Genomic DNA, 71,627 nt, shown 5'->3' with positions numbered 1-71,627 from the left:
CTTCTGCACACCAAAAGAAACCATCAACAAAGTGAAAAGACAACCTATAGAACAGGAAAAAATATTTTCAAATCGTATATCTTATAAGAGGTTAATACCCAAAATATATAAAGAACTCATACAACTCAAGAGCAAAAAAACAAATAATCCAGTTAAAAATGAGCAAAGGACCTGAATAGACATTTTTCCAAAGAAGATATACAAATGGCCAACAGGTACATGAAAAGATGCTCAACATCACTAGTGATTAGGGAAATGCAAATTAACACCACAATGAGATATCACCTCACACTTGTTAGAATGGCCATCATCAAAAAACAAGAGATAACAAATGCTGGTGTGGATTTTGAGAAAAGGGAATCCTTGTGCACTATTAGTGGGATTATAAATTAGTACAGCCACTATGGAAAACAATATGGAGGTTCCTTAAAAAATTGAAAATAGAACTACCATATGATCCAGCAATTCCACTGGTGGGAAAACATCCAAAGGAAATGAAAACACCAACTTGAAAAGATATCTGCACCTCCATGTTCAAAGCAGCATTATTACAATAGCAAAGACAGGAAACAACCTAAGCATCCATTGATAGATAAATGGATAAAGAATATTATTCTGCCATAAAAATGTGGAAATTCTACCATTTGAGACAACACAGATGGACCTTGGGGGCATTATGCTAGCTGAAATAAATCAGACAGCAAAAGACAAATACTATATGATCTCACTCATATGTGGAATCTAAAAAAAACTCATAGGAAAAAAGATCAGATTTGTGGTTACCAGAGATAGGGAGGAGGGGGGGTTGGAGGAAGATGGTGAGAAGTATAAACTTCCAGGTATAAGATAAACCAGTACTAGGGATGTGATGGACAACATGATGCTATAGTTAACACTGTTATGTGATATATAGGAAAGTTGTTAAGAGAGTAGATTCCAAGAGTTTCCACCACAAGGAGACATTTTTGTTTTCTTTTCTTTTTATTGGATCTATGTGAGATGATGGATGCTAACTAAACCTATTGTGGTAATCATTTCACAATATACATAAATCAAACCATTAGGCTGTACACCTTAAACTTATACAGTAATGTATAAGTCAATTATTTCTCAATAAAACTGGAACCTCCCCCCCGCAAAAAAAAGTGTTTGTGGACTTCTGGTTTCTGGTCCAACATGTGAGGCGCTTAGAAATCGCCACTCCACCCCAACAAATAAAAAGCTGAGCAAACTGAAAAATCAACCAATCATCTTAGATCCATAAGAGAAGTGAGGTTATAGGGAAGACTGCTGCCCCTAAAATTGGAGAGACAGATAGGGGAACACAGAAAATCATAGCTTACTGGAGCAGAAACCCAGAAGCAGAAGCCTCCACGGGAACCAGTGCCGGGGTAAGAAAACCTAAACTGTAATTGATGAATGGCTGGAGGCTCAGTATGGACAACTCTGAGAGTCAGGAACTCTGGGGGACCCGGTCATAGGGAGTTCCCCCGACTTTTGTGAGTTTTACGTCCAGGAGGTCGACTAGGTCCTCACAGGGAATATTAGGGAAAAATCTCCTCATGCTTCCAGCAGGGGAATGGGGAAAAGAAATTATTTTGAAATGTGCCAGAGCATTCTGTTCTTCTTACCAAGATCTGCCCTCAGGAGAAACTATTTTAACTGAGCCTAAACTTTTAGGGTTTTATCAGAGCCTAACTGACCTAGGGGAAAAGAAAGGCTCTAGCCCTCCACAGTGAGGAAGGGAAATACACACTCCAACCCACTCTAGCCGTCCTGTCCCCCCTGAGGGGGGCATTGCGGGGAGGGGAGACAGAGAGGGACCAAGAAGCTCTTATGAAGCTCAGGCAAGGGGCACAGGCTCCCTAAAAGGCTGAGACCTAATCTTAGGTCTAGGAGTGCTTCCCCTCCCGATACCCTATCATGACATTACTACAGGCCTATTTACAACAGTCCCTTTACCCAGTACATCATGTCTGGTTATCAAGAAAAAATTACAAGGCATACTAAAAAGCAAAAAACACAATTTGGAGAGACAGAGTGAGCATCAGAACCAGACATGGCAGAGATGCTGAAACTATAGAATGGGAATTTAAAACAACCATGATCAATATGCTAAGAATGCTAATGGATAAAGTCTTACATGGGTCATGTAAGCACAGAGATGGAAATTCTAAGAAAGAATAAAAAAGAAATGCTAGAATCAAAAACACTGTACCAGAAATGAAGAATGCCTTTGATGGGCTCATTAGCAGACTGGGGGCAGCTGAGGAAAGAATCTCTGAGCTTGAGGATATATCAATAGAAACCTCCAAAACTGAAAAGAGAAAAAAGACTGAAAAAACTGGAACAGAATATCCAAGAATTGTGGGACAACTATAAATGGTCTATATATGCTAATGGGAACACTAGAAGGAGGAAAAAAGAACAGAAGAAACACAAGCAATAATGGCTGAGAATTTCTTCAAATTAATGTCAGATACCAAAGCACATATCCAGAAAACTTAGAGAACAATAAGCAGGATAAATGCCAAAAAAAAAAAAAAAACCAAAAACAACAACAAAAAAACCACTAAACCTAGGCATATCATATTCGAAAATTAGAAATTTGAAAATTGTAGAAATTTGAAATTGTAGAAAATCAAAGATAAAGAAAAAGAATCTTGAAAAAAGCCAGAGTAAAAACACACTTTTCCTATAGAGGAGCAAAGATAAGAATTACATCTGACTTCTTCTCAGAAACCATGCAAGCAAGAGAAGGGAGTGAAACACTTGAAGAGTTGAGAGAAAAAAAGCCACCAATCTAGAATTCTATACCATAAGAAATTATCCTTCAAAAGTAAAGAAGAAATAAAGACTTTCTTAGACAGAAAAAAATTGAGATAATTTATTGCCAGTAAATCTGCTTTGCAAGAAATGTTAAAAAAAAAAGTTCTTTAGAGAGATGGAAAATAATATAGGTCAGAAACTCAGCCCCACATAAAGAAAGGAAGCGCGTTGGAAAAGGAATAAGTGAAGGTAAAATAAAAACTTTTGTTTTTCTATTATTAATTGATCTAACAGATAACAGTTTCTTGAAAATAATAATAGGAACAATGTATTTGATGATGTATGCATATATACGCATAGGTATGCATACATATAAGTGAAATGAATGACAGCAAAGATGCAAGAGACAGGAGGGAAGAATCAGGATTACTTTCTTGTTTTTTATTTTCCCCCCAAAGCCCCAGTAGATAGTTGTATGTCATAGCTGCACATCCTTCTAGTTGCTGTATGTGGGACGTGGCCTCAGCATGGCTGGACAAGCAGTGTGTCAGTGCGTGCCTGGGATCCGAACCCGGGGCCACCAGTAGTGGAGCGCGCACACTTAACCGCTAAGCCACGGGGCCGGCCCCGGATTACTTTCTTATTATAAGGTACTTGCACTACCTGTGAAGCAGTATAGTGTTATTTGAAAGTAGACTTGTATTAGTTGTAAATGTATATTGCAAACACTAGAGCAACCAGTAAAAAAAGTAAAAAAAAAAGTGTAACTGATACACTAAGAAAGGAGAGAAAATGAAATAATAAAAATGGTCAATTAAAACCATGACAGGCAGGAAAAGAGTAGAAGAAAAAAGTAGGAACAAAGAACAAGGGCAACAAAGAGAAACCAGTGGCAAATATGGTCGATATTAATTCAGCTATATCAATAATCACTCTAAGCATCAATGGTCTAAGTACACCAATTAAAAGTCAGATTGTAGGAGTAGATTAAAAACAAAACAAGACCTAAGCATATCTTGTCCACAAGAAACCCACTTTAAATATAAAGACACATATAGATTAAAAGCAAATGGATGGAGGGTGGCACAAGTGGTTAAGTGCGTGCGCTCCGCTGCGGCTGCCCAGGGTTTGCCAGTTCGGATTCTGGGCGCGCACTAACACACCACTTGGCAAGCCATGCTGTGGCGGCGTCCCATATAAAGTGGAGGAAGATGGGCACGGATGTTAGCCCAGGGCCAGTCTTCCTCAGCAAAAAGAGGAGGATTGGCAGATGTTAGCACAGGGCTGATCTTCCTCACACACACACACAAAAAAGCAAATGTATGGAGAAAGATGTACCATGCTAACACTAATCAAAGGAGAGCAGGAGTAGCTATATTAACTGCAGACAGAGCAGACTTCAAAGCAAGAAAAGTTATCAGGGTTAAAGAGGGGCATTACATAATGATAAAGGGGTCAATTCTCCAAGAATACGTAACAATCCTTAATGTGTATGCATCTAACAACAGAGTGTCAAAATATGAGGGGCAAAAACTGATAGCACTGAAAGGAGAAATACATGAATCCACTATTATAGTTAAAGACTTCAACACCCCTTTATCATAAATGAATAAAGCCAGCAGGTAGAAAACCAGTAAGGGCATAGTTGAACTCAACAACACCATCAATAAACTGGACATAATGGACATCGATTGATTACTTCATCTAACAACAGCAGAATACACATTCTCTTCAAGCTCACATGGAACATATACCAAGATAGACCACATTCTGGGCCATAAAGCACACTTTAAAGTTAAAAGAATAGGAATCACACAATATCTGCTCTCAAATCACAGTGGAATTAAACTAGAAACCAATAACAAAAAAATAGTTAAAAACCCCAAAATACTTGACTATTAAAAGCACACTTCTAAGTAACATATAGGTCAAAGAAGAAATCTCAAGAGAAATTTAAAAGTATTTTGAACTAAATGAAAATGAAAACACAACTTACCAAGTGTGAGGGATGAAGGGAAAGCAATGCTTAGAGGGAAATTTATAGCCTTGAATGCATACATTAGAACAAAATGAAATATCTATAATCACTAATCTAAGTTTCCACCTTAGGAAACTAGAAAATAAGGGTAAATTAAATACAAAGTAAGCAGAAGAAAAGAAATAATAAAAAATAGAGCAGAAATCAATGAAATTGAAACCAGGAAATCAATGAAACCAAAATCTGCTTCTTTGAAAAGATCAATAAAAGTGATGTCTTTAGACAAGCTAATTAAGAAAAAAGAAGAGAGGACATAAATTACTAATATTAGAAATGAAAGAGCAGACATCACTACAGAGCCAATGGACACTAAAAGGATAATAAAGGAATACTAGGAATGCCATGCTCACAAACTAGATAACCTAGATGAAATAGACCAGTTCCTTGAAAGATGCACTCTGCCAAAACTCACACAAGAAGAAATAGGCAATCTGAATAGGCCTATATCTATGAAAGAAATGGAATCAATAAACAATAACCTTCTAAAGCAGAAAGCACTAGTCCCAGATGGTCTCACTGGGAAATTCTACCAAATATTTAGGGAATAAATTATACCAATTCTCTACAGTCTCTTTTGGAAGATAGAAACAGAGGGAATACTTCCTAATTCATTCTATGAGGTCAACATTACTCTAATACCAAAACCAAAGACATCACAAAAAAAGAAAACTACAGACCAATATCTCTCATGAATATAGCTGTAAAAATCCTCAACAAAATATTAGCAGATCAAATCCAACCACGTACAAAAATAATTGTACACCACAGGTGTAGAGTTATACACCACGGGTGTATAAGTGGGATTTATGCCAGGTACGCAAGACTGGTTCAACATTAGAAAATCAATTAATGTAATCCATCACACCAACAGGCTAAAGAAAAAAATCACATCAACAGATGCAGAAAAAGCATTTGACAAAATCTAACATTTATGATAAAAACTCTCGGTAAACTAAGAACAGAGTGGAACTTCCTCAACTTGATAGACAATATCTACAAAAAAAAAAATAATAATAACCCTGCAGCTAACATCATACTTAATGGTGAGAAACTAGCTGTCCCACTAATATTAGGAAGCAGGATGTCCCCTTTCCCCACTTCTTTTCAACATTTTACTGGAAGTCCTAACTAATGAAATAAGACAGGAAAAGGAAATAAAAGGTATACAGATTGGGAAGGAAGAAATAAAACTATATACGCAGACGACATGATTGTCTTTGTAGAAAATCTGAATGAAACAACAAAATACTCCTGGAACTAATAAGCAATTATAGCAAGATAGCAGGATACAAGTTTAATATATAAAAGTCAATTGCTTTCTTATATAGCAGCAAAGAGTAAGTGGAATTTGAAAATAGAAATACAATATAATTTACATTAGTACCCCCCAAAATGGAATTCTTAGGTATAAATCTAACAAAGTCTGTTCAAGATCTATGAGGAAAACTACAAAACTCTGATGAAAGAAGTTGAAAAACTAAATCAATGGAGAGATATTCCATGTTCATGAATAGGAAGACTCAATATTATCAAGATGTCAGTTCTTCTCAACCTGATCGATAGAGTCAATGCAACCCCAGTCAGAATACTAGCAAGTTATTTTGTGGATATTGACAAAGTGATTCTAAAGTTTACATGGAGAGGGAAAAGACCCTATTTTCGGTCAACACAAGATTGAAAGAGAGGAACAAAGTTGGAGGACAGACACTACCCAACTTCAAGACTTACTATAAAGCTACAGTAATCAAGACAGTGTGGCATTGGTGAAAGAACAGATGAATAGATCAATGGAACAGAATAGAGAGCCCAGAAATAGACCCAGATAAATCTAGTCAACTAATCTTTGACAAAGGAGCAAAGGCAATACTGAGCAAAGAGAGTATTTTCAACGAATAGTGCTGGAACAAGTGGACATCCACATGTGAAAAAAGGAATCTAGATACAGACTTGATGCCTATCATGAAAGTTAGCACAAAATGGGTCACAGACCTAAATGTAAAACATACAACTATAAAACTCCTAGAGGATAACATAGGAGAAAATCTGGATGACCTTGGATTTGATGATGACTTTTTATATACCATCAAAGGCATGATCCATGAGAGAAAGAATTGATAAGCTGGACTTCATTAAAATTAAAAATTTCTGCTCTGTGAAAGACACTGTCAAGAGAATAAAAAGACAATCCACAGACTGGGAGAAAACATTTGCAAAAGACACATTTGATAAAGGACTGTTTGCCAAAATATACAAAGAACTCTTAAAACTCAACAATAAGAAAATGATCAGGGCCAGCCCAGTGGCATAGCAGTTAAGTTCGTGCGTTCCACTTCGGCAGCCCCGGGTTCACCTGTTCGGATGCTGGGCGCAGACCTACGTTCCGCTCATCAAGCCATGCTGAGGCGTCGTCCCACATACAGCAACTACTAGGATGTACAACTATGACATACAACCATCTACTGGGGCTTTGGGGAGAAAAAAGGAAAAAAGGAGGAAGATTGGCAACAGATGTTAGCTCAGGGCTAATCTTCCTCAAAAAAAAAAAAAAAAGAAAAGAAAATGATCAACCCAATCAAAAAATAGGCCAAAGACCTTAACAGACATCTCCACAAAGGAGATGTGCACATGGCAAATAAGCATATGAAAATATGCTCCACATCATATGTCATCAGGGAAATGCAAATTAAAAGAAATGATGGGGGCTGGCCTGGTGGCACAGTGGTTAAGTTCCGCTCATCAAGCCATGCTGTGGTGGCATTCCACATACAAAACAGAGGAAGATGGGCACAGATCTTAGCTCAGGGCCACTCTTCCTCAAGCAAAAAGAGGAAGATTGGCAATATGTATTAGCTCAGGGCCAGTCTTCCGCACCAAAAAAAAAAATGATGACATACCAATACACAGCTATTGGAATGGCCAAAATCCAAAACACTGACAACACCAAATGCTGGTGAGGATGTGGAGCAACAGAAACTCTCATTCATTGCTGATGGGAATGCAGAATGATACAGCCACTTTTGCAAGACAGTTTGGCAGCTTCTTATAAAACTAAATATCCTTACCATACAATCCAGCAATCACAATCCCTGGTATTTACCCAAAAGAGTTGAAAATTTATGTCCACACAGAAACCTGCACACAGATGTTCATAGCAGCTTTATTCATAGTTTCGAAAACTTGGAAGCAACCAAGATGTCCTTCATTAGGTGAGTGGATACACTGTGGTACATCCAGACAACAGAAAATTATTCAGCCCTAAAAAGAAATGAGCTACCAAGCCATGAAAAGACACGGAGTAAACTTAAATGCACATTACTAAGTGACAGAAGCCAATCTGAAAATGCTACATACTGTTTGATTCCAATTATATGACATCTGGCAAAGACAAAACTATGGAGACAGAAAAAAGACCAGTAGTTTCCAAGATTAGTGGGGAGGAAGGGATGAATACAAGGAGCACAGAGGATTTTTAGGGCAGTGAAACTACTCTGCACGATACTATACTGGTGGATCTATGTAACTATACATTCATCCAAATCTGTAGAATGTACAACACCAAGAGTGGACCCTAATATAAACCATGGACTTCGGCTGATTATGATGTGTCAGTGTAGTTCATCACTGGTAACAAATATACCACTCTGGAGGGACATATCCTTATTGGGAGGCTGTGCACGTGTGGGGCAGGTGGTATACAGAAAATCTCTGTACCTTCCACTCACTTTTACTGTGAACCAAAACTGCTCTAAACATAAAGTCTATTAAAATAAAGAGCTGTGTTCTGTCACAGTCCGTGGACGACACTTAGAGTTGCACTGTAGACTGTGGCCTTTCTAGGTACAGAGACCTCAACCCTGTGTCCCCAAGTATCTCTGACAGTGGAACAGACTAAGGTGTGGGATTTTGAGAGGTTTTAGAAGGTGGAGTTGACCTAACCCGATAGAAACTGTGAGAGTAACACTGACCTGATTTGGTAACTGGGGCAAGAGTGATGCCAGGAACCAAGACGAAATGTTCAGGAGGGCATAGAAGGAAGTAGGCTGAGGGCAGAAAAGACAGAGGAGGGGCAATCAGGAGCATCCCACTAGACAGCTGAAAATCTGAGACCAGGGCTCGGGCAAGGGAGCAGCACTGAAGCAGAGGGCAGTGCCCCAGAGAGCAGCAACATTTGAGGGGTATACCAAGGGAAGCGGCCTGCAAAAGCGACAGAGTCAGGGGACAAAGAACCCAGGACAGCAGCATCTCAGAAGCCAAGGACACTGTTACGTGCACAGAGAGGTTAAGCCAGGTGAGAATTGAAAACCATTGGATCTAGGCCTTTGGATAACTAGAAAACCAGATCGCATGGGGATGAATGGAAAGTGAGCGTGGGGGAAGCTAACAGACACATTTCTACAAACACATCCTTCTACAAGCTCGGCAGTTAAGAAAGAGAAGATTCTGAGTGGTGCTCAGAGGGAGAGACAGGGTCTAGAGGGGATATTTTAGAATGGGAGCAAGTGAGGAAAAGAAATTAAGAGCGAGAATTTTAAGATCCAGAAGAGAGCTAAGAAATCAAGAGAAAACGGAAAAGAGAAAACAAGTGGTTAGCTAGACAGGAGAAGGGATACCCGTTCCCCTGAAAAATGGGGGACAGTGGTAAGCAAGGTCAGGCACAGAAAAGGTATAGAAATGTGTGGTGGTTTGCTCAAAAATGATCTAATTTCGTTTTACAATCAAAAGTCCGCATTAGTTCAGCTTCTCAGGGGATGCCAAGGTTTTCAGAGTCAAAATTTGAAGGAAGTAGCAAGCCCCAACTTCCTCCTAACTCTAAAAGCTACGTATTCTATCTCAACTCTTTCTATCCTTACCCTTGTGAACAACCACATCATCTCCTTATTTCTCGGCCACTCAGCCACAGCCAGGAGCGGCTGCCCATATCTGCTCCAGTCCCTGCTTTGAGGAACAACTCCACCAGCCCCACCTCATCGGGCAGAAAGTCAGGGCAGCCCTGAATCCTTCCTTTCTCTTCCTCCTGGGAACATGGCAGTGCCCTCTGGAGGTATAAATGTTCATTATCATGGGACTTGAGACTCGTAAGTTGTATGTCAATTATATTAAGCAGACGCAGACAGGAATATCATAAAAAGCTACCTTCAGGGTTTCTAATCCGCCGGCTAGACTCTAAACTCTGTGAGGGAAGCAACACGCCCACCGTGGTCTCCCCTCTGTGGCCCACGCTGTCCAGTACCCGGGGCCTAGTAGGTGCCAAGTGGGTGCTTACGGAATGAATGTTTGAGGTAATAAGATCCAGGTAACATTCCATACTAATCACTTAAGCATATGTTGTAATTCAAACTCACCAAGTTTCTAAAAACAAAAATATTCTCCAGTGCTTTCTCCTTGGAAGTGTTTTGCCCCTCTCTATCTTTAAATCTCTGTACAATTGAAATTTAGTGCACTTAATTCACTGACATGTTTGGAGACAACAACAGCTAGGGACACTCACTTTCCTCCCTTTACACAATTCTGAACCCGTCTTTTTCAAAACAAACATTGCCCAGTAACATTGAACCGTTCGTCTCAGACTTGCTTTTCACAGGACCATTATGACTGCATCATAAAATAAAAAAATTAATAATGAAAGAAAATACATTTTTTGAGAAATTTGCCCTTTAAGAGAAAAAAAAAAGTTGCACCACTATGAAAGAATGTTCCCTGCCGGCTGCTAGATTGTGAGTTCCAAAGCCCTTGGATATTCTACCGGCACCTCAGAACCCACTGCTCGACCCACACTGTGTCCCTTCTCCCTGCTAAACCTGCTTCTCCCGGGCTCCCAGACCACCGCCACCATGACCTCATTGTTGAAGGTCTCTGGACAGCCTCGTTGACATGCTATTCCGTTACCTTGGTATATAACCAGTCACCAACGCCTTTTATTCCTAGCAACTCCCATCCATCCTTCAACATCTCTCCTTCCCCTGGCTACTCTCTTAGCTCGGGCAATTGTTCTCTCTCACCCGGACCATTACTCACAAAAATCACCTAACGAGTCTCTCATCATCCAATCTTCTTGGCCCCCAGTGCACTCCCCACACCACCACCAGAAGTGGTATCTCTAGGAGCCAGACCTTGTCGGGTGCATGTAAGATGAATTCTAAGCTCCCCCATCAGGCATACACAACGCCCTTGGCAGCCTGGCCCCCGCTACTCTGGTCTCTCTTCCCCATCTCTGCACGCATCCCTCCTGCTGTTCTCAAAGTCCTCGCAGACCCCCAAATGCACTGTGCTCTCCCTTGTCCTTGGGCTTCGCTCCCCCTGCCTGGAGCCCTCTTCCTTCAGGGCTCAACTCCAATGCCCCTCTTCTCCCGGAAGCCTTCCTTGACCTTGCCCACCCTCTGTCAGGCTTGCTTAGGGAAGGTGCCCCCGTGGTCCCAGAGCACCTGGCCTTTCCCTTACCATGCTGTGCTGAAATGGTCTGTTTATGCCTCTGTCTCCACAGTGGAGGTGAAGCTCCAAGCTCCACAACGGCAAACACTGCATGCTGTTCACCATTTTCTCTAGGCCTGAGCCCAAAGCACACTTCATTGAGTCCAGGAAATATGTTGTATTCATATTTAATTCCCTGCATTTATCACAATGCTAAAACACAGCAGGTATGCATAAATAGTACTGAATAAAGGAAACATTCTATTGGTTAAAATTTAGTTCTGAGATTAATACACTTTAACTTGCTACTTGTATCCATATTAACCTGTTACTTGTACCCATATCGGTGCCAAAATGTTTGCGTGACATATACAGATGGCAAGTAGACATTTATTTCTGACATACACAGAATAAAAGATTACTAAGAATAGCTTGTGATAGGAGCATCTGTAAATTGAATTTCGAGAATTGGGGACAAGCATCTTCAAGTTGGCAGCATTTGCTTTGGAGTCAAAAGATCCTCATTATCACTTACTAGCGAGTCATTTCATCTTCCTGAGACTCAGTTTCTTCACAGGAAAAGCAAGTCTTCTCCAACTTCAAAAGCCTGCGAGTGGAAGTAGCTTGCTATTTTTATGCCTTGAGTTTGAAAGGTATTTTGAATAACAAGGCTCCTGGAAAAAAATTAAATAGTCTACTAATGCGTCTCTCACTGACACGAGTATATTCATACATAAAGTTTAAAGATGGAGGGCCGGCCCTGTGGCTTGGCGGTTAAGTGCGCGTGCTGCGATGCTGGCGGCCCGGGTTCGGATCCCGGGTGCGCATCGAGGCACCACTTCTCCGTTCATCCTGAGGCCGAGTCCCACATACAGCAACTAGAAGGATGTGCAGCTACGACACACAACTATCTACTGGGGCTTTGGGGGGAAAAAATAAAATAAATAAAAATCTTTAAAAAAAAAAAAAAAAAAAAAACCTGCTCATAAAGTTTAAAGATGGAAAGTGGGCTAAGGTAATTTAGCAATAAGTTGTCCTAAAAACATTTTGTGGAGAAAATATATATAAACAATTATAGACAAAATTATAAAGTGCCTAGTATTTTAAAAGAATATACAGAGAATACAGCAATCATGGCCGAGTCAGGAAGTCTAGTGGTACCCAACCTATGATTTGCAGTATTTGTGAAACTTTTTTAAAAAACTGTCTAAAATTGCACCGTTTTCTTTTCCTTTTATTTTTTTAACTGCTAAACAGTATTATAAGATGATTCCACAATGCTTGGTCATTATATAGACTCAGAACTTTCAAGTCATCCACCTAATGTCGCCCTTTCACAAAACACAATTCATTTTGGCCTCCTCATCGGCAATGCCATATAGTTGAGGATATTGGAATCAATATTGATACATATAAAATCCCGAGCATTTTAATTTTGATGTCTTTTATAACATTTTGATCAAATCTATGATTCATATCGATTCAAAGAAACCCTAATTGACCCTTTCATCTCTTCCTTTTTCCAAGGTCTCAAGTTAAAAGGCCCCCAGTCATGTTATAGCTTCCTATTTTAGCCCCTAAAATTGGATGCATATTTAGAAAAGGCTCTTAGCTCTCTTACTACCTTGAACACTTAAAAAAAAATAATGCACAGAAATACTTGTATTTTCTTAGGTTGCTCAAAACAGTTTCTTGGTGAAGCCATCAGCTCTATGTATAATCTTATAAATGCACTATTCTTTAGGTAACTTTTTATCTATATGAGACCATGCAGTTTTAACTTTGGAGCTCTTCCAAAAGAACTTTAAGTTCTTTTGTTGTTTTAAGCCTAAAATAAACTAAATTTTTCAGAAGTATTATGGTCTTATAGATTAGGCATTTAAGATCCCAGGAAAGTATAAAATGTCTTATTCCTTATCAAACATAAAAGGAGGAACATAATATTTTGTCCTACACATACACACATACAGATTGAGCCTCATAACCTAAAAGACATTTCCAAGCCCTAGTCTTAGGAGGAAGAGTATCCATTTGTTTTTTCACTCAAACCCACATATTTAAATTCAAATATTACTCTTTAAAGAAGCATGCCTCATTTCTGGTAAGCTCCTAAAACATAGGAAGCTGTTAAATATACTTTTGGGCAGTGACATACGCCTTGGATGCCCCAGGAAATTCTAGCCAGACCAGATTCCACCCCTCTTCCCACAAACCACACTCCAGCTTGTTCCCCTCTTCCTATCTGCTGCCCTCCTTCCTCATGTCATATATGTGCTCCTTCAGAACTCACACCTGCTCCAGCGGTTCCAGCTCTCCTAGTCTCTCTCCTGAACTGTGAAGGTTCTGGATTTTTGGTAACGTGTCATCACGTTGGTCTCTGATTCTTTTTACTTTTCCCCTGTCCTCACCCCCCAGTTGAAGAGCCACGAGAACCATGCTAAGAGAACCCAGGCTGTATTGCTCTTCTTCAGTGTTAGGTTCCCAATGCCCAGAAGTGCTAGAACATGGTTGCTTCCATTGCTGCTTAATGATGAGTGACTACTGATACTTAAAGATTCCATGTGTACATGTATTCTTTATTCAGGTCATTTTTTTTTGTGTGTGTGAGGAAGATCAGCCCTGAGCTAACATCCATGCTAATCCTCCTCTTTTTGCTGAGGAAGACTGGCCCTGAGCTAACGTCTATTGCCAATCCTCCTCTTTTTTCCCCTTTTCTCCCCAAAGCCCGAGTAGATAGTTGTATGTCATAGCTGCACATTCTTCTAGTTGCTGTATGTGGGACGCGGCCTCAGCATGGCCGGAGAAGCGGTGCATTAGTGCGTGCCCGGGATCCGAACCCGGGCCGCCAGTAGCGGAGTGAGCGCACTTAACCGCTAAGCCACGGGGCTGGTCCCTATTCAGGTCATTTTTAAGGGCAAGGACTATATTTTATTACCTTATGTCATTTATATCACTATGTTCATGACCATAACGGGCTAAAGATGAAACTGTATTTAGAAACATTGAAAGATTGGGGTCCCCTGAGTCTAGTGTCTCACTCAGAAAATTTAAAGATTTAAAATATTGACTTTTGTTAGAAGGCTCACTGGAACCAGTTAACCACATCTAATGTTTCTAAGACAGAAATGGAGCTACATCTTCGGTGAGAGTTCTAAAGTCAACACATATGGTGGAAAATAAGAGTAAAAATTATGCTTGAAAATCCTTTCAGTGGGTCTCCCCCAAAATACAGCATACATGGTTTTGTACATGCCTCACTAAGTCTCAGCAAGTATAACATAACAGTATAATTTCCACCAGGGTTTGGGACTAACCTGTTTCCTCCATTAAGCATTGTGTAAAGTAGTTGCATTTTCAGGAGCCATCTACTAGGAAAATATACTTTTGGTTTCTTATTTCCTTCTTTTTCCTATTAAGCGCATAGAGTTGAATTAAATGAGCATTCAATGCAATACCACGGAACACAAATTGTAAAGATAATGAATTAATTCTACAAATAAAAACTGCAGGGAAGATGATAGGCATAAAAGCTGAGTCTCCCAATTCAGAAACTATCACAACGTATCCTTGAATGTCAAGTCTCTAGTCACACTTGGAAAATTCCCCCCAAATTTCTCCAAGTAACCTGGCAGCTTTGCAATGGCTTTTCTGTAGTGTATGTTTATGTAAGAATTTTTTACCCCCCAAAAAGAAGCAATTTTTTTCCAACAGTATTACTCTAAAAATAATAATAAAATCTAGGTTGTGGAAAATGTTTTTTGATATCTGGCTACAAGTTATTTAAGAGAGTCTGTATGTTTTAAAATCATAAACAAATGCAGTTAAAGCAAAAATACCACAAAAATGTAGATGCCCTCTTTGTCTCCCCTTCCACACACACAAAATCCAGTCTAGTCTTAGAAAGAAATACTCTATGTAATTATCATATGAGCCACAATTGCACTCCTGGGCATTTATCCCAGGAAAATGAAAACCTATGTTCACACAAAAACCTGCACACAAATGTTTATAGCAGTTTTATTCATAATAGTCAAAAACCAGAAACAATCCTGAAGCCCCAACCAGCCCCAAATGGTGAATGGTTAAACAAACTGTGGGACAACCATACCATGGAATAGTACCAAATGGTAAAAAAGAACAAACTGTTGATACATGCAAGTTGAATCTCCAGAAAATTATGCTGAGAAAAGCCAAAATTCCAAAAGGTTACACACTATATGATTCCATTTATATAACATTCTTAAAAAGACAAAATTATAGAAATGAAGAACAGACTAGTAGCTGCCAGGGTTAAGGAGGGGGCACAGGAGAGAAGTGAGTATGAATATAAGACGGCAATATGAGGAATCCTTGTGGTGATGGAAATGTTCTCTATCTGGACGGTTATCACTGTCAATGTCCAGGTTGTAATATTGTACTAGATGCTGCAAGGTGTTACTATTGGGGGAAACTGGGTAAAGAGTACAAGGCACCTCTCCATTATTTAGCACAACTGCATGTGAAATTTATAATTATCTCAAAATATAAAGTTTAATCAAAAATAAAAATAAAAAAAGAAATACTCTAGCCTAATAAATGTATTTTGCCATATTGAGATCTGAGCTTAAGAATGCATCCTAGCACTTTCTTTGTAAAAACTCTAGAAGTAGATGAAGTACAATCTGGGTCACTCACAAAACAGTAACTCACAGCAGTTTCTTCAAGTGTCATTGGCATCAGTGAATGTCCCCAGTTCCCTCAATGAGGGCTCTCTCTGGTCAGACACAGCCCTTCTCAGCCTTCACACCACAGAGGCCGGGGCCCTGCCTGCCACAGAGGAATCCTTCCGTGTTCCTACAGCTGCCACAAAGGCCACAACAAGGAATTTCCCCATGGCAAGACAACCCATCATTATTCAGTCTACCCAAATGTAAGAACTCGGTGAAAGAACTGGATGTCACCCTTCTTGACTTAAATCAAATGTTCAAACACATAACAAATGCTCTGCCAGTTAGGGAGATTTTTTCTTGTATCGGAGTTGAGCTAATAGATTTGTCTGACGAGAAAACGTTCTAATCCAGAGAGACTAATATAGAGAATTAAAATTTATATACGGATACCTTTCAAGTTTTTTTTCTCCAAAAAATATAACAGAGTCATGTTAGAAAGCGATTTTAAACTTACTCTAATAATATCAGATTGCCAGAAGAATTGCTATGATGGAGAAAGCGATGTTTTTTTGAACCCTTATTTTCAGGTATAAACATTCATTCAATCCAATAAAGACATTTTAGAAAAAAAGTCAACATATAAAATTGATTTTATTTTTTCTATACTTTAATTAAAACAAAAGATGTTTAGTGATCCTCTACAGTACTAAGCATTTCAAATAAAATTGGTGATCAAGAAAAACATAACCTTTTTTTGCACGACAACTGAGGATTTTAATTGGAAAAATACTGCAGTCTATAAATAGGAACATCCAAAACATATTTAAACCACTTGAGCACTTGATTTTTCCATGTCCTTTGCATCTAGATTGCACAGACCACAGGAAATTTCAAAGACCGATAGCTGAATCTAAAAGAAAAAAAAAATTCCATTTAGTTGTCATGATCACTGTCACTATCAATCCCTAATATCTTATACTTCACCGACCACAGTTAACTTTGCCATGCTGCTTTATGCTTGGGAGAAGACAAATCACTAATCAATTATGTACACTCATTAAAAATGCTACCTTTAGGAGGCATTTTAATAACTTAGTAATAGGGGTGAATATTTCCTCTAACTGCTTATTTTAAAACATTTTCGATAACACATTAGCCAGGACACACTGAACATTTGTAAACACTTAAAGCTACAGTCTCCATAAACTGTCGAATTGCCCCCCAAAAGTGGTGGTCCAATTCTGCAACTGGTTGAGGTCATATGGAAAATAGAATTATATGCTAATTTGTTCCTATATTAAGTTATCATTGAAGGTCAGACCAAACACAGTAAAATGAATTCTGGAAAAAAAATTAACTAAGTAGATCGGTATGTACCGTATCAAAGTAAACTGTTTATCTTAATAGATACAAATACAAGAAAGATTTGTAAAATGAGGGCATTTTTTCCTTTTCAAAAAATAAATGTTTTAACCAACCCCAGGCAATAACTTGCATGATTTAAAAACACTTTATATAAATAGTTTTTCCCTAAAAGAGAACAAGGGCAGGGGATTTTTTTCAAGGGGAGAAAAGAAATGGAGAAAGGACTAGTATTCAAAAGAGAATAATTTCCCCAGAAAAAGCTTTACTTTTTCTACATATTTATTAAATTTAAGTCACACAAATAGGTGTACACATGTACTGTAAACTGAACACATAGGATTAAATTAAATGATGGGGTTAAGAGGTGCTGACTATAACACATTGATTATTTTACTCCAAAATAAACTAAACAATACAGATGTTTTCCTTGACATAGATTTGTCTGAAGAAAATATGTTTTATTTTAAAAAACTACTGAGGGAAAAAAACTATATCCATTTTTCTTTCTGGAAGGCATAGCTAGAGATAAGCCTTATCCTTAGATAAGTTCTATGGACACGACATCAACTTAAAAAACTATAAACTAAATTAATGGTTGAAGAACTTGGGCTACCAGCTTCACATATGATGATGGTGCACCCTCATATTTTTATTTTCAAAGGTCCTTTTACAGAAAAAGGGAAAGAATTTGGGGGAGGGGGTGATAGAGAAATGAAATCTTCCAGTCTTTCAAACCAGGGGACCAGTATTTTATAAAGCATCCAGTTTACTGCAGGACAGAACTAAGATGAGTGACAAAGATCATCTGTGTCACACCCTTAGGCAAATTGTGGGAAAAAAATAAAACAATATTTTTTTGTTCTAGAGTCCATCCTTTTTTCCATTAAAAGATATGTTTATATTTTTCATTTTATTGCAACATTTCCAATGCCATGCTACAAGAGATCTAGCACACACAAAGAGCCATCTGAATTTTCTTTAAATCGTAAGTCATTTTTAATTTCTAAAGGGACTTTACCTATTGCTTTTAATAAGATTTTATTACTTTTAGTTATCATAAAATATGTTAGTTTCCATGAAATATCTGTTTGACAGCTTGTTCAAATACATACTTTTCTGCTATATATTACTGGCATTGTTTACCCTATTTTCTCCTTACCAAGTTAGATATGGAGATACTTATTCAGGCATAAAATCTTCATGCTCCTCGAGGGACTATAAAATAAAGCGATATACTTCTCTACTATCATTCTTGTTTGAAGGACCTTATATATTGTGATCTTAATCCATAAAGAATGGAGAATTACACTAAAAAAGGGGGAAAAGTCTGACAAAAACGAAAACATGCACTGATGCCTAAAATACCAGGACTTAAGTACATTAATCTTCATTCCCATTGAAAGCAATCTCATGTCCAGGGACCGGGAATTATTCTACCATAAAACACGGCACATTAAATACTACAATAACCCATTTGAAATGTCTTAAGATAATTATTATGTCATCTACAAATGATTGTACATATAGTCATATTTTATTATTCATTACCAGAGGTGCTAATGTAAAATATGTTGAAATGGTAAAAATATTAAACTGGTTAAAGATAAGATCAAGCAAATCAGTAGCTATTTAAGACTCCAAATAAGATGTGAAAAAGAATCGATAAAAGCAAGGGCAAAATATTTGGACCCTGGTTATCACAAACAACACTACCATTCCTGATGGCTTGCATATAAAACTCCTTATCTTCACAAGCTAGTTGAAAAGAATGAAAAGATTCTTACAACCAGCTAAAAAGAAAGTCTTCACCATACTCCTTGAAAAAGCTCATTTTCACATTACTCAGGCTTCATTATGCTAAATCAATATTCGTTTAGTCACTGGGGTTATTGACATATTTTAAAATAAAAGTATACCCTTCAGCTACTGCACTCATTACAGGTAATTTGTCTTGTCAGAGAGCAGGGAATATTATCCTAGTCTTTCAGGGGCTGACAGCCCATGGAAATACCTCCCCATGGTTACAACTGTAAATAATTTTAAGGTAAAATATTGAAAAATCAATGACTGTTTCCTGCAATCTGTCACAAACAAATCAATCATAATCTGTACTGCCAGAGAGTATGATTTGAAGGAGATGGGAGCAGATGTAATTCTTGGCTGGAATCTCTCATTTCAAAATCAGTTCACATAATGGTGTCATCATTTAAACACTTAACAGTCAGTGCAACTGTCACTGCAACATCTAGTTGGACAAAACCACAAGGAGGGGGAGGAGGAAATGCCATCACTATTATGTTAACAAACATTTAATTTCAATGGTTGCTGCATTAGTAAATTTCAGCTGAAAACAGTTTTACCTGCCCTCTTTCACGGTCCTAAATTAATCACAGCCGCTTTTCTATGTACTAACGCTTAATAAATTAGCCCATGACTCAAAATTTTACTCTCTAAAGCACATACATCTTTTATTTTACAAGTCCATTATAGAGAATAAAATTTGGAACTAATAAGACATTTGGATTGTAGAATATCTGTAATTCTATCTATAGAACGAAGACAAAAAACAGTATCACAGATGTGAAGACTATACTTTTAAAGTAGGTTTAAAGGTCTCAGTTACCCAGATATTAAATTTTATACTTTCTTTCTATTAACACATATTATATTTCAACTTTGTAAGATTGTAGCATGTTTTAAGATGACCAGCAAGATCTACTCAATTCAAAAATACCCTTGTATTCCATAAACAAGCTATACCATAGACTGATATTTTAAAAGCTGGAGTAATAACCCGAGTATATGAAGTGTAAAAGTTGGTGAAGGTCAGAATATTGAATTGTTCTGCAAATGTAAATGGCTTTCCGAGTAATCACTTTGATATCATCCTTTTTTCTAGGCTACACTTTAATGGCTTCCTCAGATGCTTATAACCTCTACCTAGGCATTAATAAAAGAATTTGAGATTGGTATATTTCCCCTTCTGGTTGTGTTAACCAAAAATATTATCTAATTTAAAGATTAAAGAGCCTTTTTCCTGAAGGTTTTTGTTTTTAAATGTATACTAGCCCTTTTAATGGAAGAAACTGATTTTAGCTACCACGTTGCTTACCATTTCCTAATTGTATCATTAGACACCATGAAGCCCTTTATTGTTCTATTAGTATCACTCCATAGACATGGTTCAGGGAGGAGATATTTTTGTTGACTAGAAAAGTATATCACTTTTCTTAAAAAGGAAAAAAAAATAGATGTAGATACCGGTGCACAATTTAAGCCTGTATAAACATCCTTAGACATAGTAATTGGTCTTTTATAAAAGGGTTTTACTCTGTTTTTAATTTAACCCGCATATGCAATGTGGCAACATAGCATGAGAAGACAAAAGCTTTCCTTCTTGATACAAATTGAACGTAATTTTTGTTCTTTAAGAATCTTAGATTCTTTAACACCGACATGAGGTTTTTGAAAATGAAAGAGCACGTGGGTAAATTATCAAAGATATCGTCCAGAAGAAAACAGTCTTCCATGTGAATCCCTGCAACAGCTGCAAAGTAAGCAGCAAGCCAAGCTAGCGAGAGGAAAGGAAAGTACCCGCAGCCCAGGATTACACAAAAAATGGAGAGGCACCTAAAGCTGTGAACTAGGAAGAGAACCCATGAGTGTGCGCTCCCGGCCTCCAGCGCACGAGAGCAGCCCAGGCTGGGCCCAGCTAACTCCTTGGCAGAGCTCTGGAACCAGTTGTCAACCACCAAGTCTCCCACTCAGAGTCTGGCTGCGGCTGCCAGTAAATCGCCCTGCAGAGAGCGCAATCCCCCAGAGAAGGCACAAAGCCTGGGAGGTAAATGAGGACGGCTAAGCAACGTGCCGAATGCACGCACACCCACCACAGGCTAACACGAAATCTCCTAGACCTGTGCAGGCCACCATCACAGATCTAATTCTCAGAAAGAAGCTATTTTAAGGGTGCTGAGTATGCCTAGATGAGATTTCTCAGCTCTCCCAACACAGCCCACAGCCCTAGGAGAAGCAGCTCAAAACCTCAGCACAGGAAAACCAGATCGTTTTCATACTTCAAATTTAAAGAAATTGCTGTCTACCAGATAAAGCTCTTATGTGTAATAAAGGCTCAGGATTACAGAGGAAAGTATTCTTTTAAAAGAGATAATATTACCTCCCTATCTTCAGAATCTCCTCCTTCCAACAGCCAGTACAGTAGCTCCATTATGAACTGTAGATTCTTAAAAAGAAAAACAGCAATAGTTAGCTTCGTCTTTCCTACCACTTCCTTCTTTCATGGAATTACAATTTAATTACCAATACTTCAATTGATTTTATTCCTGAATGATACATTTCTCAAAAAGCAGACTCGAGCTATTTCCACTAGAAAACATTTAGTAAAACCTTCTCAATTAATCAACCATAATCCATTACTGTTGAAAGGACATGGTTCCTTCATATTCTCAAAAGAGTAAGGAACTCCCACACACACCTATTTTATTTAAAAGGAGAATTAGTTTTAATATATTTGAATACCATTAATATACAGGAAATATGAATCAACAATAAATTTTGGCAGACAACAGATACAAAATTCTACCAATTTGTATACATGTTTAGATTTTTTCCTATATTTATCCTCAGAAGGAAAGGAAAAAATACCAATCCTCTTGTCTTTTAAATTCAACAACTTTACATGTGGTTAAAGAAAAAAAAAACTAACCTTAAAGGCAAACAAAGAGAAATCAGATTGCTCACTGCTTAATATTTTCTTTATATTTATGCTGTATATTTTCTAACTTGCTGTAATCCCTCAGCTCTTGGTCATACATGAAACCTCTTCTCCATAAGACCAACCAGTGATAAGAGAACATAACTGTGTTATTTAAAAACAATTGTACATTACTCCATATTACGTTAGAAATCACTTGAATGCCTTTGAAAGTATTCACAGAGAAGCTGTTGTTCTACTGCAGGCTGTACTAACTAGAGGTGCCTTCTGTAAAATTACTTTTACTTTTTTTTGGTCATACAATCATCTTTTTTACTTAACAAAGTGTTCTCTATCACTGTACCCAGTTCCTTGCTCTCTTCACTAGACAAGGCAAATATTCTGAAAAGTGATGTTTTTCTCATAGCTTTTCTCATCTCACCCTATTTTGATGAGAAGTGACAAGTTTTAGACACACCTGTACACTCTTCGTCATTAAAAGAGTTTGGTACCTATGACTGAAGCTGATATTCCCCCTAAATGTATTCTTAAAAGAACTGGGTAATGAAAATAATCAAAAACTGTAATTTGGTATAAACAGATTATTTCCTTTAAATAACAATTCTATTTTTATAAAATATCATATAACCTGAGTCTTGATTTTTATGAAAAGCACTGAGTTTATAAATTTCACTTCCCAATGATATCATTAAAAATAAATTATCCAGTGTTATTTCCATGAACCAAAAATTTTTCTATTTACTGAACCTTCGTTTAATGCATTAGTAAAATTTTAATAATCCAAGGCCTCAAGTGACATTCTCTACATTCTGTACTTAGTCCCTATTACCAATATAAATACTTTGGTAAAACCAACACTGATGCTATTTTGGGTTTGCTCCACACATAAGCACACCATGTGGAGACACTCACTTGTAGATGAGCCTGGAGATATGCAAGGACAAATTTCAGCCAACACTTAGAGGAACCCCACACTTCAGAAGTGAACTTAGCCGAAAACCTCCAAATGTATTATGGAAGCATCATACTTATCACCTGCACAGAAAATGGAAATGATTCTGTTTAAGAAAACACAGACGACTAGTTAAATACTTTGGGGATATTAGATATGAATATCTAATCTAATTTTCTCCAAGGTATCACTCCATATTACGGCAAATAAACAAATAAAGGCTGTATCAAGGTGTGGAATATCATTAGCCCGAGAAAAGGCTAGAAAAGTGGATTATATAAATGACAACTGCAGGAGAAAATTATATTCCCTTCTCCCGAACAAATGTTAAGTGCATCCTTACTAATAAAGACTTAAACTCAAACTACATTAGAATATACTGGTTTTCAATTTTGAAGCATCTAAGTTAATTTGCCAAGCTAAACTGGTGCTTAGGTGTACTCTAGCTGTAAAAATACTGCAGATTTATGCAGAAATAAGTCACAAGTATCACACTGCAGAGTAACGCTGTGAAAGGAAACCAGAGTCATTACTGAAGGAGAAAAAATAATTCCAATGTTTTATATCTTCTTGAAGCCACATCAGCTGCTATTCTATGAAGAACAATTATTCTCTATAAAACAGCTAACTGATACCAAAAAGATGTTAAAAATACAGGAGCCAACAATGGAGAAGCTGAAGGAAATATAGAAAGATATTGAGATATTAGTATACAAAACAGGCTGTGCTATTTCAGAGTTACAACAGTATTCCAAAATATGATACTGTTTTCATACTCCATTTTAAAGAACATGTTTAATTCACTCAGGATTATACGATTTCATTTACTTGCACATTATCAACAGAAGAACACATAATTTTTTCCTAAGATTTGTATAATGCAAAAATATATTAATAATTATTCGGTGTTATTCATTAAAACAAGATGATAGGTAATTAGTTCATCTTCGTATTTCATTTCTTCTAACGCCGCACATCAATTTGAAAATACTACATGGATAACAGCATAGGGATGCTGATCTTCAATGCCAGAAAAAAATGTTGATGGGGGAGTTGGGGGATAAGTAAAGCAATTATCTCAAAATTAATGCTCGTGTTTTAGTTCCAGCAAACAAATTTAAATAAGTCGTTCTTTGATTTTAGTTTGCCCTGTAATTCTAGCCAGCTAATTATCCTTGGAGTCACGACTGAACTGTGCCTCTACACCTGGCTTCTCTGATCATATGCCTATGGCCTCCTCCACTTTCCATTTCCTCCTTCCACAATGAGTTTTAATATTAAAGAAAAACATTCACACATCTTACATACACACTGATGGACAGCCAGCTTCCAGGAAACCACGAGCTACAAAGAGAGGGGGGAAATCTTAATGCAATACTTATGTTAAAGGGTATTAGGTCCTGGGTAAGCCAAGGGTAATATAACCAACCGCATCCGTCTTGCTATTGTTTTTGCATTCAGAGATTTGAAGTAATGGACAGTAATATTATTTTAGTGGTCACCCAGGTTATGATTCAGATCCTCATACTAAAAAAGGGGCTAAATGCACTATCTTCACTGGCTCGTCAATTCAAATTTATGGAACAATATTTTGGAAGAAATAAAAGAGTTTTCTTCCATTGCTGGAAATAAAAACAAGGCATTCCATAAACAAGGTAGCTAAGTACTTGACGGTATGAAAAAAGAAATTGTTTTAGATCATTAAAACATTCCAGGAGACTGTTTTCCAAAAAAACGAAGTGCCATAAATTTCTCATATATTTACCTTTTTATTATATCCCTGTTTCTGCACATTAAGCATGCCTTCCTCTTAGATTTATTTTGAACACTAACAAACGTTTGCTTAATAATATACTGCTCTATTTCTGCTTTTCTTTCTAAATTAGTAACCATTATTCCACAAAGATAGAGCACAAAGAAAGCCGACAAAGGCATTGTCAAAAAGCCACAAGTAGTATAGTACATGCCAGAACACTTAACATTAAACTATCATTTCTCTCTAAAACTCCCGTTGCCAAAGTGCTTACAAAATCTGGAAGCTCAAAGACAGGTTTCAAGTGTAATTAAATTCTCCAAAAGCAAAACTGTACAAAAATATGCCGCCCTTCTTATGTCACCATTTTATAGACAACATTTTCTCAGGATCTTAATTAAGATAACGATGCACACCTGTGTCAACATTCTCTGGCAAGACAGCCTTATCAATCATAATCCTTTAAGTACACTCCAAAACAGCAAAGCGATATGACAGAAGCAATCTGTTGCCTTTCCTAGTGTGGTGTTGTGTCTCTCCCACAAGAATGATGAGATCTTTAAAATACAGCAGACCTACTTTTATGAGTCTTTAAAGTTTTAACTGTAAACAGTTATTACACTAAATAAACAGGAATAACCTCTTTTGCACTCGATTTAAACAATGACAACCGTACAGCCAAAACTCGAAGAGCAAGCTCTACTGCCATGTCTTGGCAATACAATTATGGATCTTATTTGAAAAGCTTTAAATTTTAAGAGTTGTGCATAACTGGATCCGTGCAGACATGACAAACCAATAAACCCTTAGCAAGTTTTAAAATGGGGATTGTTTAGAGTCCTACGTTGAAAACAACCAGGGCATACGTATTGCTAGTCTAAGTCAAAATGTTCACAAAGATACAAATGCAATAGTAAGCCAAAAAAAAAAAAAACAAAAACCAAAAAACAGAAAAACAACAACAAAAAAAACGAATCATCTTGGTAACCTGGAAGAAGAGAGAAGAGAGCTCGCACCTCTGCTGGGGGAGACAGCAGCTTCGGTGCAAAGAGCCCTGTGAAACTACTGCTCACAAGTAAGCAGGTTCCCACACGGGAAAGCTGATGAATAAAGGGGGTAAAAAGGGGGGAAGAGGGCAACATATCGTCACCACTACCAAGACAAAAAGTTAAAACCTCGTGTTTACCAGCAGAAACGTGAAAACGGAGACAGCCCGCCAGATGCTATCTGAATGCCGGCTGCCTGCTAATGATCAGCCCTTCCCTTGCACGTATTCACACAAGTCTATCTCAGACGCCCGGCGGCCGTGGCCAGCCGAGCAGCAGAGCCATCAATGTGCAAATAAAGCAGGAAATAGAGACATCCTTAAGAAATGAGTCTTAAGTTTGACGCAGAGCGGAGGTGACAACCACAGCAACACAGCCGTAAATGCTACATGCTTCGATATCTCGCAGGGGTCTCTCCACTCCCCGACACCCAAAGGAAGACAGTCCAAGCAAAGGGGTGGGGGAGAGGGGAGGGGGCAGAGCCCAGCGGCCCGGAGCGGCAGGATGATGTAACGAGGACGTCGGCGTGACAGACTCCGAGTCTCGGTGGCACGAACCTCCATGGCTCCGTTTCAGCCACCAGCATCCTGGAGCAGAGCCGAGAGGGTGAAGCCGCCGCGCGTGGCCGGAGGGGACACGCCCACGCGCGCCCGCCCGGGGACCGCGACGCCAGGAGAGGCCCACGCGGCGCCCGGCGGCGTCCGTGCGGTCCCCGGGGGGACGCGCACGCGGCTCGAGGGGCGGGGACCCGGCGGGACGGGGACGCGGGCTCACCTTCCGCGGCGCGGGCGCGCGGGCCGCGGACGCTCCCTCGTGGCTGGCGCGGGGCCCCGGCGGGCGGCGCGCGCGGGCCGCTCCCGACCGTTACCGCGAGGGGCTGCGGCGGCGGGCGGAGCCGGGGGCGGCGCTGCGGCGCGGACGGGCCGCGAGAGGCGGGAGGAAGGAGCCGGGCGGGGACGCTTCGCGGCGCTCCCGCCACCGCCGGGCCCAGGCCGAGCCGGCAGGGCGGCCGCCACCGGCCGGCTCCGCGCCCCCTCCGGCCCGGGCCGTCCGGGCCGCGCCGCCTCGCCTCGCTCTCGGCCGGCTCGCACCCACCTCCGCCCGGCCCTGCCCGCCGCGGCTGCCGCGGGCTTCCCGTCTCCATGACAATAGCGCGCCGACGCCCCGCCCCGCCCCGCCCCCTCGGCGCGTCGACTCGGGGGCAAGGGCCTGACGTCACTGGGGGCGGGGCCACCCGAGGCCAGCGTCCAATTAGAGGTGAAGGCACAGAGGCATAGGGCGGGGCGGACCAAGAGGTTCCCGGCGAATGCCCGCTTGAGGGGCGAAGCCCGGGGGAGCTGGAGGCGGGGAGGCGTCAGCGCGCGTGCGTGAAGTCGCGCTGCCCAGTGAGTGCAAGGGTGCTGGCTGGGTTAGCGTGCGGACGCTGGGGCTCGGGAGGCAGAGTGTATCCCGCCGGTCAAAGTCATTGCGAGAAACTTTGGGTAGAGTCATGCTTCGGCGTGCGTGCGACCCCGTCACGAAAGGCCACAAAGTCCCTGATACACTGAGCTCCAGCGGAGTGCCCAACACTGTGCCAACCTCTGTCCTGGTTCACCAGCGCCCCTGTCTGTCCCAGAATTCGAGTGCGTCTGCGGCTGGTGGCGGGGCGGGGTGGAGAGGCGCGCGGAGGGTCTGTTTTGCATTCTAACTGCGTGGCCGTCGTGGGCAAGGGCTCTGCCTGTGGCTCCGTTGTGTGTGTTTGCCTTGCCAGCGCCTCGCTGAGCAAACAGTGGTTGGGTTGGGCACTGCTCGGCGAAGTGTTTGCAGTGGAGCGTGGGCGGGTGCGAGAGTGAGTGCGGAGGGGAAGGGGACCCGCACCCTCCACCACCACCGCCACCGGCCTGGCCGGGTGAGCTACGGATGGAAAGCCCCGAGAAAGAGGCAGTGAGGCATGGTGGGGGCGGGAGAAGGGTAGTGGGGTCCAGAGACCTACCCCGGCGTAGCTGCTGCTTCATCTGGCAGCTCTTGCCCACTACCTCTCCTCTAAAGAAAGGCTACCCCCGTAGCCCCGGGCCCCCAGTGTCTTCTCCCTCGCCGTCTGGCGAGTGGTTGGTGGAAGAGAGGCCAGGCCGGCGACGTGCAAATGTCCAAGGCTTTTCACTCGCCCACCTGCTGCTGCTGGCCGAGAGGGACAGTCATCCTGGACTCCCTGCGCTCTGGACGCGGGCATCCATCCGGCTCTCCCAGGGACTTTCATTCCGGGTCTCTAACTCGCTCTGGGGCTCTCTGGCTTGTGGGGAGAAGCCAGGGGCGGGTGGACGGCGATCCGCCTCGGAGCCCAGCCTCCTGGCGAACAAGAAATCCGCTAACTGCGTGATTGACTGTGGCGAGGAGAGAGCAGCGCGTCCGCTGGCGCGCAGTCCGCGGCCTCGATCCCTTTGTGCTTCAGAGCGGCCGGACCAGCGACCAGGGCCCGCCGTGCGTCGCAACTGCGGCTCCACCCCGACTTAGCACGGGAGGAAAGTTGGAAGAGATCGGGGCGCCTGGGATATGATTGTCATCCTGGAGCCGGCGCTCGAGAGTCTGAAAGGGGGGGGAGGGAGAGAGGGGGAGAGGGAGAGGGAGGGGGAGAGGGAGAAGGAGAGGGGGTGAGAGAGAGAGAGAGAGACCCGGGAGAGGAGGGGGGAGAAAAAGAGGAGGGGGGACAGGAGGGCTGCGGAGGAGAGGCGGGCGCGAGGGAGGGGCGAGGGGGAGCGCCAGCGAGCGGGAGAGGGAGCCGGGGAGGAAGAGGGAGAGGGCGAGGCGCGCCTGCCGGCCGGGTTGGCTGCGGCCGCCCAGAGGCTCCTGCCAGTCCTCCCACCGACTACACCCCGGGAAGGAGGAGCTTCAGGCGCGCACAAGGCGTCAGAATCCTCAATTTCCAACTTAGCATCTTGGCAGGACCTTTGCGAAGCCAAAAGCAGAGCCCCCCAGTGCAAAGAGCGAGGGGGAAAAAGAGAAAGCAGCAAGGGAGGGGGGAAACCCTGCCGGGGCGAGCGAGGCGCGCAGAGCAGCGGGCTCGGCGGTAGCAGCCGGAGGCGCGCGGGAAGCTAGCGAGGAGGCGCCGTGGGCCGGAGCCCGGAGCCGGGGCCCGAGGAGCGGCGGCCCGGGGCAGCCGGAGGCCAGGTGCCCGCCCGCTCGCCCTCGCAGGGCGCCGCCCGGCTCGTTGGCGGCCGCGGCGCGGCGCGCCCCATGCCCGTGTGTGGCCATGTCCTACCCGCAGGGCTACTTGTACCAGCCGTCCGCCTCGCTGGCGCTCTACTCCTGCCCGGCGTACAGCACCAGCGTCATCTCGGGGCCCCGCACGGATGAGCTCGGCCGCTCGTCGTCGGGCTCCGCGTTCTCGCCCTATGCCGGCTCCACCGCCTTCACGGCGCCCTCGCCGGGCTACAACTCGCACCTCCAGTACGGCGCCGACCCCGCGGCGGCCGCCGCCGCCGCCTTCTCTTCGTACGTGGTGAGTGAGCGGGAGCCGCGGCGGGCGAGGGCAGCGGGGGCCGCGCGGGGCGGGCGAGGGCTGTGGGCACACGGGCCTCGGCGCCACCGCGGACCGCCCCCGCCAAGCTTCGCGGCCCCTGCAAACTTGGGCGATCGTCTCGCTCGCCTTCGCCCGGGCCCGGGATCGGGAGTTGCTCGGAGAGGAGAGCCGCGTCTTGCTCGGATCGCTGAGCGGGCGGAAAGGGTTTTTTGGGGAGAGGTCGCTGCAATTAAAGAGCAGCATTTGGTTCAAACGTGGGCTCCAGGCAGCCCTGCAAATCTTATTTCACTTTATTTTTTTGGTTTTGCCATTTCGGAAAAGTAGTTCAAAAGAAGTAGACCCGAAATTTGAGCAGAAGCGTGCTAAGTCTATGTAAATGTGTTTGGCCTCGCCTTTAATTAGTCCTCCAAAATGTTGCAAATCCGTAATCCTATCTTCGCAATCCGATTTGCAGGTATTAAATTTCTGAAAAGTCGGCTGCGGTGCATCCGGGATTTTTCGGCCGGGTGCACTTTCTGGGAAAGCGCCGTGGCTTCGGTTTGGGGTAACACTTATGGAGGGGTGGGAGTGCCGGGACAAGGCTTAGCTTTCCGTTTGCCTTTCTCTGTGGGGGAAAACATGCCTTGACTTCCCTTGCTCTCCCCCCTTGCGCCCAACGTGCAGCCACTCGCGCGCGGACGCAGAGTCGCCGCCGCTGCCCAGGCCTTTCTCTGGCCGGATCCGCGCACCGGGGGCGGACGTGCCCGTGCAGACGGGGCCCTACAGGGTACCGCCGAGGCCAGGACGGCTTCAAGCGCCCCCGAAGGACCAGATTTCAGGAGTTGGCGCCCCCGCTGCCTTCTGAGGAGAAGGAGGGTCTGCCTTTGGGTCTGAGCCTGCCAGCCCTACCTCGGGGAAAGCCAGAGTTCGGGCCTCGCAGCCCGCAGACCCCCGGGCGCAGGGAAAGTGTGCTTCAGTCGTCCAGGTGACACTGGGGACCACGGCCCACTCTCACCTACTCTTTGCCTGTTGCCTGCAGGGCTCTCCCTACGACCATACACCGGGCATGGCAGGCTCCTTGGGGTACCACCCATACGCGGCCCCCCTGGGCTCATACCCGTACGGGGACCCCGCGTACCGGAAGAATGCCACTCGAGACGCCACCGCTACGCTCAAGGCCTGGCTCAACGAGCACCGCAAGAACCCCTACCCCACCAAGGGCGAGAAGATCATGCTGGCCATCATCACCAAGATGACCCTCACCCAGGTGTCCACCTGGTTCGCCAACGCACGCCGGCGCCTCAAGAAGGAGAACAAGATGACGTGGACGCCGCGGAACCGCAGCGAGGACGAGGAAGAGGAGGAGAACATTGATCTGGAGAAGAACGACGAGGATGAGCCCCAGAAGCCTGAGGACAAGGGCGACCCCGAGGGTGCCGACGCAGGTTGGTGGACGCAGGAAAGGGTGTGTTGAGCGGGAGTAAGAAGGAAAGGGGGGCCTGGAGAGGGGGCGCACAGGGCCTGGAGGTTGGGGGCTGGGGTCTTTGCCTTAGCGCGCGGGGACCCGGGCCCCGCCGCGCTGCCGCCGCGCCTCTGACGGCCTGGGTTTCGCCCGTAGGAGGAGCGGAGCAGAAGGCGGCTTCGGGCTGCGAACGGCTGCAGGGGCCGCCCACCCCCGCCGGCAAGGAGACCGAGGGCAGCCTCAGCGACTCGGAGTTTAAGGAGCCGCCATCCGAGGGCCGCCTCGACGCGCTGCCCGGGCCCCCCCGCGCCGGCGGGCCCTCCCCGGCCGGGCCAGCGGCTGCGCGGCTGGCCGAGGACCCGGCCCCTCACTACCCCCCGGGCGCTCCGGCTCCGGGCCCGCACCCAGCCGCGGGCGAGCTGCCCCCCGGTCCCGGCGGGCCCTCGGTCATACACTCGCCGCCGCCGCCGCCGCCGCAGGCGGTGCTTGCCAAGCCCAAACTGTGGTCTCTGGCAGAGATCGCCACATCCTCGGACAAGGTCAAGGACGGGGGCGGCGGGAGCGAGGGCTCGCCGTGCCCGCCGTGCCCGGGGTCCGTAGCCGGGCAAGCCCTAGGAGGCAGCCGCTCGTCGCCCGCCCCGGCGCCACCGCGCTCGCCCTCGGCGCAGTGTCCCTTTCCAGGCGGGACCGTGCTGTCCCGGCCTCTCTACTACACGGCGCCCTTCTATCCCGGCTACACGAACTATGGCTCCTTCGGACACCTTCACGGCCACCCGGGGCCTGGGCCAGGCCCCACAGCCGGTCCGGGCTCTCATTTCAATGGATTAAACCAGACCGTGTTGAACCGAGCGGACGCTTTGGCTAAAGACCCGAAAATGTTGCGGAGCCAGTCCCAGCTAGACCTGTGCAAAGACTCTCCCTATGAATTGAAGAAAGGTATGTCCGACATTTAACGCGGGCTGCGTCGGTCCAGGACTTTCCTAATTTATTAAAAAACATGGCCTTGGCAGTTATTTTTCCATCACCAAGAGAGAAAAACAAAACTACCCCTCCTATTAAAAAGTTTATAGTTCATGGAGATGAATGACATAAAAATGTAAACATCTCCACACACACAAAAATGTCTTAACGGACCGAAAAGAAAAATTAAAAAAATAATTTGTATTAAATCTTATTCTGTATATTTAATGTAGCATTTTTGTATTTAAATTGATAATTCAATATCTTTGAAGTAAATTATGAAATTAAGACACCTGTACAGGCATTTGATGTTTTTTTGTAATATAAATATATACATTTGTGTTTCCCCCAAAACTGTTTCATAGTTTAAAAATACAAGTTTAATTTAATTTTTTACACCTATTGATTTTTCTGGGTATGAACTAAAGTATTATTACAGAAAGGAAACAGGTTATACTCTTAGATTTAAAAAATGAAAGAAACTGCAGCCGCCTTTGTAAAATGCAAAATATTTAATTAAAAGAGATTTTAACATAATCAGAGCCACTTATTACTTTTTAGAAGCCTCAATAAACTGTCCATCGCCTTGGACAAAAGGTGCGAACTGCAACTTCTTTTCGAAGTGGGGAATGAAAGGTTCCATAGAACCTCAGTGTGCCAGGGGGAGGCCATAATTAGGCTGCAAGCCCCGGGGAACTTGGCCCTGCCCGGAATGCAGATTTGGATCACTGATGCGGGCTGCTTGGGGGAGATTGGACCCTGGAGGAGGAGAGAGACCCAAGTGTGTGCCCAGAAGGGAGAAAAGATGGCAAAGCCAGCTAGAGACACGCACCACCCGAGCTCCATCGCTTAACCTAATTACTTCCAATCAGTGTCGTGTTTTATGCAAAGCAATCAGCTGGTGAACTTTGCTAATGAGTTCGATTTTATGCCGGATTTAGCCCTTATTACTATTTCAAAGGTGCTGTGGGCTAATGCGAGCGGGATGCGTTAGGGGATGCCAAGGAGAAGGCTTTCCCAAGTCACTGTCTTTACCCCTTCAAAATTGGACGTTGATCTCATGGGATTTGATTAAATTAGGAAATGCTCCATCCGCGACGGTGCGGGTGGTAGGCGGCCCCATAGAGCCCGGCACAGCCGCGGGTCTGGGGCTGCGGGACCGGCAAGGGGACGGTTCCCCCCTTTCACAGGTAGGTGTCACACTTGTCCTGAATTACAAGGCTGCACTTTGCAGAGTCTGAGATTGGAGAGAGCGAGGGCGGAAGTGGGGGTGGGAGCGCCCTAGGCGCTTGGGGGGAGCAAAGGGAGCCCCGAACCGACCTGGAGAACCCCCCACGCCCCTCCCCCCCCGGGCCCCCTTTTGGACAAGTGGCCGTCAGAAGTTCGAGGACGTTTGCTTAGATAATGAGGCCGTTGTGGACTCTATCAGGCTTGTCGTCGCTTTAGCACTTTTCCCGTCTCGGATTCAAGAGTCCGAGTAGCTACAAAAGTATTTTTGAGGTTTTATGTTCTCGTTTTAATCCTGCATATTTCATCTCAAAATGAAAAGTCGAGATGCGTCTCAATCCCACGTGAGGAAGAGACATCTCCCTGCGCCGGAGGCCCGCCAGCACTGTCGGCGCTCGCGTCTCCATTTTGCGCTCGAGACGTGGAACCGCGGACGCGTTTTACTTCGTGGGAAATTTTCGGTGGTCGGGGGAGGGGAGGGTTTCCAGCAAAAACATATTCCAGCGAGGGGAATTAATTTGCTCTATTAAACCCGGGCGTGAGTGTGGAGAGAGTGTGTTTGCACATAACACCAGTTTAATTAGGCTAAATCAAAATGCACATATTTGCATTTCTTCTCAAGATTACTTTAACCCTACTTGGTTTTTTAAACACATCCAAACTTGCACATGCAAACTTGCACTTTTGCTATTTGTTTTTTTCAACCCTGCAACGGGGCTCCTTTAGCTTATTCGAATTTAGACAAGTTTGAAAGCTGCATTGTCCAGATGTTTTTGCGAACAGCAGTCGACTTTAGAGTTTAAATTAGTGAGAAAATTCACGCAGGGAAAATGATTTCAAAGCTGGAAGTGTGAATGATTAAATATTCATGAGACGATCGTATTTTATTTTGTCCCTTTAATTATAAATGATTTTTTTAAACAATTGAATTCCAGAGATGACTCGCCCAACCCCCCGCGCCCCAGCCCCCTCCATCCACCCCCTGACAGCCGGATTCACAATCAGCTTTCTCCCCCCTGTTGAATATGCAGCCCCGGGAGTCACCTTCTCTTCTAAAAAAGTCAGAAGAATAGGCCAGTCTGCTTCTCTTAAGAGAGAGTTTAAGGACGACATCAACTCTGTGGGGTTTTGGAAGCACTGGCTCTAAACCCTGCCCAACGATTTTAAAAAGAAAATTACAGGCCTCCTTGTGTTCCCCGGAATATGCAAATAGCGCGGCGCGGGCCTCCCAAGTCTGATCGCCGAGGCTCGGGGCTGGGAGCTGAATGCCCGCGGGGCTGCCTGGGAACGGGAACGCGCCCCGGGGAGCCCGCGGCCTTTCTCCCCAACGAGGGGCAGCGCAAGGAGCCTCCCGGCCAGGGATCGAACCCGCCAGGGGCTGGAAGGCTGGTGCCAGAGTCGCTGCCCCCTGCTCGCATCCCTCCTACCCTTGGCCCCTGCAGGGTCTATGGTTTTCTTTGCGTACTTCATCTTGAGTACAAGCCCCCAATTAAGTTTGAGGCTTTCTCCTTTGTAGAGCTGGGTTTCAGTGGCCAGTGGCTTTTCTGGTGTCTAGAGCCTTTCCACTTTGGGGGAGGCCTGCCGGGCAGATCCGGGTTCGGGCATTCAGGAAATGTCTCCCGCCTTTAATCTTAGAAGTAGTTGCGTGTCTTTACAGCCCCAAATCCCGCCTCGAGCCTCCGCTTGGCCGCGTCTTAGGCCATCTCGAAGACGATGGGTCCTAGAGGCGTTGTGGTAGGGGTTCTTCGCAGGCTTGGACTGGGGCGCGGAAGTTCCGCGGGCGGCAGCGCCTGAGACACCTCGGTTTGGCGGCTGTGCGGGCGTTTGCCACCTGCACTTGGCTGCGCTGGTTCCGGCCCTCAAGGAGCGCCTAGTTTGGCACTTAGGGACTAGGAGGCGCTGAATCCCTGGCAACGGGGACGGCAGAATCACTGAGTGGGGTCTATGGGGTCAGCCCCCTGAGGCAGCGCTAAACCGGGAACGGGCTGGATCCCTTTCCTTACCCCTCTGCGCGGGGCCGAATCAGTTCATGAAATTTGGGGGTGAGGAGCCCGGTTAATTCCCGAGGGCGCATACGCGGACATTGAGGAGAGGCTGCGGAAGGGGGCCTTTCCGCTTCCCACTCTTCGGCTCGAGGTACCAGGGCCCGAAATATTGTTCCCCCGCCTGGGTGCGGGGCCTGCATCGAGGCCTCCTGGTTTGCACGCCCCTCGGGGCCTCTCATTCCGCGTGATGTGCGCAGCTCTCGGAGCCTGGAAGGTTCGGGGGTAGAGTCGTGTGTGCAGTTTCAGAACGGGCCGTGCCTCCCCGCCCACCTGTCCCCCACAACTAGCCGCCATCTCGGGCGGAGGCACGGAATAGCGCTTTGCAAAGCGCCCAGAGAGAAAGGAATGTGATTGCGCTCCCGAGAGGGAGCCGGACGCGAGTCAGTTTAGGAAGGGCGCCGCCTACTGGTCCCCAGGCGCCACGCGGTTCACACAGAGCAGGAGTTGGGCGAGACCGGCTATGCCCCCCACCCACAGCCGGGCCTTAGCTCTGAACCCCAAGCAGGTCGAACTTAAACTGCGCCGTCATCGCTGCGGCCTGGGACCAGGACCCAGTTAGTGTTGGGAATCTAGAGAGCAGGGCCTGCGACTAGAACAGTTTTAACCCTACGGATTCCCGCCACGGCTTGGGCACAGCCTAGAAAACCAGGCGCAGGCAATTGAGAACTATGCCGACGACAGAAACAGCCTGCCGGTGGGGGCCGCAGCCGTGCGCAGCCCGCGCAGCGCGCCGGTGCCCCCGCTCCGCTTCAGGTGCACGCACCTCCGATTCCGCTGGCCTTGCCACGCCAGGGCTCTGGACCCCGCGCAGTTTGAATTTGCGGTGTGGCATATCCGGGCTCGACCGCGCCCCGGCGCCCCCAGAGACCGTTTCTTTCTTTTGGCCTGTGCGTTGGACATCTATAGGAAAAGGAAAAATAAACAAAACTACCCTCCAATTCTTCTAACCCTCCTATTTCGAAAGCACCTTTAGTGAGGTCGGCGTGCCCAAGCAGCAGGTCCTCACCTGGGCGTCCCCCTTCACCCCCCAGAAGCGCTAACGGGTGGTATCAACTGGTCTCCCCCTGGTGCAGGGATATTGGGGGAGAGAGGGAGCGCGCCCTTGGCCTGGCTTTTCGCATTTCTGGCCACTCGGCCACTGAATAGGAGGAAATTCGGCCTGACTGGGACCTTGCCGCCTGCCCTCCCCTCAAACTGGCCAAAGCTGCGGGGCTGTCCCCAGGCCCACTCCGCGGGTCTCCCTTTGTGACCAGGCCAGAACTGGTCTTTTTTTCGTTTTCGCGCTAACTGCGACTTGGGTCCTGGGCACAAGGCGGGGCCCAGGTTGTGGCCTAACAGATGATCGCCTCAGGGGCGGGGATGCTGCTCTGGCTGCAACCCCTGAGCTGGCCGGCCCCTCTTAGCCATTGGAAGGTCTCTGGCCTTCTGTCCGCCGCAGGCCCCAGCCCTGGGTCCCCAAGGCCGCCCGTCCCGCCGCGCTCGTTTCCGGTGCCCGGACGAGCCCGGCGCGCCCGGACGCCACTTTTCCCGGTGAAATCTGCTTTTATTTGCTCCGAGCAAACCCCGGGCTCTCAGCGCTCCCGCCTGATGGATGCAAATGTAAATGTGCACTTATTTAATTGGATCAGGCCCCAAGATAAAAGAGATAAACGGCTCCCCGTGTGCTAACATTTTCCGAGGCATGCAGCGCCGCGTGGAGGGCAAGCTAATGCAGGAGCTGCACGTCGCCCGGCTCGAGCTCACCGCGGCCATAGCGCGCTGGCCCGTCGGCTCGCTTTGGGCCGCGGCTCCTCGTCGACCTCCTTTGCAGGGGCCCTGCCGGCCGGGTAGGGTCCCCGTAGAGCCTTCCTGTGCACCAGGACCGGGAAGTGAGAAGACGCGGCGTCGGCTTAGCGCTTGCAATTACCCCACCCCTCGCCACAACTTTCTCCGGCTTGTTCCCCTCTCCTTTCTTATTCAACTCTATGCTGGAGCCATACCGGCCGGCCCCTTTCGAGAGAAAAGCCTTTCTTGCTCCCCTCCCCAGGCGTCGTCTTTTACTCCAGGTGGCGGTTTCAGAAAGACGCGAGGGCCACGAAAAAGACTAGGCGCATCCACCTGGGCCACCAGGGCCCGGTGAAGCCGCCTTTTTGACGGAAGGGCCCTCTTCTCTGCTCCCAGATGGCCGTCTTTTGGAGCCTGGGATTTCTTTCAGAATCCACAAGAAGCCATGGATTATCCCCTCCCTCCAGTAATGTACGCACGCAATACACAGCCCTTCAATAATTTCAAGGGGTCGCGAGACCCCGACATCCAGACAGTAGGAGGAATAAAATGCTGCCGGGCGCTTCCCTCCCCGGGGCTGGAGTTCTGAACTTCAGCGCCAGCGCATCCTTCTCCGCCGTCCTCAAGATCGTTCCCCAATTTTGAGCCTCGGTTTTTCCCGCAAAGTTTCCCTTCTGTTCGGAAGGGCTGGGGAGGAAGTCAGGGTGGGCGAGGACAAGAGGCCACAGGAGACAGAATGCGGAGGATGGGTACTAAGAAGCCAGGGAATGGGGGCGCCCCAGGTGGAGACCCTCGCCAGGTAGTTCCCGGAGACTAGGCTGGGCAGGGCTGGGAGGGCTGGAGCGGGTGAGGCTGGGCCGGGTGAGGCCCTGCTGGGCAGGGCGGCCCGGCCGCGCCCCATCCCCAACGCGCTGATGGATTGGCTTGTCAGGAGAGCTCTGTGCGCGGAGCCCATCAGAAAGCACTTACCTCGCTAAACTGAAATTACTGTCTTTTCAGGGGCTAATTTGTGTAACTCCCATGGAGGGGCTTGGAGGGGGTTTGATGAGGCATAAAATGATGATTAATGAATTTATTGGCCGCTGCTCATCAAACACGGGCTGAAGAGCTCCGGGCTGCCCCGTGGCCTGGCGGTGGCGCTCAACACAGCTGGGGTTCAGCCTCCGAGGAGGGGGGTTCAGCGCCTGCAAGGGTTTCCCCAGCGCGGGCCTGTCCCTGGGCGCTTTCCTTGACCTGAGCTGCTTTCTGCTGACGGCCCGGACTCGGGGCGCAGGCTCCAGCCACGCCGCCATCGCCCCCTGCGGGCCAGCTGCTCAGGCCTGGGGGGAGGGCCGGGATCCTCCGGCTGTGAGCCCTGAGGGGGGCGGCAGCCTCTCCGGACTCGAGTGTGACCAGAGCACCCCAGGCAGCGTGGAGTTGGAGACCTGGGACGTTGTGGCTTACTGGTGGGTGCCTGGGCCTTGGTGGCTCGGTCCTACCTCTGCGACTTACTAAGCTGTGTGTCTTGGACAGATCAAATAACCTCCGCGAACCTCAGGGGCCTCATCTCCAACACGGGGCCTGTACCACCCCTAGCGGGTGGCACACAGTTGCCCTTCAGTATAGTTATTAGGGTCCTGCTCTCTTAAGGCTTCACTTCACTGGAGACACTAGCAGAGGCCTGGGGGGAAGGGGGAAGGGCCGGAGACAGAGGCTTCCGGTTCTGACGTGGGGGGATCCCACCAGAATGGCTGATGTTCCTTAGTACTGTCACCCCACCACACACACACCAGCAGTGCATCACTCCCCGGGCTTGATGGGAGGGCACTGGGGAGCCTGGAAAGGCAGTTAGGAAAGTGACCTGATCAGAGCTGGGCTTTAGGGAGCTGAGTGCACCTGCCTTGGGGTAGAATCGAAATTCAGGTTAGCCGGCAGGACAGTTCAGCACTCCTCCTACTCATAACCCCCCTATGTCTGCCGGCTCTGTCTTTTGGAATCTGTCCACAAGGGACTTTCGGTTACTTCCCCTGGTCTCAATCAAGAACTTGCAGCCCTTGAACTTATACATTCAGCTGGGACTCTTTACCCCACCCCCCACCCCGCACCACCCCCCACTGCCACACCCAGATCTCCCAACAGTCTGTTCTACGTTTGCCCCCCCACCCCCCAGACATCCTGCCCTGCTGAAGGGACCTTGGCATCGGCCTCTCCAGTGGAATGCTGAGGCTGGCCTCCGTGTTAGTGCAGGTCCGCTTAAGCTGTTCCCTTCCCTTCCTCCAACACATTCTGATCCAGCACCTCTGATATCCCAGATGCATTCTTCTCTGTGCTGATGATGCAACAACAAACAGCACAAAGTGCCTGCCCTCCCGGAGCTTACACTTTAGAGGCGGAGACAGGAAGAAAACAAACCAACGTCATAATGGCTCATCCCCATATCCAGGTCATGAGTGTTAGGGAAAATGTTAAGTAGGGTAAGGACGTGGACGGGAGTGTGCTTTTCCACGGGAAGCGTGCTCCCTTCCGGTAGGGAGGTGGCATTTGAGCAGAGACCTGAAAGAAGGTAGGGCATAGGCCTTGCAGATATCTGGGGAGAGCAAGTTCTGGACAGAAGGAATAGGAAGTGCAAAGGTCCTGAGGTGGGAGCAGGTTTGAGCAACAGCAGGGAGACCTTTATGGGAGAGGATGAGGCCAAGGTAAAGCCAGGTTATATGGAGCCTTATAGGTCCTGGTGAGATCTTTGAGTTTTATAATGAGAGAGCGAGGGAGGGATTTGCGGGGAGTGACAGGATCTAATTTATGTTTTAAAGGCATCCCCAGGTGTGAGGAGCTAAGACTCCGGGAGGGCATAAGTAGAAACAGGGACCAGCAAGGAGGCTGATGGAGAATCCAGGGGAGGTCATGCTGCCTTGGACCCAGCTGGTAGCCAGAGAGATGGGGAGAAGTGGTCAGGTCTGGGCTACATTTTGAAGGTAGAGTCAAGAGGCTTTGCTAATGGATTGGATGTGGGAGATGAGAGGAGGGGAGTTCTGGATGCTACAAGGATTCAGGCCTGAGCACCCAGGGGCCTGGGAGGGGGTGTGCCATTCACTGAGGGGTCAAACAGCAAGGGAGGATCAGGGTTTTTTTTTTTTTTTTTTTTTTTTTCAGAGACGGGGAAAGTTAGATACTCTTTGACCTGATGCCCAAGCCCTTTGGCCCAAAGGAGTCGCTCTAGTGGACATGCTGGGCTTCTCGTTGCCAAGGACACAGTGTCCAGCACAAACCCTAAGGAGACAGATGCTCCCTCCTGAAACCGGAGATCTCAGAGTTCTCTGGCCGCCATATCTCTCCTTTTATTTCTGTTTTCATTTGTTTTTTTTAACCAGTGGAGAAACTGAGGTTCCGAAAGTGAAAATGACTTACCCAGGTTCATATAGTGAGTTTCTAGGCAGAACCGAATCAGAAACCCAGGTCTCCTAATTCCTGGGCTGTATTCTTCTCTGCCAAGCTAAATTCTCTGGGATATCTGTATTTTAACAGAGAACTCCTGGAAACAAAATGCCTTAACAGAGAGGAATGAATTTATAATGGTGGACTCTCAGACTCTGTGACAGGCTGTCAAGGGAGATATTTTTAGGCTGGGCCGGGAAACATCTTAGCCCTCCTTGGATGCTGCTGGAAGACGGCTGCCTCCTCAGGACTCCGTGCGTGAAGTACAGATGAGGGGAAAGTTCGGAACGTGCCTTCCCTCCCAGACACTCAGCAGCAGGGAGGAACCGGGACGGCTGCCCCTGCCAGGGAGTGGGTTTTTCCCCCCTAAATAATTGCTATCTGAAAAGATTTCTCATTTCTCCCTGGACGTGACTGTCTGCCCGCCCACAATTATCTCACATAATACACGCAAAAGTTAATATTCCTCTGCCCATCATTTCACAGAGCAACTCCTATCAAACAAAGATTTGGGTTGGGGGCAGGGCCCCGAATCATGGGGCTTTCATGCGTTTATTGTGAATTTCTTTTTTTTGATGTCTCAGCCTGACTGCTTTCTTCTCAACCCTTTTCTTGACTCTCTGTGTTGTATACGTGGTCGTCAACTTGGGGATTTTTTCCTGTAAAACTATCAGTGGCTTTGTCCCCAAGGGAACCCACGGGCCCTTAGGAACAGCATCTCGACATCTTTCAAGCAGAGCGATACATCTGTTAGCCCCGGATTCCGAATCCCCTCACAGTTCCAGAACAGCCCAGACACCTTCCCAGCTAACAAGGTTTGACATCAGACTTACCACACAGTTGTCATTTCTGAGACGTTTTTTTTAGAGCCAAACCGCAAGGTTTTTTTGTTTGTTTGTTTGTTAGTTTTGTGTGCCTTCTATTTGTATCCAGCATCTAAATCCAAACCCTGTGGTCATAGGTGGCTCTTTTTCCAAATAGTTATACGTGCAAAGATGTTCATTGGTAGCTGAGGACCGATTTTCTTGGATCACATAAAAGAGTGCATTAGTGGCAACTTGGAGAAAAGGGCTCGTCTGGAACAACAACCACATCTTCGCTTTTATGAAGAGTGTGGTAGAAAAATCGTTGGCCGGGTTTATTTTGGTTGGTGGAGTTGTTTTTCTCTCCAGATTTCTTTTTTTGTTTCTTTTTTTTTGGTTGTTTCTTTTTAATTTTCCCTTTTCATCTGGTAAACGCCTGACAGGTCCTAGAACATGCAGGAGGAATGTCAGAGAAGGATCCACAGGACTCGAGACTGCAAGGAATGAGCCGTTCCTTTGCTGACTGCTCCTCAAAACGTACTCATTCGGGCCCCACCCTCCAGATCCTTGTCATAGCCTCCGACTCTTGAAATTACTGTTTACAGAATCATTTCTTTTGAATTTTGTCACCACTTACTTATTTTGAAAGGAATATTTATACTGCTATTGTAACTGAAAAACTCCTATCACTTGCCATCAACAGAAAACAATTATGAAAAACAAATTAATTACAGAAAGTTCCTTGCCCCTGGGCTTTGAAGGCAACTGGCATCTCTCAGGGTCTCTGTGCCCCTAAGGGTTTCCCCAAACGGAATCCTTCTGCTTTGCAGGCTGCCTTCAAAGTTATGTGGGCCACATGAGAATCTCTTCACCTCCACCTAAAATCGTCTTATGTTCCTCCGGAGATGTGCTTACCACACTTTGGAAAATAGCAACTGCTCATTTTACAGGTAGGGAAACTGAAACCTCGAGAGGTAAAGCAACTTGCTCAAGATCACGTGGCTAGCTGGTGACAGAGCCAGAGGGGGCTGTCTCCCTGTCCCCACCCTGCCCCTGCGCACCCCTTTCTTAATAAAGCCCTTGCACCCTAATCCTCATCTCAGGGCATGCTTCAGGAGAGGGAGAGGCAGGAGCCACATGGGAGGATCTTCACAAACCTGCTGAGCTGTTCTTTCCATCCCACTGGTTCTATAGGGCTGGACCCTTTCGTCCTGACTGTGGGGTACTCTTTGGGGTAAGAGGCCAAGTCCCGCACCCAATATGCTCTTTGACACCATGAAGGACTCGCCCTTCTCCTTTCCTTCTGCAGGGGAGGAGGAGGGGCTGGAGCCTCCAGCTCTGAGCAGAGTGTGGGGAGGGGGTTGGTGGGCTTGAGAGGGTGGATGCCATCTCCCTTTGAGAGGTTCCAGTCGTCTTTCCCCCTCTCCAGGTGCTTACAAGTGGGAGGTTCCCATCCCACTGCCTCCTTCCTGAAGCCAACCACAGTGACACGCGGTGACTCTGTTTAGTGCCGACAAGTTGGGGGCTGTTGGGTTCCTGGCGGTAATGTCACTCAAAGTCAACCCCCCCCAACCTTGTCCCTTTCCACTCTCTTTTCTCCCCCAGTGGGAACCTTCAGCATAGCTTGCTTATCAGGTAGGCCATCCCCCCACCCTGGCCCTGCAAGGCCTGCCGTGACCCTCAGTGGTGCTGCAGTACCCCTGGCTTAGCCTCCAGCCCCAGCTCTCACCTCTGCTCTAGGCCAAATCTCCGACTGCCTGAATGTGTATCTCCAGCCAGAAGAACCACAAATTCAAAATGTTCAAACTGAAGTCACCCCCCCACACCACCTCTACAATTCCTACCCTTACCCCAACCCCAGATCCGCTTCTCTTGACTTCCTTCATCCAGTCACCCAGTGGAAGGACTTTAGAAACATGCCAACACCTCTCTTTTCTGCATGCCTCACATGTGTTCGCTCCCCAAGTCCCATAAATCCTTCTGGGGAATCTCGTCCCATCTCGTCCAAAGCGCCTCCCCTCCACTGCGCTCGTCCAACTTTTGTCACCTGTTGCATGGACGATCACATCCCCTCCTGGCGGTCTCCCTGCCCCAGTCATCTTCGTAGCACCCACATAGAGCCCAAAGCCTGGCGTGTCCTGGGTATTCCATACATGCTGGTGGAAATGAAAACAAACAGATGGATCTCAAGCCAATGTACTTGTTTGCATTTTCCCATAGAAATATGAATTTTGAAACAACTCTGGGGTCAGACAGATGTGAGTTCAAATCCTGGCTACACTGTGTTATCTTGGGTGTATTAGTGAGCCAGATTAAGTGACTGAGAAATCTAAACCTCTGTGGTTTAGGACCTGTGGTGATTGAGAAGGTGGGCTCTAATGCCAGACTGCCTGGATTCCATTCCCATCTGTGCCATTTGCCAGCTGTGCAACCCTGGGAAAGTTCCTTAACCTTTCTGAAACTCAGTGTCCTCATCTATAAAACAGGGATAATAACAGTATCTACCTCAGAGGCAAGGATTAAATGAGATAACGTAAGCAAAGCCCACCAAAGCACACGGTCGACTCTCCATAGATGTAAGTTCTTACCACTATTACTCGATAAATATGATGTCATATTATTGAAAATGACTTCATCTGAGAATTTCTAAAATTGTGTAGTGTGTTTTCCCCAGCTCTTAACTACCTCACATCTTTTTGCTGATCAGCGATAGTTAAGATGTCTAGAGTTAAAAAAAAAAAAAAGCTTATTTTAAGAATCACTCCTTGGAACATTATTTCATTACTTAAACTTTCTGCTGACTCATCTGTTCCTTGGTAACTGAGTCTTTCTTTACCAATAACTTTAATTACATCAATCACTCATTCCAAAAACCGCTGAGTAATGAAAACTCCTAGAGGTGACACCACGGACTTCTGTCACACAAGCAGGGGCTTGTGGAGGGAGCACAGGTCTTTCTTTCCTTTTCTTTCTTTTTTTATAACAGTTAGTACTTCAAACAGGGAAAATATGTTTAGCTTTCATGATTTGCTATCTGTCCATCTACCTCTCTATCAAATTTACAATTTGCAATCTTCATAGCGGGAGGCTTGACAATTTGTAACTTCTTGAATAGAATGGAATTTGTTTCATCTTATGACATTTCTTAGTCATAAGGCCCATGTCTCCATCTTGAGGATAAAATAAATGACGTTTGAGGATTCCAACACCAGTTCCTTTGCTGAAAGCTGCTAATTGTGTAATTCAAGGGTTAACATATCACCTAAACAATTATTTTGTTATCAATAATAACAGCTACCTTATCAAGCTCTTAGAATATGCCAGTTACTGTGCTAAAAGTTTTCCACACAGGATCTCGGTGGAGCCTCATCAGACCTATGGAGTAGGTACTATTCTTATCCCCATTTTACAGGTGAAGAAACTAAGGCACTGAAAGGTTTATTTGCCTAAGTAGGTGTCACAGTGAGATATGGACCTGGGAATATCTGACTGTCATTTCTGTGTCTAGACGGAGCCAGGAGGGAGCTGCTGGTTGTTCTTTGCTGCTTTAGGCATTAGCTGTTTGTCCAGCTACTCATGGCTCAATTCTGCTGTGAGTAGAATAAGGTACCTGCTATTTGCTAAGCTTGAAATGCTATTTGATGCTTCAGGGAAGCTGTGACCCTCAATTTGGTGAGAGGAGTAGGACGTGGGGGGCGGGGGGGGGCATGCATCTCACAAAGCCCTGCCCCAAATTACATGTTCTTCCTTCCTCCCCTCCCCTCCACACTCTGGTCCTCTCCCTCCTGGACTGTGACATCAGCCTCCTAATAGGTCTGTCTGTCTCCCAGCACTCCCCCTATCTTTCCATCTACATACTCTCATCTTATTGGCCTGGAGACAATAGCCAGGGGAGCTATGGAAGGTTGAAGAGCAGGAGATTGACAAAATCAAGGGGCGGTTTCTAAAAGGTTAAAGTCCCAATTCCTCTCCATGTCCTTCAAAGCTCTTCATCAGTCTGACCCCACTCTCCTATGTGGCCTCGTCTCCCAAGACCCTTCATGGGTATCTTGTGCTGTAGTCACACCAGCTAAACAGTCACTCCCCACGCTCTTTTCCCAGGCTGCTTCCTCTGCCTCAGAGCCATCCGTCCCAGTCACCTGTCTACATTCACTCGCCCTTCAGAGATTGCACTCAAGCACTTCTAGAGGCTTCTAGGGCTTTCTAGATGGCTCCAGCCCACACTGCTTCCTCTCCATGTGGGGCTGCTGCTGAGGAAGAGGCAGCAGAGTGCACAAGCTCTGGGGTCAGAGAAAGCTGGGTTTGCATCCCGTCTCTGCCCCGTACCAGCTGTGTGACCTTGGGCAAGTGGCCTGACCTCTCAGCCTCGGTTCCACCACAGGAAGGATGAAACATCTGTGTCCTGGGAACCTGGTTCAGACAAGTGTGAGCACGTCTGTGGAGTGCTTTAGAAAGTCATTCATTCCAGCATTGCCTACAAAGCCAGTATGTTCGTTGGTCACAGACTGAGGGCCCGTGTGTGGGACTGGAAACAAGATAATTCCAAAAAGCACGCATTTTTCTGAGCTCTGAACTGGCCTTCCATCCTTGCACATATGGTCTGGTTCTGAGCGCTCATGGTCTGTTTGTCTTGAGCCAGTACCATACTGTTTGTCTTACTACGGCTTTGCAGAGTGTCTTAAAATCTGGTAGGGCAGTCCTTACTTTTGAGTTTTTTAAATAAAACTATTTGACTTAGCTATTCAGGGGTGTTTATTCTTCCACATAAATTTGAAGATGAGTTGTTCAAGTGTTTAAATAATTTATCTTTATACCCTTTCCCTCAATACTGTGCCAGGCAGAGTCTCAGCTTCAGCCTAACAGGGGTGAGAGCACCAGGTAATTCTCTGAGGACACAGGTTGAGGAAGTCGTACAGTGCATGCCCGAGTCCTATCAGGATCTGTCTTGGGTACCCCGCTAGTCAGTCCTGAGCTGAACCTGAGGGCCCAGGTGTCTCCCCTTGGATGGAGGGGCGGAGCAAAGGCCCCTGTAGCTCCAGGGCAGCTGAGGGAGGAGTCTGCTCCCTGCTGCTGGCCGGCAGTACTCACCTGCGCCCGGTGCTCCCTGCAGAGTGTGGAGCTGGCTGTGTGGGGATGTGGGACTTCCAGTGCACCCACACCCAGTGAGGGAGCTTCCTCACCTTCATCAGGGCTTCCTTAACACCCCTGGCCCAGTCCTGAGTCCTGACCGTCCCTATTGCATGACAAGTACAGGGGCTTCAGGGTGCATTGTGACGAAGAGTGCTGGCTCGGGAGCGAGGCTGCCTGGGTTCCAGCCCTCCATGCTCCCCTCCCATGAGCCTCCCCTTAGCAAGTGGCACCACCATCTAGGGAGCTGGGACTCATTCTCAGCTTTTCCATCTGATCCAGATTGTCACCCCAGGTCACCAAATCTGGGTGCAGATTTGGTGGATTCAATGTCCTTGATTTTTTCCTTGAATCTCTACTTTCTTTCCTCCCTACCACCGTCACTGTAATCCAGGCCACTGTCATCTCTCAGCTCCTCAAGGCCTGCCAGCTCTAGTCCTGCTCCCTGCAGTTAGCCGATTTTCCCTACTGAAGATAGACTTCATATGAAGATAGACTGCGTTCCCTCCCTAAAATATTTCATGGCTCTCTATTGCCTTCATACATGGTCCAAACTCCTATGATGCTCCTTCCAACTTTATGCTCTAGACCTGTAAAGCTCTTTACCATTTCTATGCACTGTTTTGCCTCTGGGCCTTTGTACATGCTGTTGTAGCTTGCCCGTGTTCTCACTCTCTACCCTCATGTTTCTACAGTCAACCCCTACATAGTACAAAGTCAGTGCTTACAGCTCCCTTCTCCCTCAGTGCTCTGCCCCTTTCTGTGCTACAGGTATAAAGGAAGAGATAAGCAAACTTTACCAGCTGTGTGACCTTGGGTACTTAATTCACCTCTGAGGTTCAGTCTATCCATCTGTAAAATGGGACACAATATAGCAATAAGAGTCCATTCCAGGTGGACACATTAAAAGTCAGTGTACGATTCACTGCCTCCTAGGATTGTGGAGAGGATTAAAGGAGACCATTGCTGGCAAATTTCACAGACCAGTGGAGGAATAAACAGCGGCATAAGGCCCAGCCCTAGCCTTAAGGAAATTTCACTGAGATCAGACTCATACTACCATGGCTGACAGCTCCTTGTGAGCCTTTCCTTCTTTCTTTTTACCTGAAGGAACTCCAACTTTGTTTGGGGTGTCAACGTGCCCAGCCCTAAGGGGTGAACCATTTATGTCCAGGTCCAGTTGCGATAATTCCATTCTCCTTTGCCAGATATTCACTTTCCCAGCCTCCCTTGCAGCTAGGTGGTCATGTGACCAATTCTAGCCAATGAGACATGAGGAGACATCTAATCTTTCTGAACCTCAATCTCTTCTTCTGTAAAATGAGGAGGTGGGATCAAAGAAGAGTGATGTTTAATCCCTCTGCTTTTTTTTTCTTCATAAAAGCAAAGAATCTCCCTTTTTTGGTCCCAAAGAAATCTTACATGGAATCCTAATATATCTAACAAACAAAGAACAATTGCTTTAATTGAAAGGGAGACTGGAGAGTGCAGGAATCCCATCCTAGTCTTTGCAGGCAGCCACTGAAGCACATCTACAAAACTCCACTGGGATGGAACATCTCTACATCCAGTAGTGGACATGTGTTATTTTATTTGTGTATATTTTTAGATACTTATTCTGCTCCAGCATCCTGAATTTCCCTTGGGAACCACCTCTCCTCTCCCCTGGGTCCATATGCTTTTGATGAAGTTAACTCAATTCTGATTCTAGACATATGATTTACAGCTGCCCGACAGTCCATCCCCCAGATACAGTGACTGGTTCAGGAATGTGCACATGACTCAATTTGGTCCAGTGAGATGGAGGCTATAATTGTTATTAAATTTGAAGAGAGGGAGAGGCTTCCTTTCCCATTGAACTTGAACCCTGGACTATGAACCCTGAGAACGAAGTCCACATGGAAGGGAACAGAGCTGAGTGATGGAAAGAGACCAGATCTTAGAGACTCTGAGCCCTTGGATTAAGAATTGCCTGAAGACAGACAGACTTACCTACAGATTTTTGGGTTTGTAATCAATCAATTCCCTTTTATTTAAGTAGTTTGAGTTTCACCTTCTATTTTTGCAACCCAAAGAGTCCCAACTAGTACAACTCCTTTCCAGATCCAGAATCCTGGGATCCTCTGAAAGGTAGGTGTGAAGGCTGTTCACAAATGTTCGTTTTTCTCCTCCTGGGCCTGTAGTAGGATTGTACCTCACTACTCATTCTGCGTGAGGCGTGGCATATGATTCTGTTGGCAAAGGAAGTAATATGTGTCACTTCCGGGTGGGCTCTTTAAAGGTCCGTGCATGATTCACTTTGCCTCTCTTTCCTTCCCATAATGATGTTGCAGATGGTGGAGGCACGATCAGCCTGGGTCCCAGACTGAGGACAACATGGAGCAGAGACCCCTGCTGACCCTCGATGGATATGTACTGTGAGCAAGAAATAAACCTTTGTTGTTTTAAGCCACTGAGATTTTGGGTCATTTGTTATAACAGCATAACTTAGCCTCTCCTGAATAATATACTCAGAATTAATCTCCTTTTCCTCATCCTTCTGCCCCTTCCTTCTCTCTCCTCTCTCTCTCTCTCATTGCTGCTCTGCCCAGCAGTCTTATATAACTCTATTTCTTAACTTATCTTCTGTCAACAGACTGTTAAAAGGCTTCCATGATTGTTCATTTACAGCCTTACCAGTGATATCCAAGTGGACATGGGCAGGAGACAACCAGCCTGCCCTGACAAAGCCGTGCCCCTGGCATCACCACCAGTGCCAATCAATCACAGCTGTCAGTCACTCATCCTCCCCAGCACTGCCCTCAGCAGGCCAACTTCCTAATCATATTACTGGACTCACAGGGCTCTGAGTTCTGCAATAAAACCTTCACCGGGAATTCCCATTCATTATCTTATGAAAATTAACAAGACCCTGGAGTCTGTGCTATGGTATTCATAACATAATGCTCTGCCAAGATTAAAAAAATATCAACAATTAAAAACACTATATACATTGGCCTTCATGGTTAATAAGCAATTTCTAGAGCTGATCAGTTAGTTAAGCCAACGCAGAAGATTCTGCACCTGGGGTGGAGGTTTGGCAAGGATTAAATTCTTTGGAAAGCGGAAAAGTAGAAGTAAAACATCCCTGAAGCTTGAGCATGATCATCATCATTAACATACATGATGCTTGTATAGCTCAGGAGTCTCAAACTTACCTGCCGAGAGGGACCACATAGCCCATGTAAATGGGCAAAGCAGGCATATGGGAGTGGTGAGGCCTGCAGAAAACTTCACAGGGATACCTTTTCTACATTCTGCTCTAACTAATTGTCACCATGCAGGAATACAGGCCTAGTGTTGTCAGTTCTCTCAATTTTTTTTTCAGGGAAAGTTGAAATCCATATAAATCATGAACTACATCACATTCTTCCTAAAATAGAGTAACGTCCGAACTTAGCTGGCAACCACAGGTAGAACGTTTGATAGTATATAACACATGGTCAACCTTATTCTCTCTTCCCATTCTGTATTATCTCCATTTTACAGATTGGGAAACTGAGGCTCAGAAAGATGAAGTGACTCACCCAAAAGGACATAGCCAGACTCTGAAATTCAATTCCATACCTTCTGACTCCAACACAACTACTTTCTCTTCCTCCTATATCACCACTGTCTGCTCACAGCTCATGTAAGTGGCAGAGAGGCTAACTGTCCATGGGAGATTCATGCTCCCACCTCCGTAGCACAAGTTGACAGTGGGAAGCAGCTACAACCCAGGACTACATTTCCCAGCCTCTCCTCCAGGTGAAGTCATGTGACTAGTTCTTGCCAATGGAACACGATCAGAAGTGATATGTGTTATTTCCAGGCACTAGCAGTTAAGAAGTGGGTGTGCCTGCCCTCCCCTCTCTTTCTCCTTCCACAGCTTGCTTCAGATGAACACAGAAATCTTGGAAACCATCATTGAAGAGGAAAGGACCACAGCTGGAATCAGTCTGGGTTCCTGAATCATCCTTTGGAGGAAAGCCAGCTCCAATCAGGAGCATGCATTTTGGACTTGACATCAGGGATAAACAAACTTCCATTGTATTTGAGCCATTATATGTTTTGGGTTTTATTTGTTACAGCAACTAGCGTTATCGTAACCATACACATATGCATGGATTTTTAAAAATCTTTCCTTTTTTCCCCTTTCCATATCAGCAGGAGGAGTTTGCAACGGTCAGGGTCATGCGCTTGAATCCAAGAGGTCTCAGGTGAGAAAATGACTTAAGTCAAGTTTGGTTTCTGGGAATGGGGGTGTGGGGGGCCTGAGTGTCACTGCATCTTGCCCCCCCACCCCCTAACTTGGCTTTGAAGAGGGACTTGCTCGTGTTACAGCTGGAGGTGAACGCATTATCATTGAACTCTCCTGGAGGAAGACGAAAGACAAAACAAGCATTTGGCCTGTCTGGGCCACACACCCTCAACCAAGATAGGAGTCAACATGTTTGGGAACATCAAAGACAGTGTGATATCTTAAGCATAAGGAGATTAACATTTACAAAGGTTTGCCCCTCGGCCTGTTTCCAGGAATCCAGCCGACAGAGCCAGAAGGGACAATTAACATCACCATCACATTGGGGTCTTCTGGCATCTCATATTAGAAGATTTTCTTTTGAGCTTTCTGCAAGATTCAGGATGGAGGAGGCAAAGTCTGGTCTCATATTTGAGCAAGAACCCTCCATACACAAAGGAGATGTTAAAATGCCCTGGGAAATGATAGCATAGATATAAAGTCCTGGGGAGAATTCTGCCCCCACAAGTACAAAGCCACTGGCACGCAGAGAGAGAGAGAGCCTTTACCCATCTTCTTATGCTCAGAAATAGTGAGTGCCCTCCTATGCAGGGCTGAGACAGCCTGCGTGAAGGGAGGGAGGAGGGGTGAGGCCCTGGTTTGTCTCTTTGAAGCAAGAGGCCAAGAATATCTCAACACACTCCAAGCACCAGCAACAGTAGGCAATGGATGGGGACCAAAATCCCTTACAGCTGTTGGAAACCCTACCCTATTCAGAGATAATTGGCAATTAGTTAAACAACTCCTGTTTAAAACACTCCTCCTCCCCACCCTCAAAGACAGCTGTGTTTAAAAAGAGGAGGGGAGAAACTTCTCAAGAAATGTGGAAACCTAATCTTCAAGTCAATAAAACAAAACAGGGCTCTGGGAGGAAACAAGTTAGAGAATTTAAAATTATGCATGGGCAATGGAACATCTTTTGAAGATCCACTGCTCTGTTTTCCTCTTGTAGTAGCACCTGGTGGTCCAGAACACAAACTTGGGGGTCAGAAAGGCCTAGGTCTGAGTACCCGCTCTGCCATTTACCAGCTGTGTGAATTGGCAAGTTTCTTCAACTCGCTAAGCCTCAGTTTTCTCATCTGAGAAATGGGGATGATAGTAATTGTATTGTGAAGATTACATGAGATGGTGCATGGAGCCTGGCACCTAAGCACTCAGAAACGTTAGCTCTTGGGCATGCTGTTTATTCAAACCCAAATTCCTTAGCCTAGCATTCAAGGTCCTCTATAATTTGTCTCCAATCTACTCTTCCGAACTCTACCCTCCTCCATGTCCCCTGTTAATTAGCAATCAGAAGGAACTGGTCCCCAGGCCTTAGCTTCCTAATCTGTGAAATGAGATAGATGAACTGGATTCTCTCTAAAGACCCTATCAATCCTTTCTTCCCATCTCCGCGTGTCAATCTTACCAAGTCTTCAAGGTCAGTCTCAAGTGCCACCATGAAGCCTTCCCTGGGAAGGAATTGATTTCTTCCTGTAAAGCTCATACCAGAGTTGCAAACTGGTGGCCCTTTTGATTGACCTGCACTATATTTTTTAATATCAGAGAATATCGCAAACAAATTTGGATTTCTAGATTCTCTCAAAAAAGACAGAAGACCTGGCAATCCCGGCCCCACATTCCTGGACAAAAACAGTTGTCTGGAGATGGGTCACTGCTGCCCCCTGCAGGTGGGGCAGGTTGTCTGGATTTCTCCACCTCTGATACTTCCCTGATCGACTGTGCCTGCCCGAGCCCTGGGGGCAGCTGAAATCTGCCCCCTTTAGCCTCCTCTTTCTATTTTTTTCTTGTAGGGGCTAATTTTTGCTTTCTGTCTTATGTTGGAATTATTGATGTTTATAGGCATCTTCTCCTCTGCTACAGACTGTGAGATCCTTGCGGGGGCAGGGGTAAGGGGGACTGTCTTTATTCATCTGTGAAGCTGACAGGCTCTAGCCCAGTGTCTGGCTTCAGAGAGGGAATGAACAGGGCCCCCGCATACATAGGAATGGCACCCCCTGGAGTTGTGCAAACCAGCCCTGTGAGGGAGTGAGCTAGTGGGTAAGTGAAAGGATGAATGAATGATGAAGACGTGCACTTATATAGCACCTACTATGTGCCTACCAGGCACTGTGCCAAGTACTTTTCACATACTAACCTATTCACACAATGAATGAATATCAAATGGATGGGTCCCTGTGCCTGGTTCTCCACTCAGGGCTGGAGACCCCTCCTCTCTGGGAGAGATGAACAGGTATTCCCAGCTCTGGGCCTGGTCAGTTTGGGGGCTCTGTTCAAGTGCTAGGTCTTGGTCTTAACAAGATCCACTCGCATCAGTGGAATGGGGTTAGGGGAGACCGTGATTGTTCCCAACCTGCGAACATTGTTCATTGTCCAAAGAGTTGCCCTAGGCCTCAGTGGAACCCTGAGACCAGCAGACAGAGGTCACTATAGCTGCTATCTTCTTGGTTTCCCCTCCAGTGTCACCCAGAGCATCTGCTACAGTCTTCTCCCTTGGGGTAAGAGTAAAGCACTTTGTGTTTGCACAAATATTTGCACCAATCTATTTCACAAGTATAATGTTTTAGAGTTTCAAAATAATTTCTCATTCATTATCTATTTTGACCTTGAAGAATTACCCCATTTCTCTCTCTCCTCCCCACCTCCCTTATGAGGTATGTAAAACATGCATTACCTTATACCCATTTTACAGATGAGGAAACTGAGGTCAACATGGATGAGAGGACTTGCTCTAGGTCATACCACATGGCAGAGATTATAACTTGGACTTCTGGCTCATATCTTTTTCTATGTTTCATTGCAAAAATTTACTAGGTGGAGAAAACACATCAATCCATTGCCTCCATGGTCATCAACAGAGAGGAGGCCGTGGAGGTTGTTCAGATGGGGAGTGGGGGAGAGAAGGTGCAGGGCGGAGAGGCCTGGCTGGAGTGTAGCTGGGGAAGACCCTGAGGGCAGGGCAGGGGAGGGGAGAGTGAGAGCAGGGGGACACAAGAGTGCAAGGGCCAGGGGAACAGAGTCTAAGAGAATCGAAGAGGAAGAGAGCAGGAAGGGGCCTTGAGACCCTCAAGAGGAGCAGGGCAGAGTGACCAGGAGCACAGCCTCTGGAGCTGGATGGGCCTGAGTTCAAATCTCCCTCCCTTCTAGCTGTGTGATCTTGGGCGACTGACTTAACTTCTCTGGCCTCAGTTTGCACCTGTAAATAGGGCCTGTGATTGTCCCCAGGCTGTTGTGAAGATGAACTGAGACAGTACAGGGTAAGTGTTCAGTAACTGGTAGCTTTTGTAAGTATCAGCTACTTTGCTCTCCCGGCTGTCCCTCTGAGGGAAGGGGACAGGCTTGTCTCTAGCCTCACGGTAAATGAGAGACAGAGACGGGGCCTCCAGCCTTCCAGCACACTGCTCTTCTAACGCATCACTTGGCAGCCTGGGGGGGCGGGGGGGGTGGTCTGGAGGCTCCTGAGGGGGAAAAGCCTACTCCCCAGCAAACAGATGCTGTGCCCACTGTCTTCACTACCCCCGGCTTGCCCCAGTCTTGGAAAAATTCCCTGTTGTCCTAAACGCCAGGGTAATAGACCCAGCAGGAGATGACATTTTATGCGGCCTTCAGTCTCTCCTTTCTCCCCCAGAAATATGTTCCTTCGTCCTAGACTGGGAGCGTAGGATCTGATGCACCCTCGCTCCACTGAGAAGGTCCCAAGACCCCAGGAAGCAGCTTGGCCCTCCCTGGCCCCAACTCCCACCCACTCCCTGTCCTCCATTCATAGCCAGCAGCCACTGCCTCCCTCTGCCCCCATCACAGCCCAGCTTCCTAAGCCTGCTGCCTGACCCACGTCCTCACTAAAGTTCAACTGCACCCCTGCCTCTGAGGCTGAGAAGAGTCAACCATCGCAGAGCCATCGACAAATGCAATAGAAATTAGACAGAGCAAGAGGGAGAGCAAGGCGGATACATAATTTATGGTATGGCGGAGTGTGAGTGACAGGCAGCAGCAGGAGGCCTCAGCACCTTATCGATCCTTTCAAAAAACCCGAGAAAGGGCCCCGTGCTGAGGACCGGGGGAGGCATAGAAGGTGCAGGAGCAGGCAAGGCCATTAAGGACGCACTGCAACCCGGCCGGCCACCGGGGTGGGCGGGGGGCTCCGGCAGGTGGGGCGCACACGTGTCTTCCAATCGATGACACCATGTCAAAACATAAAATGCGTGCTTTGGCTCTTAAGCCAAATGTGCGTGAGATTTTTTAAAAGCATTGATTCAGGATGGATCAATGGAAATCGAGGCAGACTTTTTTCCCTGTGCAAAAAGGGGGTAATACTTTGCGGAGAGGCACCCGGCAGGGGTGACAAGAGTAGATGTTCCATGAGGAGTGTCCTCTCCTCCGCTGGCCGCCAGAGAGCTTTGGGAGGAAGGTGAAGGTGGAAAGTCAAGGTGTTTGCCTCAGCTTGCCCTCCCGCCGTGGAGACGCCCTAGGAGATGGGGGTGAGGGCTTGCTGGTCTGCACCCCTAGGTGGGGAGCTGCATTCCGTTCACCCAGCACTCACTCTGTCATCATCCAAGGATGATTCCACTCCTCCAATTCCTAAGCAAGTCCGGCACATCCAGGATCCCTCTAGTCTCACAATCTCCACTGCTCCCACCTGGCGCATCTCTCACCTGCACCATTGCCTCTATGCCTACTTACTCCACAGCAGCCGGACAGCTCCCATCCCACCTAGAGTAAAATGGGGTCCTGCACGATCTGACTGCCCGTCCTCTCGTCCTGACCTCACCTCCTCCCACTCTTTCCTTTGCTCGCAGACCCGCCTCAGAGACGCCTTCCCTGACTGTGCAACCTTGTCATGCCTCCTGCCCACTCCCCCACCCTGCCCCACCCCACCACCCTGGTACATTTTTTTTTTTCGTAGCACTTAACACTATTGATGGTGTTGTTGTTTGTGGGTTGGTTGGTTCGTTCATTGTCTGTAATTTCTTATAGAATGTAAATTACATGAGGGCAGGGACCTCATTTGTCTTGTTCATGGCTGTATTCCCAGAGTTTAGAACAGAGTTTGGCACAGAGTAGGTGCTTAGTAAATATTTGTTGAAATAAGCGAGAGAGGGAGGGAGGGAAGGAGGGAGGGAGGACAAAAGGGAGGGAGGAAAAGAGAGAGGGAGGATGGTTGGAGCCACACTCAAGCAGGAAACAGCAACGCACTGTGAAGCTACCATCAGCACTGTTGCTACAAAATACAAAAACAAACAATAAAACCCACCAGTTATGATCTGCGAAGACTTTCAAGGGGGCTGGTCGTCTATAACCAGGCCTTCCAACCAGAAGCTCTGAATTTAGGTTTTAGAGTCATCGAGGAAAGCCTGTTATCAGAAGTTGTTCTTTTGGGGGGACAAGCTTATCTTTCTGCCTGAGTCAAATGAAACTCAAGCAGCATCATAAGCCTTGTTCCCCTGGCCCAGCTCTATTGGGGTGGGGGCATAATTAGGGGTGAACCTGTCTTTCTCTGGGGTCCAAGAGGGTAGCAGAGGCTCCTGTCCTAAAGCTGTGGGGCAAAGGGCTGCAGATTTTGCTGCAGTCTCGGGGGAATCCTGGGCTCGCTGTCATCCTGGATGCTGGCATCTGGCTTCCCACTTGGGGATGGAGGCTGGAGGCCGCTTTTGTTTCCTCTGGTGCCCTTCCCAGAGCCACATGTCATTTTTCACTGTTGTGAGCCCTCACCCAGCCAGGATGGTCAGACATGAGGATGAAACGAATCTTCACCACCTGTCAGAGAGAGAGAGAGAGAGAGACTGAGAGGTAAATCCACCAGCAGGCCTGGGACCTGGTCCCCCTCCCTTCCCCCACCACCCCGGCCCCATCTTGGAATGAAAAGGGGTCAGAGTCATTTTATTTGGCTAGTGTTCACGAACACAATTATTTAATTATTTCCCTGAATCATTTTCCAAGACGCCAGTCTCATTCTATTTGTTATTTATAGGATAACTTAATTACCAACTTCGATGGGGGAGGGAAACAGGGAAGGACAAGGGGTATAGGGGGAGGGGAGATTAAAAAGTGCTGGCTCTAAATTATTCTCTCTCCTTTTCCTTTTTTCCAATTGCTTCAACATGTCTCCCCGAGTTTCCCCTTCCTGGTCAACCCCTCTCTCTCTCCCTCCCTCTCCCCTCCTCTCAGTCTGCTGCCCTTTCTGTTTTAATAGTCTCCCTCTCATCTTCCCCCCCCTCCCCGCCTTGGCCCCCAGCCTGGCTCCCAGACAAACTGGACCCCTAATAATTTCTGACAGTGAGATCACCCCTGTGCGGAGGAAGAGCTCAACTTCCCCATCAGCAACATCTTTTACCGGGCACGTCCTATGAGTTTCCGTTAGTGAGACCCCAGCCCCTGGGGAGCCTCCAACATGAGCGTCTCATTCTCAGGTCCTCGGTGTCCCAGCTGGGGGTGTACCCTGAGCCCTGAGCTGGGCTACACCAGGGAGCACTCAGCTAGTTATCTGGTACTGTTCAGAGTCGGGGAGGCCAGTGTTTCCCAGATACCTTCCCCCGCCGTACCTAGATGCTGTTTTTGCCCAGTGTTCAGGGCCCCTCAGGCCTAAGGAGGGCCCTTGTCCAGGAGACAAGGCAGAAAAGCAGAAGGGCTCTGCAGCTGGGCTGTACCACTTAGCAGCTGTGCGATCTTGGGCAAACCACCTACCCTGTCTGGGCCTCGGTCTCCTTATCTGTATAACGGGGGGTAAGTCGTACCTCCTGCATAGCGTGCATGGAAAGATGTGTTAATACTTGCAAAACACCTAGAACAGTGGCTAACACATTACGAGTACACATTCAATGTTAATTATCCTCAGCATCTGCCATCTCATGTCTCCATCCTGGGGATATGGATGTGAGGTATGGGAGGTGCTGTCTGGCCTGGACCCAAATAGAACAAGCCTGTTAGCTTGCCGCTAACAAGGCTTACACTTTGGGAAAATCACTTTTCCCCCTTGAATCTCAGTTTTACGATCTCTACAATGCGGGTATTGATAGCATTCCTGTTACAGCAGTGTTGGGAGGCGGAAATGAGCTGATGTACACTAAGAGCAAAGATTCTAAAGCCAGGCCTCGTGAGTTCAAATCCTGGCTCTACCACTTAGTAGCTGTGTGACCTTGGACAAGTTACTTAACCTCTCTGTGCCTCAGATACTTCTGCCTATAATCCATTTCCCCCACCACCTCCTGGGGTTATTGGGAGGATGAAATGAGTTAATTCATGTGAAACGCTTAGCACAGTGTCTGGCACAGGGTAACACTTGGCAAGTGTTTGTTATTACTGATTCGTCCCCGGAAAATGTTTCTCCCTGCCTTCTCTCTCTGAAGGATTTCTTCCCCTCTCTTCACTCTCTTCCCGTGAGGTGGCTTGGGGCAGAAGTGCCTAGTTTTTAACCAAAATCCAAATCGTTCTGACAGACTCAGACTAGCAAGTCTTCCCCCTGGGGGCAGAAGCGGGAGCTGAGCTGTCAGGAGGGGAATTCATGTCCATGAGAAACTGGAGAAGGTGACAAGGAACCGAACTGCTACAGCCAGGCCTCGGGCGCTGGTCCTGGCTGGGCCAGCCACTCCCCGTGTGACCTTGGACAAACCCCTTAACTCGTTTTGGCCTCAGTTTTCTCATCTGTCAAATGGAGTGACTGCTTGCCCACTTCCCACGTTATCACAAAACTCAATTGAGAGAAGCAGGAAGAACATGTTCTGAGACTGGGAACAGTGCTGCAGAGCCCCAGGCTGCGGCTCCATTGGGTTCTATTGGTGTCGAGAAACAGAGCCTCACTCAAGGGGTCTCATGTCATGGAGGGTGCACGGGCAGGAGCCGGGGAAAGAAGGACTTCCAGCCTCTAGAAGGATGGGAATCAAAGGGCGGCTCTGGCCCTAAGTCAGGGGTGCGTGGAGGCCCTGGGGTCTCTCACCCTTGAAGTCTTGGGGGGCTCTGTATATTCAGCCCTCCAGGAAGAACCTGTTCCTCCACTCTCACATCTGCTGTCTCAGAGTTTTTGCTCCCTTCAAACGTCAACTTGCACGTAGCCTTGCTGGGTCTCTTGGCCCTCTCTCAGCACTGTGGTCACAAACGCACTTGCGTCCGGGTCCAGGCAACTAACATGATGGGGCCAGTGTACCAGGTGGCAAAGTAGACAGTATCTGTGCCGTCTGAAAGGTGGCTGGTCATTCTCCTGCTTGCCCTCAGACCCATGGCTCTCCCTTTTCCTGCTGTGTGCTGCATTGCAGGGGTGGACCGGTTAAACTACATTTCCCATGCTCCCTTAGCAACTGGCTTCCAGCTAGGTTCAGCCAATAGGAGGTGGTGGTTGGAGACTGGGGGGCGGGAAGAAGGAAGAAGCCTGGGTATTTTTCCCCTCTCACTGTTGTGGGTGGTGTCTCCAGCAGCAGCTGTATCTCCTCTGTGACTCCTCCTTCCACGGGCTGACCCCTCTCTCCACTGTCCCAGCTGTTGCAGGGCAGGCCCTCCATGATCCCAGCCTCTGCCAGTGGTCATCCTTCCTGAGCTCTGCTAACATCACCTCCTCCCTTTGTCTCTCCTGTCCCAGTAGCTAATCTCAGCATTGCCTCACCATCTCCTAGTTTCTTTTAGCTCTTCTAACACCTGTGTAGCTAACCACCTGCATTAAATTCCCTCTGTTGAATTCCCGAAGTGGCTTTTGTTTCCCTGGATGCACTCTGAGGGACAGTCACAGGGGTAGCAGCTGCTAAGTGCCAGCCATGTGTCACCCAACAGGCATGTGGGCTCAGCACTGACCAGTCCTCTGATCTTTCAAGCAAAGCCAGAAATCTGGATTTTTATGTAATGTCTGATTTTTACATGTTAGCAACTAATTCAAGGTTTAAGCTTTTATTCTGAAGACTGGATAAAACAAGCTCGCAGGTCCCGGTCTGCAGCTCTGCTCTTTGTCATGACTCAGTGTTTCTGCCACTGCTTCCTTCTCTTGGTATTTCCTGGTCAGATCCTAAGGAAGGGAACAGGATGGGTCAGCTCACGTCTTTAGGCCGGGTCACTGATTACTCAATGAATTCACTGCTTTTGGGTCAGGGGCGCTCCTTGGTCAAGTAGCTGAGGTTGGGGGGTGGTCATGTGGGAAAAACCAAGTGCATTAAGGAATATGAGGTTGGATATCTGAATGGGTACAAGAGTCAGTTTGGCAAAGTGGCTTGACTCCCAATCCATTGCTCTTTCCACTTTACCACTTGGGCTTCCTCTAGCTATTCAGCACTTTTATGTTTCTGTTTTTGTTCAGCATCAAGGGCAGTACTATAACTTAGGTCTCCAGAGTTGGATGAGTGTATTCGGGTCTCAGGGCTTCAGCTTATATTTCTGAAAGATGAGAGGCTTAGACCTTCTTTCTGAGGATCATTCTAGGCCTGATGGTCTATGATTCTACAGCTGCTCTTTCTGTGACATCCATCCACCTATTCACCCATCTATCCATCCATCCATCATCCATCCATCCATCCATCCACCCATCCATCTACTCAACAAATATTCATCGATCATCTACTATGCACCAGGCACTATAGTTGGTGCTGGATAAAGTAGTAAATAAGACAGACCAGGACTGCCCTAATAGAACTACATTCTAGTAAGGGAAGAGAGACAATAAATAAGCAAATAAATGCATATATCAGATAATTTTAGATAGTGATAAGCGCTATAAGAAAAATATAACAGAAAAGATGGATAGGGCCAAGGGTGGAGGGATGCTTTAGATTGGCTGGTCAGGGAAACCTGTGTGCGAGGTGACATTTGAGCTCAGACCTGAAAGAGGATCTGGGGGGAGAATGTTCTAGATAGAGAATGTTCTAGATAGAGGGTTCAGCAAGTCTGAAGGTACTGAGAGTGGAGGGAGGAGCACACAGAAGGTGAGAGTGGCTAGAGAACACAAGGGGGAGAATGTTAGGAGATGGGGTTGGAGACAGAACATGGTCTAGATTTTCCAAAGCCTTGGGGGCCATGGAAAGAACCTGAGGGTTGAATCTGAGTGCAATAGGAAGCCATTTCTGACCAGTGAGGAGCCCCCTTGCCTGTCATCCAGCTGTGGCCACCGCTGGGGCTGTATATCAGGAAGTGGCTGTGTCAGGAAGGAGGGAGGCCCAGGGCATCCTGCCCTTGAATGCTGGCCGGAGCCGGACTGGCTCAGGCCAGTCTAGGGCTGAGGAGTCGTGTGTGGGGTCCACAGGGCTCTAGACATCCAACTCAGCCTGCAGGAGGCTCTGAAACCTCCCCTTCTAGCAGCCCAGTACTTCAGGGTTGGTGGTGGGGAGAAGGCTCATGAACTCAGGCAATTCTCTCCGGTGGTTAAGGGTCAGCTAGGCCTGGTCTAAATCCTGCTCTGCTACTTGCTAGCTGATGACCTTGTGCAAGGTTCTTCTCTCCTTGAGCCCCCAGTTTTCCCATCTGTGAAAAGGACACAATCACAGAGCCCTCCTATGGCCATCGAAAGGATTAACTGAGATGACACACAGAAAACCTGAGTGCATAGAGCTCCATACATTTAGCTATTTTTCAACATTACAGTGTTGTCACGAGCAGGACTCCTGGAGTGTGGGTGCTGATGGAAAGAGGTGGGAGGGGGGCTCCTGTGCCATTTTGTCTCAGCCCAGTGCTCTATTAGAGGCAGAACAGCTGTCTGAAACAGGTGTCTCTGCCCCAGCTTCACATGTGGCCTCAGGCTCCCTGTCTGTGACATGAGGGGAGTGGACTCAATGCCCCTCTTGGCCCTTCCCCTCTGACATTCTGAGGCTCAACTGTGACCACACCCAGAGGTGGGACTGAGTTTTCCCTGAATCATGGCAAAGTTGATCAGCTCTTGAGGCCCACGATTGGGCAGAGGGTCATCTGTTGGCCTGGGGTGACACAGCGCAAGCTTCCTAAACTCCCGGTCAGCTAAGCCTAAATGTCTTTGATTCCCAACTGCGAAGAAACTAGCCAAGAGCAAATCATAGATTCCATTGCTTAGGAAGCAGTTGTCACCAATCAATCCAGTGTCCATCCACCCACCAAATAACCAGACTTCTGGCACATGCTGTGTTCCCAGCACGGCGCCAAATCACTTACTGACAACTCTGAAACAGACATATTCATTCTATAGATGAGGAAACCGTAGGTCTGAGAGGTTAGATGGATTGCCCAAGGTCACATAGCTAGTATGTGTCTGGATCTCAGCTCTGTCCTCTTCTCAATACCTTCACTGCCTCCCCCAGTCGAACCACCGTGACCTCTCACCTGCAAGACATGAACAGGCTTTCCACTGGCCTCCCTCCAATCCATTATCCATGGAGAAGCCACAGTGGTCTTTAAAAAATAGAAATTTCACACCTAGTATGTATCAGGCACTGTTCTAGGTGCTGGGGATACAGCGGTGCAAGCTATACTCATGTCACTCCGGCTTCCTTTTGCTCATAGGATAAAAATGAAAATACTAAGTGTGGTGGTGGGGATGGGACAATGGGAGTGGTCTGCCCTAGGGGCGGGCAATAAGGCATCCATCGTCTGTAGAGAGTGTAAAAACAATAATGAAACCAACTAATACTCTGTCTTTTTTTTTTTTATTATTGCCATACACCTGCAATTCTAGCCAATGTTTATATAAATAATAAAACACTCCTCCCCACCTTGACCTGTACATGGGTGGCCCTATAATTTCTCGCCCACACTGGGGCATCGGGACACGGATGTAACCCGAGACCTGTAAGATCCTATGGGATCTGGCCCCCACCTGCCTCTCTAACCTAATTTCTTGACACTTTCTACCTCATTTAGACTAAATGGCCCATTCTTGGCTCCACAAATGTTCCAAGCTTCTTTGTACCTTGGGGCTCTGCCCAGAATCTGATGGATGGGACTTGGGCACGGGGTCGGGCACTGCAGCCAGAGGGAAGGTCCTATGTGAGGGCTTTATGGTTCTTCCCTTGGTTCTCAGCCAGGATCTTCAGGCCACGGAAACGCCTTAGAGTCTTGGCATTAATCCTCAGAGGCCCTCCTTACAATTAAGCCTAGAGCAGGAAGAGGTCTCCCACGTGGTTCTCTCCCTTTGCGTCTCTTCGTACAATGGTGATTGTTCTGTTATTTGTGTGGTTACTACGTTATGCCCCTCTCCCCAACATCCTCTAAGTTCCATGGTGCCAGAGGCCGTGTCTGCTTTGCTCATGTTTGTACCCTCCTCACCTGACACAGTGCCCGGCACCCACTGAGTATTGGTTGAGTGGAAGGATGGATGCACAACGGAGCTAAGATCCAAACTAGCCCACATCCTTCCACCATCCTCATCCCAAGACTGCCAGCCTGGTTGGAAAAGCTGATCATATCCAGACCAGAGATGCTTCTCAGCAAAGTCAAGGCCAAGACCAGTGGGAATGGATCAAGTCAAAGCAAAGGATCCAGATGCGCAAATTCCCTTCCAGGAGGCAGATGTGACCCAGCGATTCCATGCCAGGCGTAACCGTCGCATCTGATTCCTCATTTCCATTAAAGGCATTGTAGCAGGTGCAAAATCCAGAGATTATCCCAAGAATTAAGATATGAAAAGCATGTTAGATCACTAAACTCCAATTAGGGAAATGAAATTGTGCACACTCTCCTCCTGACGCAATATGGGGAACCTGCATTAGCTCTGGGCTCCGGTTCTAATAAAATTAGAGAATAACACTTTAATTGAATTGTGCTTAAAAGGATCACGCTGACAAACGTGATTGTATCTGGTTGGGATGCACACCTTCTCCGGCAATCGTTAAATCCAATGAAATGCCAGTCTCAGGATCTCAACAGTTTTCTGAAACAATCCGTGAACCGTGCTGTATCTTGGAGTATCTAATCAATTTAGAGCTGCCTCATTAGGACTTGGCTGCTAACGGATACTTAAAAATCAAAGCAAATTACTGCACTCCGTGGATAACTAGCTAATCATATCGATACAACATGGCTGGATTGTGTTGCAACAATTCATTTCCTGTTTAAGAAGCCACCGTCACCCATAATTTAGGGATTGAGATTCGTAAGCCTGACGCAGACAGCTCCCATGTCAAGGATTTTCCTGAGCTCAGCAGCGAGGGGTGCCTGCTGCCCCAGCTAGTGAGGGTGAACCAAAGCCAGCCACTTGACTCCTTTTTTCTGCACCCTACCTACTCCCCAGGCTCACTCCTGAATAATGAGCCCAAGACCACTATTGTACAAAGGAGAAATGAGAAGCTCAGAGACAGACAGCATCCTTCCTAAGATCACTCAGCAATTAGCGGCAGAGCCAGGATTTGGTCCTTGTTGACATCACATCAAATTTTCTAATATTTTAATAACAATTTCAAACAGTAATTATTCCTTCATTGATAGTTTACTTGGGTCCTATTTTAATATTCTTACTGATAATGAACATCACCATCATCATCATCTTCATTATAATAAGGACAGCCTATACTTACATAGAACTTAATTCAAATTTAATTCGTTTGATTGTGTCAACAACCCTAGAAGTACGTTCTATGATTATTGTGATAGGCATTAATGCTGGTCGCCAACAATTTCCGGCTCGCCCTCTCCAGGACGCCTGGTAGAACTACACTTCCTGGTCCCCCGAGGCCGGATGGATCAGGAGACTCACTCTGACCAAGGAGTGTGAGCAGAAGGGACATGTGTTATTTATAGGTCCAAGCATGATTGCTGGCTCAAGATCTCCATCATTCTCCCCTCCAGCTCGTCAACCAGCAACACGTGCGTTGGTTGCTTTTCTGAATACAATGAACAGAAACTCCGAGCCCCCCCACAACGGACTTGTCTCGTGGGTGAGAAATAACCTGTGTTGCTGGCAACCCCTGAGCTTCAGGGGTTGTCTGTTCCTGCAGGATAACCCAGCTTGTCCTGACAGGGAGAATTATCACCCCCATCTTACAGATGAGGAGACTAAAGCACATCGAGATGAGGTGGCTGATGCCAGGCCCTGTTCAGGCACCACCAGTAGATTTCTCTCCCGTGCAGAAGTCTCCTTGGCTCCTGTTTTGGCTGCTTCCCAGCCTCTCACGGCACTCTGTGGCAACTCCCTGATACCAGGTTCTGGGCCTGCAGGCTCACGGTGAGTGCTGGGTGCCGAGAACTGCTTTTCAGGGACCCGTGTCAGGCCTGTCCAGACCACTCACCCTGTCACTCAGCTCATGCCCGGCCAGATATACTTTTCTATTTATTCGCTGAGGAAGATGAGCCCTGAGCTAACATCTGTACCTGTCTTCCTCTACTTTATTTGTGGGTCGCTGCCACAGCATGGCTGATGAATAGTGTAGGTCTGTGACCAGGATCCGAACTCACGAACCCAGGCCGCCAAAGTAGAACGTGCCGAACTTAACCACTACTCCACAGGGCTGGCCCCAGATATACTTTATAATATGCTCCTTTGTAGGCGTCTGAACCACTGACATTCTCTGGGGAAGTCCCTTTGGTTGAGATAAAGGTTGGTAAGCAGGTGCTTCATGAGAGCCATGCTTTACCAAAAGGACCAGCTCTTTGAGGGAGAAATTCCAAGCACCGTGAAGGTCTGGGTAGGGACCACTGGACAGAGACCTCTCTGCACTGTCCCCTCTCCTCCCCTACCCCTGGCTGACTAAGCCGGCGTCTGTGGATGTGAGCTGTGGGTGAGGCAGACTCTGCAGTTATGTTCTCCTCAGCCTGCCTCCCCGCTGGCCTTGCAGGAGGAGGTAGAGGGTTGGGGCTGGAGGGGCAGAGCCTGAGCCCCCAGCCCTAGAAGAGGGCGAGGAGAAGAAAGTTTGCAGAAATTGTACACAGCTTCAGGAAATGTCTACCCTGTGCGAGCCATATCTGAGCCGGTTAAGACGGTAATTGCAGCCCTTCCCCGACGTGGAGAGAGGGCAGGGCGGCAGGGCCTGCTATTATCGTGTTCTCTCAGGTATATAGCAGCTTGTTTACAGGAGGGCTGGGGGCTGCGGGGCGATTGTCTGGTGGCTCTGGGGGCAAAGACTGCTCCTCCCACTCCCTACTCGCCCTCAGGGCCATGGCCCCGATCCTGGTGACCAGCCCTGGGGGGTCCCTTGCCAGGATGCTCAGAGTGGCAGCTACCGGGGTGCAGATATTTAACTGTGTTCCATTATCAGCTCCCATTCATGCCTCACATCCTCCCCACCTGCCACAGGCCCAGAGAAGGCCCGCACTGCCCCAGCTGGGCTGCTTCCTTGGAAGGCACTTGAGGTCTGAAGGCAAGAAATCTGGGTCCTGGTCTGGACGCCATTCCTCACCCACTGTGGGACCGTGACGCGTTCCCTCCCCTATCACATCCTCAGCCTTTCTATTTTAAAATAAGAGTCCCACTAGATTAGCGCTTACCAAATTTAGATTATGTACCCAATCCTCTTTGGGGGGCAATTCTTGCGGATGCTGAGGTTTGACACAGATTGTTTTTGTTTTAATATCACTTCAATATTTATACGTATATTGCAAACAACAGAAAACAATGGTGGCTAACATAAACAGAAAACGTATTAATGGAAGGATGTAGAATGGCTAACAGACTCTCGCTGAAGACCAGGGAACAAGGATGGAGGCCCCATAACATCAAATCAAATGGCAGAACTCGTCCTACAGAGCCTGGCGTGGGGCCACTGCTGGCATAGATGCCAGAGCTGTCTCTGCAGACACCACCCATGCTTCACCCCAGGTGTAGCAGCTCCCACAGCCGCCAACCCGCCCTGAACGGGTTCCACGTAGAGTCTCTGCTTGTTTCCATGACAAGTTTCTGATCAACGTCTGGTGAGAGGGCATCTGATTGGTGGACTCAGGTCATGTGGCTGTTCTCCAGCTGCCAGGGAGGCTGGGAGAGCAAATGGCTGGCATTTTCAGCTTCTCCATTTGGAAGTGGACCCTGATTCATAAGATGGGATTCTACTGTCATAGGAAAAGGGTTAAAATGCTGGGTGACAAAAAGATCAGCAAGTGTCCTCTGCAAATTATAAATATAAAACTAGCTTATAGCCCTTATGCAGCTATATAATGCAAACATATTGACAAATTCAATATAAACCTTGTTAAGGGAGTAGTAACATTCAAATTTTAAAATATTAATATTCAAATTTTAAAATTAAAATGTTTAAGATGAAGAATAATACTATTTTACTGAAACCAAATCATCGGTTGAAATAAGAATATGGAGCTGATGGTTACACCAATCCTCTTTTGAGTTCCAGAAACATTCTGTAACACATTTGTCAATTGGCGCTAATTTGACGCTAATGCGTCTTTTCACTAATGCATGACGTTTGTCTCTGTTCTTTCTCCTTAGCCCTCAATGATCACAGTTGTATTTCTTTCTTTTTTAAATTATTTTATTGAGATCATATTGGCTTGTAACATTGTGTAAATTTCAGGTGTACTTTATTATGTATCAGTTTCTGTATAGACTGCATTGTGTTCATCACCAGTAGTCTAGTTTTTATCCGTCACCATACCACAGTTATATTTCTTGATACCAATGTGATTGTAAATACAAAATTAGATATGACATTAGGATGTGTGACAATTCTCAGTTATAAGGTGGTCATCCCAGTGGCGAGAATATTCTGAGAATAGAAATGAATGTGAAAACTCGTTACAGTCTCCGGAGTCTTCCATGTTCTAAGGGATTCTCTCATATGCTCCTTGTCAGATTTTGGTATGGTGGATTCGTCCTGCTTGACAAAATGTCCAGTTCTCTCCACTTCTAGACACACACAGGAATTGTGCTTCCTTCTTCCCTTAAAGTTAGATGTGACTTTGCGACTTGCCCAGACCAATGAGTACATCACTTCTGGGTGGAAGCATTTCAGAATTACTTTACAATTCTCCACTTCCCTTTCAGCCTGTCCTGATGGTCAGTGATATTCCAGATGGTGCCTCTGTCAGCCTGTGTGAATAAGGATGACATGGAGCAGAGCTCTGTGCCAACGTGTGATGGACATGTAGTATGAGGGAGCAAATAAATCATCTTGCTCTAAACCACTGAAATTTTGAAGTTGTTTGTTACGCAGCATGACCTAGCCTGTCCTGACTGATACGCTTACTAAGACAGGGATTATAGCTGCTGTTATCTCCTTGATACACAACAAAGGACTCCGGCACAGAGAGTTTGAGAACCTTGCTCAAAGTCAGACAGCTAGAACAATTCAGATACAGGACTGAAATTCCAGTGCAACTCATTCCAAATCCCATGCTCTTCCCAGCAACTCACACAGCTGAGAAGACAGAGTCTCTATAACCAGTAAGAAAGGCCGATAGAAACATGGCACATCTCGGTGGCTGGAGTACAGATTTTTAGAGCCACCTATAAGAGACTCTTCTGAGTGCCAAGCACATTTCCACTTCAGAGTTTTCCAACTTTAACAGTGAGGCATTCTGAATATTTAAATTTAAAAAGTCGTCGTTCTCAAATTCCCCCCAACAGCCAGGGAGGTCGACAAGATGACAGATGCCTTTGGAGCTGTTGAGCTTCCATTCCGAGAAGCGCTCTCAGCCTGCAAACCTGTTCACGAGAGTGATGTGTGTCCCCATGTCTGAGGACGGCCCTGCAGTTTTCAAGAGAGGGACTCAACTTTCTGCTTTGAGGCCTCCACCCATCTTCACTCAAGAAGCAAGCATCTTGGCCAGAGGCAGATAATGTGCCTCGCAAGACAGGCAGCTCAGGAAAACACCTGATGTGTTTTCAGGGTGTAGAGCGAGCTACACGGTCCCTCCCACAGGATGGTACCAGGCGGTGCGAACGGAAGGAGGCAGAGGTGGCATATTTTAACTGGTATTTTCTCCAAATGAAGCAGCATTCATTGGGGGTTCAGAGCTCAATCTGGTCTCACACTTTGAGGACCAAGTGCTTCCTGCAGGTTCCTGAGCATTTCCAGCTTGGGGCTTCCTGTCAAGCCATCTGGGCTGAGATCAAGTGTATTAGTGTGTGTGTGTATATACATATATATGCCTGTGTGTGTGTGTGTATGGGCTGAAATCAGGTGTATTAGTGTGTGTATGTGTGTGTGTATGTGTATACACATATACATGCCTATGTATCTGTGTGTGTGTGTATATATATATACACATATATAGACAGAGAGAGAGAGAAAGAGAGAGAGAGATTTATTTTAAGGAATTGGCTCACATGACTGTGGGGGCTGGTAAGTTCCAGACCTGTAGGGCAAGCTGGCAGGCTGGAGATTTAGGCGAAAGTTGACCCTGCAGTCTTGAGTCCAAAGGCTGGAAGTTCAGACACAATTTCTGTGTTACCATCTGGAGGTAGAATTCCTTCTTCGAGAAACCTCAGTCTTTGTTCTCATGGTCTTCCACTGATTGGGTGAGGCCCATCCACATTATGGAGAATAACCTGCTTTACTTAAAGTCAGCTGATAGTAAATGCTAATCACATGTGACAAAATGTCTTTACAGCAACATCTAGACTAGTGTTTGACCAAACAACCGGTCACTGTAGTCTAGCCAAACTGACACATAAAATTAACCATCACACCAGGACTCATCTCAGGAACGTGCCCTGGGGAGAGGCATGTTCGTGAATGGTGAAGCCAGCTGAGGTCTCGTGGGCCATGACCATACAGAAGATTTCCACTTCCAATGTCTCCAAGCTCCTGGGTCCGACTCCCGCTTGGGGATCCTCCGACCAGTAACAACATTTGATAAGAGTAGTAACAATGATAGCAGATAGTGTTTATTCTATACTTTACATGCAGGCCCTCCTTTACCTGTTAGGACGATCCTGTGAAATACAGACTACTGTTATTCCATTTTACAGAACTGGAAACCGAGGCCTAGGGAGATGAAGTTTATAGCCGTGAGGACTGGAACCCAGATTTCTCCCACCCTCTCTTCTGCTTTCCCTCATGAGCATCCCTACGGTTCACCACGGAGGGATGTTGCCATTTTATTTTCTTCATTGTGGAGCCAGAAACACCAGTGCCCTGGGCCTGAGGATGCTCACTGTATGCTGCCCATCACCCTAGGGTACCAGAAGCAGTTGGTCCCAGGGCCCCAGACAACCAGGCTCATTTTAGCTCTTATCTGGGAATAAGGCACCGACATGTTTGCATCTGCCAGAGTTGTTATCACTTCCCTTTTCTCTTTTATGCATCCTCTTACTCATTTGACGGCATTGGTTCAGTATCCACTCGGTTCTAGGTGCTAAGGACATAGTAATGGATAATAATGTTGATCATGGTGGTGGGAGTGATGATGATGATGATGATGATGATGATGTTAGTCATGGTGTTGATGATACAGCACCCCAGATCGGGTCTGGTCAGGGCAGGTCAGCACCTCTCTTGTCCCAGGTATTATGCTTCTATACAAGCATCCTGTGCTCACATTCAGGGGAACAGATGTCCCGCTCATTGATAATTTCACGGCTGTGCCAGCCCTTGAACATCTACGACCGCAAACATGCACCATCAGCCGCCACCACACACAGGCCCTTCCATGTCTGTGCACTTCAGAGGAAGTGGGGGGTCCTCGGCCATGGCAGGGGGAGATCAGCGCATTCGGTCTTGCTCTCTCACGCCTCAAGTTCTCATCTGCCTGCTGTGGGGACATGACTCTCACTCGGCTGCTGATAACCAGTGGTGACTACAAGTGTAGAGCCCACAAAAGAAAAGAGGCAGAGACAGTGGCTACTTCTTCTGGCCATGCTACCTCTGCAGTCTCTGCTGGACCCAAGGCTCGGGGCCACAGTGTAAAAATCTGGAGTGCCTTAATGAAGGGTCAGCCACTTCTCAGAAAGGACAAGGTGGCAGAAATAAAGATTGGGGATGATGATGACTGGCTTGGTCATGGCTTTGTTCCATGAAGGTCCTTGCAAACACAGACCTTCCCTGGGATGGTTCCCTATTCTCCTTCCACCCCCCATCACCGTGCATGATCTTTCTCCTCTGGATTCCTTGCTTTGCTTTTTTTTACATTTCCACATCTCTCCATACGCAGGCATTTTCATGCTCTTCAAAATGGCGAGCACAAGCTGTCCTGGAGACATTGCTTCCTATAGGACAAAGAGAAAGGGGTCCCACCACGGCTCAGTTCCCGTGTCCCTAACACTCCCTTTGAGGGCTCTCTCAGCTCAGCCATTTCAAGCCCTCAAAGGGAACAAGGGATGAGCCCAAGTCCCATGGATGAGGGTGAAGGTGGGCACTCCAATTCCACTTCAGTCTCCCATCCAGAAGACAAGCACCGACGTGCTTTCTAGGTCACCTGCAAAGCCAGCACATTCCATCACAGTCATCTTTGGAGTGGGTTCAGTTTACTCCCCTGGGGAGGAGGGACCGTTTGTCCTATGAGGGTGACTTTGCTGCTGCCCACCGGGAGCTATTGCCACCTCCACCCCTATGCTTATTGTGCTAAGTAGCATTCATTTCTCTCTTTCTGTTCCTGCTTATAAAGAATGTCACATCAACCGTGAAGAGGTCTGTCTGTACAACCTGGGAGGAAAGGACCAATTCCTAGTAGATGCTTTTGATTTTAAGTCTCTCCCTGGAAAGAAGGATCGCCTCCTGCCATATACATTTTGTTCTTTGATTCTCCTGCCTGTCCTGTGATGGATGTATCATAATCCCCACTTTGTGCATTTGAGGAATCCAGGGTTCAGAGAAGTGAAGTCACTTTTCCAAGATCACACAGCAAGTAAGCAAGATTTCAAATCCAGACAGGCGAAGACTGCATAGGTAAGGTAATGCCAGCTGCTACAACAGATAAACCTCAGAATCTCAGTGCTTTAACGAAGAAAAAGGTTTAATTTCTCACTTGCGTCCAGTATCTCTGATTGGAAGGTTCTCCTGCAATCCAGGGACTCAGACACCTTCCCTCTCACGGTGTCATCCTTTGTAGCACTTGACTCCCAATGTCACCCTGGGGTCCTTTCTAGTCCAGCTAACAGGAAAGGGAAGGAGCTGAGAGGATCACATGGGGGTAGGGAAGTTCTGGGCACCACTAGCCTCCAGGCCAGGCCCATTCTCTTCCAGACGGAGCAGCTTTGGAATCTTCTCCATACAGCCCTCTAGGAAGTCGCTACCACTTAACCGAAGTTGATACCTACGGTGAAACTTGTCTACCACCTTGATTTGAGCAGCTCAAACAACACACATTTTTTTGCTACTTGCCTTTGGAGGTGGGGAGGTGGGTGGAGGGAGGGCACCATCACCGCATCAGGAAAAATTGTGCAAGGCTTTGAAACGGGCAAAAAAAAAAAATTGCTGTGTGTCCTGTCTAGCTCATCCTTCTGGATTATCTCCACATTTCTTAGTCTGTGAGCTGTTTTACATTTCTGAAGGTTGTAGAAACTAATA

At 46.8% G+C, this 71,627-nt stretch overlaps 1 protein-coding gene and 1 long non-coding RNA gene across 4 annotated transcripts; one reads left to right on the top strand and one right to left on the bottom strand.

Annotated features, from left to right (window-relative positions):
* Positions 1-16,496: 16,496 nt before the first annotated feature.
* On the bottom strand, positions 16,497-26,753 carry LOC147913143 (uncharacterized). Of its 2 annotated transcripts, none has more exons than XR_015549169.1 (4): positions 26,487-26,753; positions 22,874-22,996; positions 21,404-21,469; positions 16,497-16,774 (listed from the first exon to the last, which is right to left on the bottom strand). It is a non-coding gene; the product is annotated as an uncharacterized LOC147913143 (long non-coding RNA). The 2 variants fall into 2 exon arrangements; XR_015549170.1 differs by lacking the exon at positions 26,487-26,753 and adding an exon at positions 26,270-26,291.
* A 1,739-nt stretch (positions 26,754-28,492) lies between these two features.
* IRX5 (iroquois homeobox 5) lies at positions 28,493-48,384 on the top strand. 2 transcript variants are annotated; one of them, XM_087420247.1, is made up of 4 exons: positions 28,493-29,187; positions 30,227-30,632; positions 30,806-31,585; positions 48,320-48,384. In XM_087420247.1, the coding sequence occupies exons 1-4, from the start codon at positions 28,939-28,941 to the stop codon at positions 48,382-48,384; spliced, it is 1,500 nt and encodes a 499-aa protein (XP_087276373.1). In that variant the 5' UTR covers positions 28,493-28,938. The 2 variants fall into 2 exon arrangements, with proteins under 2 accessions (XP_087276373.1, XP_087276372.1); XM_087420246.1 differs by lacking the exon at positions 48,320-48,384 and having other exon boundaries at positions 30,806-32,284.
* Positions 48,385-71,627: the final 23,243 nt, after the last annotated feature.

This window comes from Ceratotherium simum, chromosome 30 (assembly GCF_057802395.1).
Source record: "Ceratotherium simum simum isolate JZ-2026a chromosome 30, ASM5780239v1, whole genome shotgun sequence".
NCBI classification, from domain to species: Eukaryota; Metazoa; Chordata; class Mammalia; order Perissodactyla; family Rhinocerotidae; genus Ceratotherium; species Ceratotherium simum.
The sequence above is the reverse complement of the archived record's forward strand: the minus strand, read 5'-3'. Positions and strand labels throughout refer to the sequence as shown.

Coding starts and splice junctions, on each gene's coding strand:
- IRX5 (XM_087420247.1), top strand. CDS start 28,939: ATGTCCTACCCGCAGGGCTACTTGTACCAGCCGTCCGCCTCGCTGGCG. Junction 30,633..30,805: donor CCCCGAGGGTGCCGACGCAG/GTTGGTGGACGC, acceptor TTTCGCCCGTAG/GAGGAGCGGAGCAGAAGGCG. Junction 31,586..48,319: donor TCCCTATGAATTGAAGAAAG/GTATGTCCGACA, acceptor ATGATGTTGCAG/ATGGTGGAGGCACGATCAGC.